Here is a 70,592-nt window from a genome sequence, read left to right on the forward strand (position 1 = left end):
GAATAGTTCATTAGGGTAATGCAGATTAAAGTGGATATCACTACACACATTAGAATGACAAAAATAAAACTAATACATGAAAAGATACATGCACCCACAGTAGCATTATTTACAATTGCCAAGATATGGAAGCAACCTAAGAGTCCATCAACAGATGAGTGGATAAAGAAGATGTGATACACGCGCGCGCCAACACACACACACACACACACACACACACACACACACACACAATGGAATACTACTCAGCTATAAAAAAATAAAATTTTGTCATTTGCAACAACGCGGATGGACGGACTTGGAGGGTATTATGCTTGGTGAAATAAATCAGACAGAGAAAGACAAATACTGTATGATATCACTTATATGTGGCATCTAAAAAATACAGCAGACTAGTGAATATAACCAAAAAAGAAACAGACACAGATATAGAGAACAAATCAATGGTTACCAGGGGGAAAGGGGAGGGGTAGGGGATTAAGAGGTACAAACTATCATGTATAAAATAAGTTACAAGGATATATTGTACAACACAGAAAATATAGTCAATATCTTACGGAGCAAAACTTTTAAAATTTGTGAATCACTGTATTGTATACCTATAACATATAATATTGTACATCAACTATACTTCAGTTATACTTCAGTGGAGGGTAGAACTTGTACTAAAACAAGTCTAACCTTCAGAAGCAGAGGTCAAGAAAGTCACCACCTAGCTGACACCTAGGATAGAGCAAGAGCCTGTTGCTGAGAGACAGGAACTGTAAGGTTGGGATGCTGATGTAAAGGCCACAATACAGCATGATGTGTGAAGTTGGAGAGCAGAACACAGCTTTTCCAAGAATCAGGTTTTCAGTCAACATTTTAGAGAATCCCCAAACTAGCAAATGGGGGTCAGGGAATATTTATCCCCAAGAGCATCCCGTTTCTCAAAACAATGCCAACAGGAAATGAGCTGCTGAAGCATAGCAGTACCTGGTAGGGGGAAATCCTCCTGAATCTTGCTTTCAAGTGTAGCCGTGGAAAACAAGGTATAAAGGAAATCCCTCCAGTGTGAAGCTTGAGCTCGGCCAGGTATGGTGAATGATGGGCTGGGGGAGAAAGAGAGCACAGAGGGCCACAAGGATCTGGGAGCACCATTCTTTCCACAAGTAGCTAAGAACATGAGCTGCCTGAAATGTGCTTCTGTTCCCCACGGACAGCTAGTCTCAGCTGAGCCAGCCCAGCCCAAAGACCAGCATCTCCGGAACCAAGTCTGGCCGTCTGAAACTGGGACTAATGGGAAGGCTGAGATGGGGTGGAAACCCCAGAGATCCTCATGGGAAAGAACTTGTGTGATGAGCTCTAACCACCAAATGAGGAAAAGTTAGGGATGCTCAGAAAACATCCATGGCATTTGAAGGTGCTGGCCTGGAGGGTATCTGCATATCCAGCCCTTTGGGCGCCACTGTGCTGCTCTAAATCACAGGTCCTAGTGCCAACATCAGAGAGAGAATCCTGGAGAGTCAGGCCATAGGAGCAACCATCCAACATGCGCTAATAAGAACAAATCAGCTTAACAGAATCAACTTTAAAAAATCAGCTCAACAGATTTTTAAAAGAAAGCTACTTTTAACCAAGTCAGTGTTGGGTGGTGTTAGGGGTTCTGAAGAAGTATGAAGAAGCATCCTTCTTCAGAAACACTTTGGTGCTTCTTAAGGAGGGTAAAACCAGCCTCTGTGGGCCACTTTGGAAATTTTAGGCGGTGGGGGGGAAGGGGGTTTGATTATCACAGCAATTGGAGTTGGGGTGCAACTGGTATTTACTGGGAAGGAGCCAGGGACAGTAGATATCCTGCAATACACAGGGCAGGTGCACACTATAAAGAATTGTCCCACATTCTGCACGACTTTCCAACATCCTAACAGACCTTTTGCCTTCTGTTATGTAGGCAAAAAACATGTAGGTTTTTAATTAAAACCCGGGCCAATTGTAGGTTACATTTAAACCTGGACCAGGAACACAACTCCTGGTTATACTTAAACACAAAGTATTTGGAGCGTAGTTTCAAAATACATTGCATTTTCCCAGGAAGCCAACTGCTTTGTTAATCAAGGGAGGATTAAATTTTCATGAAAAACTTTACTGAGATTTGTTCCTATTTTTAGATAATCACGTCAGTGACAACAGCACTGCCAGTTATGTTTGAGTCACTGGCATAGCTCTAAGAGTCTGCATTTGCAGCTGCTGTATTCCTAGTGCTAAGATGTATAGGGACAAGCATCTCCCTCTTTAGGTCTGCTAGTGTTGTCAGCTACTGAATATATATCATTACAATTTAATGCCCCTTTCTTTCTCCATATTGCAGTTAGACCATCATATCACTTTTTTAAATTAAATATATATGTATATGTATATAGGTATATACATATAGACACAAACACACACATGTATACTATGAATTTCATTTTAGGAGACTAAAATGGGTGCTTCAGTCATAATGAGCTACATTCCGTGGCAGAAATTAACAACCCTGGGTTAACCCCTGTGACTTCAAAACAGCCAAAGTTTATTTCCAATGTAATCCGCAGATCCATACTGTTCTTGGCTCCAGCAGAGGCAACAAGAACGTGACAAAGCTTAAAGGGCTCTTTAATGCTTCGATGGCAAAGTGGTCCAGCTCACTTCTGCCACAGTTCGTTGGCCAGTGCGTGTCACATGCCTATGCCTGACTTCAAGGACCTTGGGTGAATGCCATCCCAAGAAAGAGAAGGATCGGAATATTCAGCAAAGCCCTAACGACAATCCAAAGTGTTATGTAAAAGGAAGGTAGAACTTCATAGGATCGTTTGCTGCTGCGTTAGGAAGATCCTATCCCATACAAACTGGAGAACAATAACTGGTTCTAAGGTCAGTCTGCATCACAGCGATCATGGGAGCCTTTGCGGAGGAGGTGAGATTTGAAAGGTAGATGCCGTTTGGTTCTGAAAATAGAGGACATTTCAAAAGCAGGCCTGGAAGATGGGAGAAATGGAGAATGACACACTGAGTGCCTACTATATACAGGCAAGAGTGGACACTGTGTACAAAGTTTCTATGCAGAAGCCATTTGCCCTAAGTCACACACTTTGGGATTCCAGTGCAGGCTTGGCTACCCCAAAAGCCCAGGGGTTTCTTTCAATTACCCAGGCAGTCACTGAGCAGGACAGTAGGCTGAGCAAAGGCACAGTGGCTGGAAACGGCCTCGGGCTTGTCGAATGGAGAGAGGACTATGGCCTGGTCACTGGGGACCATGGAATTCACTCATTAACACAAATGTCACTGGTTAATTCTCATGCAACACGATTTGTTTGTGCCCTTGGGGCACAGGAAGATGAATAAAACACTCTCTGCCTGGGAGACATCACAGACCAGAAAGAAGAGGGGTTACCTTGGGAAGGCACATTGGATTAAAGGACAGTGGGGTTCTGGGATACTGGCATGGAGAACGGGACTTATAGCTGTGCAGGACAAGTCGAGCCTGAACTCCCAGGAAAGCCTACTTCTCCTTGTCCCCAGAACCATCTGTCAGGCAGCCACAAGTACTCAATGCCAGCAATGGCAGGGACTTGCACTCTACCAGTTTACAGCATCCCCAGTTCTCTAGAGGGACTCTGCTCTGAATCCAGACTAAATGAAACTCTTCAATGCTTGAACTGTGGAAAGCCTGAAGAACGTTCCAAGATCCCAAATTCAGGCTTTGGAAGTGTCTGAAACATGTTTGGGGTCAATGCTCTGTTTTAAAATAACCATCCACAACCGGAACTCAGTGGGAATTGACACTGACTGAAATTTGAACCATTGGATGTAAAGAATTATAACAATTGGGAGAGAGGTTGGACTGAACTACTGTTCCCATGGGTGAGTGTTTGTAGAATGGTAGGAAAGAGAACTGGTGACATTAACCAGTTACCATGCTTTATTTTCACTATAGCACTTATCTGAATTCATCTAATCGTCCATTATTTGTTTTCTTATTTCTTTCCTTCTCCACCAGAATGTAAGTGCCCGCGAAAACAAGACTGTCATATTTGCCGCTGTGTCCCTGAGGCCTGGAAGAATGCCAGGATCCTAGAAGGCACTTGTCAATAGGTGTCTGAAGGATGAATGAATATTTTCTAATGTGCTCAAATCTAAACTAACCTTCAAGGCATGCTTTCCCTGATCCTGAAACTAGACATCATCTTTCCTGGGCTTCTTGGATAGCACATGTTTTTGTCTGGATTCCCAAGAAGTAGAGCCTGAAATGGAGATTCTTGAGCAAGGAACTTATGGAGGGGCTGCCCTTGGGAGAAACTGTAGAGGCGCGAGGAAAGCAGGGAGGGGCAGGGGAAGGAGTAGGCAAAAATGTCGTTTCAGCAGAATCAGCCTCCTCCCGACCCTGCAGGGGGCTCTGGAGTGTACAGGGCACCACAGAGGCGGTCCCACCCGGAGGGCAGGGGGCGGGGGCCACATCGGTCAGTCTCCAGCCACAGGCAACTCCGGGTGGGAAGTGTGGAGAGGGGGTAGTGTTACCTCTCAGGCATCCCTCAGCAAGCGTCTGGAGAAGGGGCAGGTGTATGCTGTTAGCAGCCCACACCTGCAGCAACTGGACTGGCGAGGGAGCCCTGGGCAGCCACCAACAGCATCTGGGCACATCTCTCTGTTTGCCTTCTTTCAGCGTATTTATCAACTTCCCTACAAACAACAAGCTCCTTGAGACCAGCATCCTTATCTCTTTCACCTTCGTGTCCCCCAAAGCATGGGAGAGACGACATGGCAAACATCTCATTGAAAAAGTGAGGAAGGAATGAACAGATAAATGCAAACACTCATGTTTACAATTAAGTGTGAATATTCTTAGACACATATTCACTTCCTAAATGACACCAAACATATGTTTCTTACATTTATGTGACCTTCAGAAATAAATTTTCTGTATGATCAGGAAAACAGCGTAAGCGCGTGCTTCAGCAGGAAATGCGGAGGATTAAACCCACGGCAAAATCTTCTCTAGGCCACATTCTTTCCACAGGCGATTTAAGATATAAGTTTTTCTACCCGATGTTAATTATATTAAATATCTTAACTTGCTCTTATCCCTCATTATCTCATTTATGAGTCACCGTATGGAAACAAGCCCGGTTAGCAGAACACTCCATTCTAGGGAGAGCTCCTGCGATTTCCGGGTTAGGGCCGGGCTCCCGGTGTTGATAACCAAGTGACCGACAGAGGGCAGTGCAGACCCATGCACCGATTTTTTGCCAAGACAAGTCAAGATGGGAGACTTTGCCCCTAGACATTTTGGTTGGAGGGAAGAATTGGCTCTTGGTTCCCAGGCTTTTTATATCTGCTGCTGCCTCACCTGCTTCAGGTTAAGTGACTGGTTGTGTCAGGACCTGTTTTCAGTTTTTCTCCGCTGGTGATGCAAATGAATGACGAGGCAGGACCACTCAGCAGGTTGTCTGCAGAGCCCATGAGGCCTGTCTTCTGCCCTCTGTGTGCTTCCCTGTTGTCTGCCCTGCAGGCCAGGGCCCAGCCTCAGGCCTTGGGTCACTGGGAGGTTTGGTGCAGCCTGGACGTCATGCAGGTCCACAGACCAGTTAGACCTCTCCTCAAACCTCAGTGTGTGGTTCCATTCAGGGATACGGCTTTGGCCAGTCCTGGGGTTCCAGTCAAAGCAATGGTTGCAGACGTTCTGGGGCCAGGGCTGGGTCTGACATTTCGATTGCTTGAGTGGGCCAAATACGGCAGCATTCCCTTAAACGTGCCTAAAGATAAAACCCATTCCATCTTCAACTCATCCCTTCCCCTGCATCCCTTTCACTCCAGCGAAAGGACTGCTTTCCGGCAAAGTTCCTTCCTGGGGGCAAATAAGGACTGAAAAAGGATGGGTTCCTTTTCCAGCAAGGCCTTTCCACCACCATCCCCACTGTTTCCAGGGCCTGGTTCTCACACCTGGCAGTGCCCTCTCCTTCCTTCAAGAGGCAGGGATGCAGACTGGACTCTCATGAGAGAACTCTCCATGGTTTCTACCAACACTGGGCCTGACCCAACCCATCCTGGAGGGAGAAAAGACTCCCAGCTGAGCCCCTCCCCTGAGCCAGCTGCCGGTTCTTTCCACCTAGCCCTTTTTGTGGCCTGGACTCAGCTCTAGAACCCTGGGGCAGGCTGGGACGAGCCCTGGATTTTGGTGAGAGAGGCTCGTGGTTCCTAAAGGTGCTAGGACCTGCCCCTAATAACCAGGGTTAGTAAGGACTGCAAAGTGACAAACCCCCTTTCACGCCAGCTGCCCGTCCTGCCACCACCAGGCGACTTTTAGGTCTCAAACCCCTGGGAGGTCTGGATGAGCCCTGGGCTCTCCTGCGGGGAGGCCACTGTGGTCCCTTCAAGCACTGCTGCCTGCCCTGTGGAGCCTGGGGTGAGGGGTACCCCTTAACAGACACCACTCCTCCCAGCCGGCCGCTGGTTTCTGTCCTAATCTGCATAAGTCAGGAACAGTTTAGGGACATATGTGTTTGCCTATGTATTTTCTGCTTTCTTGATTAGAATGTATTCCCTGTAAGAAAAAAAAAAATTCTTATCCTTAACTCATAGTTTTACTGCCAGGTACCTAAAGAACGTAAAACCTAACAGAGGTACCATTAATATTTCTTGTACAAATAATATTTCTTGTACAAATGTTTAAAACTCAGTGTGCCTTCAGTACAGAATTTTATGAGACAACATCCAAGAGGCATTTAATCAGATCTGGGCTCTTGGAAAGCTTTTCAGAAGAAAGTGAAAAATGTCTTCACTATAATTTCTCTGCTTCTAATGTTTTTTCTTTTCTCTCTTTTTTTTCCCCCCTCATTCATACTCAAGCTTAAGAGCAAATTCTCATGGAAAAGTTTACTTGCCAAACGTCTGCCCCAGCTAGAGCAGACAGCTCTAACAGTCAAGACACAATATGCTACAAGAGACTGAAAACTGAACACCGTCTCACATGCGGGGCACTGTTGAACAGACCATGAGCATTTTGGAGATCCAGTTAAGAGGAAGTTATGTTGGAGATACATTTAGTTTGGGTTATGATTAAGTAGTGTACTATTGCTTCAGTATATAGTTAGATTATCACTACCCTATGTTCTACTCAGCATGACATACAAAGGCAGAGGGCCAGAGATCATATCATAACATGAAATGTCCTACAGTGTCCAGCACTGTGAGTAATGGCGGAGAAACAAAGTTTGGCGTGTATGGAAACAGGCAGCAAGCTGTGAAGAAAATCTTCCAGTCAACAAATATGTAAAATTTTAAGTGGAGGATTCTGTTCTCATTGGTGCTGAGTCCAAACTATCAATAATAAAACACATATTTTGACCATGGGACTGAGTTCCATTTCCATTATCTGTCTAGAAAATGATATAAAAATTGTTGCCCAATAAAGATAGAATCAAAAAATGTACCGCCAAAAAGTAGGTTAAAACTATCATAATACAAATGTTATGTTATTTTTCTGGATTTTGTAATATTTGATAGTTATCAACTTTTTTCATTCTAAAAAAATCCATTTTTACACCTAATTTTGAATTTTAAATTTTTCATTTTCATTTTAAATAAATTAAAAATTTATTTATTTAAATTTTTCATTTTTTATTTCATTTCATTTTTTATTTCAATTTTTATTTTTAACATTTATTAAATGTTAAATTAAACATTTAACAAAGTTAAATGTTTCAGGCCCCATAAAACCTAGATCTGCCTCTGTTCACATCAGATAAATTGGCCACAATCTGCTCTCAAATAGGTACAGTGTCTTGGAACTGTCTGTGGGGCTGGAGCCAAGTTCACTCAGCTCTCTTCATGGTACTTACTGCACCGGCCCCTGCCTGTGCCAGTAGATTGTCCCTGGAGATGAAGAGTCAGGTTACCAACTGAGATCATGTTTAATGCATAGGAATAGATGCTTCTGCTAATGGAAGGAGTGTCTAAAGAAAAGGGGGTTGAGGAGAAAACCACAGACAATTCCCAAGTATCAGGGAAATTTGAAAGATGTGAGCTCCAAAAGAATATCAACTCAAGGAAAACACTGACTGCCAAGCCATGCCCAAGTCTAGATCAAGGGCAGAGAGGAGGGACCTGGGGTGAGGGAGGAAAGGCAGTGAAAATATAATTGACTGAGGTAGGGGCTATCTGGAAGGCAAAGAGAGAGGAGAGTGACTGAGCGGGGTGGCCTGGGAGAAAGCCCTGAGCGCGTCAGAACAAAGATGCTTCCCGTTGAGCTGGCTGGGGAGAAGCCAACTAAAGCTGAGGCTTCACTCCCAGACCCCATGAGGGTCTATGTGAATTGGAACAGATGTAAACGATGGTTTTATACAAGTCTTCCGGCACTCACGAGTGTAGACGGCTATCGGAAGATGGTCTGGGTTTGCTTTTGTTTCTGCTTTGAAATGGGCACTCAGTTTCTTTGAAAGTTGGGGTTGTTTGCAGAGTGAGAGGAGGTCAGTGTTCAGCCTGCTTGAATGAATTTCATCCAGCTTCACTGGCCAAGACTGAGGCCCTCTAAGGATTTGGATTCTGCTGTGCAGCTTATGATCTAGCAGGCAATGGACTATTAGGAGCCAGTTAATTTCTGTGAGAAATGCTCAAAAAAGGACCAAACCAGGACCAGGGTGAGGTGCGTTTGCTTTTTTACCAACACACATGGGTGGTGCCACGAGGTGACTGTGGGTGAGAGCAGGCTGTCACCCTCTCTTGCCCCACATATCCATCATTGACCCCCCTCTCTTCCAAATTATCTGAGTTAAAAGCAGTGTCCCAGCTCAGCCAGCGAAGCTTCAGACTTTCTTTCCCTTTGTTGTGCATTGAATTGCGCCCCTTCCCCCAAAAAGACACACTGAAGTCCCGACTCTAGGTACCTATCAATGTGACCTCATTTGGAAAAAGGGGCTTTGAAGATGTAATAAGCTAACATGAGGTCATACTGGATTCGGCTGGGTCCTAACTGCTTTATTTTCTTCATAATATTTTCCTCTATCTGAAACCAGCACATTTCTTTTCTTCTGTACTTGGGATGTAAGCTCCTGAGAGCAGGGCCCTTATCACCGGTGCTCACCAGGGACAGAAGAGTTTCTGGCACAGAGTAGGCACTCAAGAAATAATCATTAAATGAAGACTCAGATGCTCAACAAGCATTTGGTGAATAAATAAATGAAAGGTCCAAACCCTACTGCCACCATCCTCCTTCTAAAAGGATTTACACCCCAAGCCTGTCCTTTATAGAAACAGAGGAAATGACAATTTCAAGAAAAACTATCTCCATATGAACATATACAATACCACATCTTAAAAGTTAGAAGAGCTCTTGGTGGTTGAGTTTCACACGTGGAATCCTTAATCTTGCATCCACGACAGGGAAAAAAGGCCATCTCTAAGATCAGATCAGAAGAATGGCTGTGACAGGCATCCAGCAGGGGGCAGCCTAAGATCGTTGGGAGGCTTAGAAGCACCTAAGTTGGGTTCACTTGAGGACAACTGACAAAAATTAAAAGACCAAAAAAAAAAAAAAGTGAACTACATCACCACTCTGATGATCCCCCAAATTAAAAAGACATTAAATAATGTAGCAGCTGCGAGGGAGCAGAATCCACTCAGGAAATGCAGTCATGAGAGCGCAAGAAAGATGTAGGAAACCGGAAGTGAGGCAAACATGCCCTCACACCTCACACCTCACACCAGAGTAGGTCCCTGTGGGTGGACATAAGCAGCTCCCTCATTCTGACTGGGGACCATCTCGAGTTATTCTTTGGTCCAGGCTGGAGACTGCATCCCCCAGTTTGTTTCCAGTTGTAGAGTGGGACATCAGTAGGATCAGTTAGCCTCTGGGTTTTCACAAGTGTGGATGAGCTCAGTGACCGTCAGCTAAACCCTGAAAGCTTTGGGGTTTTGAGACTATGGCACAAACTACCGTTTGCCCGCCAGTATCCATCCTCCCTTCTATTTTTACTAGGGGTGCATAACATCACCTGCCTTGAAGGGTAGCCTTGTGATTAACCGTTGGCCAATGAGATGTAAGCAGATCTGAGGCTTCTTCTAAAAAGAAAATTAAAAAACTAGGAGGGAGCTTTTGCCTTCTCTCACTTTCCCCTGAGTCTGGTGACATTCACACCTCTGGGAGTCATTTTGGGACCACGAGGTGACCCTGAGAGAGGAAGTCACATGCTAAGGATGGAGGAGCAGAAACGGAGAAGCCTGAGTCCTTAGAGGGACCATACAGCCACCATACCAATTCTGGAGTGCCTACCTCTGGACTTCTTCAATGTGAGAAAAATTAACTTCTGTCTTCCTTAAGTCACTGTTCATTGGGGTTTTTCTTTTATAGCCCACTGAAATGGATCCTAGTTGATTCAGAGATGGTCTTCTACTTACTCTGATTGAAAGTAAATGACATCCATGGGCTGCTTTTCTCCTGGAACTTTCTGCTTCCTGTCCCTAAACAGTGGCCTGGGAAGAAAAGTCAATTAAAGTTCACGTTGCTGATGTCCCTGCTTGTCCTCCCTACGCCGGGAAGTTAATCATTGTCAAGCCTCAAGGTTCCCCAAAAGGGACTGTGATGCCCAGCCAGTGTCCTTGGGTAGAAAGTCTAGAACAATGGTTCCTAAAGCATTGTCTGCAGATCAAGAGCAGCGGTACCTAGAAACTTCTTAGAATTGCAAATTAGCATGCCTTACCTCAGACCTGCATCAGAAGTTCTGAGGGTGGGCCCAGCAATCTGTATTGTATCCAGCCCTCAGATGATTCTGAGGCATGCTAAAGTCTGAGAACCACTGGGTACCCAAGAGGAATTGCTCATACCACCCAGAGCAAAGAGCGTCATCAGAAATAACCAAGGTTGAAGGCATTCTTTTATGGGGCTTGGGACAAAAGAGAGCTGGAAGAGTTGACTAGTCGGGAGGAATGGATAGAGGAGACAGGATTTAACAGGTGCTCATCTGAACTAAGTCTTTGGTTGGTCTTCACAGTTGCCAAGAAATTCAAGACTGAGATGGAATTCAAGGCTTTCCATTTACTTTTGGTTCTCTTTGCTTGTTGAGTGTGACCTCTCTCTGCGAGTGAAACATATAGAACCTCAATATATCACGGTCACACCAGTAAGAATATTTTTCTAAGCACTAGGGAAGTCATCTTTGTGAGCGGTCGGCATAGTCTGACACACAAGGAGACTGATTTTCAACCTTCAAGGGTAGGTTCCATTTTGGAAGCAGCTCAAGATATCTGCCAGGTAAGTCATATGACATAGCCTGATCATTTCCCTTAGGAGTGGAAGACGAGGTGGACCTGGAGAGGAAAGAGCAGGGGTGATCTCAGGCAGCCTCCCAGCTGGGGAGCACCCGCACCGGATACCTAGGAGCTTTCGGCGAGTGGTCTAGCTGCCTGTAGGGATCCCGTGCAGTTGGGCTGGGATTCATCTTTCCGTTGATTTGACTTCCCCAGAGTGGCCCACCTGAACACCGAAGGGAGCTGGCTCTGCAACTGCTGTAGACCTCAGGCCTGCGGTGGTAGGCATTTATTTCAGGACTTTGTAACCCTAACGTTCAATCTAGAAATTCTCCAGATGTAGGAGCCTGACCTCCCCAAGGTTAAATTTCCAGCCTCATTGCAGCTAGAACACAGTCAATCTGATGGACTCATGTGAGACTTTGATTCAGAAGTGAGCAAGTGGAAGAAAGGGGCTGCACGTGGAATTGGGCTTGCTGGTGACAAAGACAGCCAAGCTATTTGCTTTCAAAAGTGGTTAATTGTGAGGTTGGGTCCCTGGCACAGAAGAGACATCCCTGAACTGGTAGCAGCAGCAGTCAACAGCTTTGCCTCGGTTCCATGACATGATAAGGCTTGAGACACCTTTTCTGGTTTCTCCAGCCTCAAAAGAATTCTATGAGCTGCCTAATATCCTCTTTTCTAAACTTACTTTCTGATTCATCAGCCAAAATGATCTTCTATAGCTAGCAACTAAAAATTCTAATATAAATATGGGCATTGGAAGTTGTGGAAAATCAATAGAACCTCAAGGAAATGGGGGTTACCTGGAATTGGTTATCTGGTCTGGCAGGGGCCGATGACTCGGAATGTCCAGAAGAATTAGGGGAGCCTGTGGTTACCTGTGGAATGAAACGTTCGCTGCAGGCAGGCTTTGGGGATAGCCAGTGGCCACTCTCATAAAACAATATAAAGGCCATGAAGCAACAAAGACTATGAGGTGAGCTGCTTCCATTTCTAGGAACCCAGAACATCCAAGTGACCTCGATTCCACTCAGGTTGCATGATCCTTGCAGGTCCTTTCGAGGTCAGGACTTTACTCTTCCAAGTCCATTCTAAGGTCACTCAGGCCCATTCTCATACCTCTCCCTTGGACTCGAAAAGGCTACAGGACCTTATAGACTGGATTACTCTGGGGGATCAGATTTCCTCCCCTTCCACCTCCTCTCCTCCCTGCCCCCCACTTCTGCCAAGTTACAGCCACCAGGAAAAAATGATAAGACATTTATTGAATCATCTATAGCAGTTTGACATTCTTAAAATCCCGGACAAGGTTGTGAGCACAGCGGTAGCAGTGAGGTCTGTGGGGCTTATCTTTATTGTGGGAGATGAGACCCAGGTGGGCCCGGCTCCCACAGCGAGCCTGGACCACGTCTGGGATGCCAGGGGCGTCCCCACTCCAGCCCTCACAGGGGCAAAGCTACAGAACAGACATAAGACAAGACACACATGGCCAAGCACAGACACATCCCAGGACATTGAGTTCAGGAAAAGGAGAAAAATGAGCACACAGCCCTTGAGGGATGTCCCAGATTCTTGAAGGATTCCCACGGGGGTGGCATGGAAACACTAACATCACCCACATGGAAGTCTCCTCATTCTATCCGAAGAACAAACGCCCAACTAATGGGAATAAACCTGGACTTCTGTGTCCATCAGAGCCCACTGGCCTCCCCCTCCACCCCCCAGTGCTGGTGGTTTTGCAAATGGGGCAAAGGTTAACCCAGGAGGGCTCAAAGCAGTTGACAAACAGCATGGGGTCCCCCTTTCAGAGGTCTTCACCCCAGTAAACAGCTCACACCTGTGTAGTTTCCAAAGCCCTTCCATATGCAAGGGCATCTCACCTCAACCTTGCCCCTGACCCGTGGGCCAGACTGAAAATCACGTCCACCCATTTCTCAGATTAGGAAGCAGAGGCCCAGAGAGTGCCTGTGCCTTGGAGCACAGAGCAGGTGGTCAAGTGAGGCTAGAACGCAGGTCTCCCCTCACCACACCGACTCCACTGTCCCTCCTGCAGTCTGGAGTCCCGACAACCTCCGTAACCAGAGCCCTTCTCCTGCGCAAGGCTGAATATTTTCTGGTCGGAAGCTTTATTGGGTGTCTTGTTCTGGCTCACGTGCAGGGGGGCACATATTGGCAGGCCATTTCCCCATTCAGGTTTGTGAAGCATCCTGGGTCCCCAGATGGTGCAGCACTGTGCTAAGCCCACCTGTCTGTGTCTTCTCATCAGTCCGATGGGGAGGTTTGACCTGCAGATCTCCAAGTTTCCTCCCAGCTCTAGTACTTTGTGAGTTTCCCCAAAGATACATGAAGGAGTCCAGGCCAAACAACAGGTCAGTGGCAAAACTGGAAGACGCCCAGGTCCCCTGCTCCCTGCTCAGGGCTCTTCCAGACGCATCCATGGTCACTGGGCCCAAGTAGGAACTTATGATGACAAAGCGCTCCCTGCTTTCACTCTGAAGTGGCCTTGAGTGGATCAAGGGTACTCACAGAATTACAAAGAAGCCTCTTGTAGCTTTCCTTCCGGGAAGGGAGAGGGTCAGATGAAGGAGGTGGGTGATAACGGACTTGAGGGTACTTCAAGGCTCGGGCCCCAGCTCCAGCTCTCTGGCCCTATGCCCTAGAGAAGCCGGTGCAGGGAGGGGTGTGGGTTAGAGAAGGAATCACTGCAGGCCCCTGGATATGCCAAGGAGGGTCACGGAGCTGCCCACTGAGACAGAGAACATGGCCTGGCCTCAGGCATGGTGGGAAGTCATGAAGTCTGTCGTGCTGGGGACCGCCAGAGAGCCCCTGAACCCCGATTCCCACACTCTGACCCCTCACGGTTTCCCTGACAGGCTCAGCATCTTTGACTTGGAGTCCCATTTCCCCCAGGGCTAGAGTCTCTCTCTTGATACTGCTTGACAGCACAGTCATGACAGGATGAGAGATTTCTTCATCCCAAGGAACACTCTGCCTCCCCTGGGTGAGTTCTGTCCCTTGGGATTGCATAGCACAAAAACAACCCCTTTCTAGAGACACGGAGTCAGATAACTCTGCTCCTCTCCAGCCCAACCGTTCCCAAGGCCCTTCGGCCCCTCCTCACTCAGCATGATTTCCTACCTGTTCCTGGTCCAGGTGAATACTGCAATCCTTGCCTGAAGCCCATTCCCAGGAGATGGCTGATGTCTAGACGAGAATCTCCGAGATACAGTGGGCTATAAAAGCTAGCTAGTCTTATTGCCCATTTTACAGGTTTGAAAAAGCAGGTCAGAGAGGGAAGGGTGGTACCCAGACCTTATACTGTCCCCCCACTGCCTGTGACCCTGAAGAACAGCTGCCTGACCTCCTGGAGCATTCAAAATACATCGGGCGCATCTGCTCACAAGGCTGGCAATAGTTTGTTCAGAGACAAAAAGCAACCAACAGGAACCTGGAACCTCTGCGAGGATGCAGGCCCACAGCTCAGGGGGCAGCACGGCATGGGGATTCGGGGTAGATTTTGCTTTCGCTATTTTGTGATGATATATGTATAAGATCAAACCCTCTTCTTCCACAGTGAAGCAGACCTGCTGGTGGGGGCGAGGATGAAGAAACAGGGTCCAAACTCAGGGTACCGCTCCTAGGATCTGGGGGTAGCCATTGCCCACCCAGACGTGGCACCCTGCCCCAGCCGGGACACAGCTGGGTCTGCATGTCATGCCCTGTCCAGCTGTCCCTGGCCTGAGCCTTCCCTCTCACTGTGGTGTCCAAATGGAAGAGACAGATGTCCCATTTCTAAGAAAGGGAGAGTACACAGCATCCAACCTCCCTCCACTCATACACAAACACAGACGTTTCAGAACCGCAGACGATACACATAACAATGATGTGTGCCCTTTTACCCGCCCTGGCTTTGAACTGGAGAATTACTGAAGCACAGAGCCTGGAGAAGCACTAGAAGTCGCCTCATGTCACGAATGGGGAAACTGAGGCCCAGAACAGGGATCACTGTGTCCACTATCTCAGCAGTCTGAGCCCAGCTGGGGCAGACTGTGTGTCTCTGAATCCAAGCCTGTGAGTCCTTCCAAGCAACTCAGGTCTCCCAACAGACACCCCCTCAGGTAACACATGTGGCTCCCAGACAGAGGGAAGGAGATCATGAGGCAGGTAGGTGTAGGGCGGGAAGGCCGCCACACACTCCGTGGCCAGCCTGAGCCGCCGTGTGTGCCTGGAGCAGGGAAAGCAGGCCCTGTCCTCCTCTGGCTTAGCCAAGACCCAGGGTCCACAGTGCTTCACCGGACATGGGGCTTATCTGTAAACCAAGCACTAGGCCCTTCTCCAGCCACTTCGAAGGCCTCTCCAGGAACACGTCCCTTCGTCCCCTGGGCCTCTTCCTCTCTATAAAACCAAGCAGAGCAACATTGCCCATCCTCCCAAACTCTCCAAGTGTTCCAGAACGTGCCCGTGAAACAAGCCCACACACACACTCGGACAGAACCACCACAAGCTGACACAAACGAGGCGGGCCCCGCACAGGGGCCACTGCATTCTAGCACTTTCCTCCACCTGTCCTGAACCTGGTTCTGCCCCAGTGTAAATTCTTAGGGTGTGGTCTGGTAACTTGTGGCTGGGCAGCCAGGACAGGAGTTTGGGTGCAGCCACTCCTCCCATCAGCAGCCCCTGCTAACAAGCATGGCAGGTGTGGCTTCCCCTCCCAAACCCTAGGACACCCTGGCATCCGTGCTGACTCCATGTCTAAAGCGCACAGAGGGAAGTCTTTGCAGAGGTCTCCGATTTCATTAGCTGAGCCCAAGCCAGAGAAAGCTGGCGACGGAGGCTCCTCGTGGTCCGGGGCGGTGGGGGGGCGATGAAGGGGAGCCCTGGGCCCTGGGCACATGGAGGTGTAAGGTGCTTCGCGATTCGCTGATATCACAGAAAGGTGGCTGGTTCATCCCAGTCATGGCTTTGACTTCAAGGGGAACTGGGAAGGCAGAGGGCTTAGGGGCTCTATATGGTGAGTGTAGTTGGGGAAGAGTTTCTCTGAGGCATCCATCTCTCAGTGTTCTGCAACTGATGCCTGGGGACAGGAGGCACAGAAGGGAAGCTACCAGATGAACCCCCACCTACCTTGAGTCAGGGGTAAACTAATGGAGGTGGTGAAGGTCTTCTTCCACGGGTCCCTCCAAACTCTTTCCATCTCCATTACAATCACATCCACTTTTCTGGCTCCTGGCAATTTTTCTTGGGCCAAATGAAAAGCACCAGAACTTTCTCTGGCCTTAGCCCCACATCCAAACTGAAGACTCTGACTGGAAGAGCCCTGGAGCTTTCCCACTGTCTGATACCCAGGAACTGGGCACCTGGATACCAAGATGTTGGGTGAGCATGGGTCTCGCCTGCACCGAAAAGCACTCCACGCTGGACCTCTGGCAGCCTCGGGGACTGGGCCAGGCCTGAAAAGAGCCACGGGGTGGCGAGCAGACTCAAAGAGTCCATACCGAGAGTCAGACACTGCAGGGGGGCTGTCAGGCAGGGCCCACCCCGAATCCACCAAAGCAAGGTCACCAGCCTCAGCTCACAAGGCCTCCCACACAGGGTCAGGCGATCACTGAGGCTGGTGGGGACGGGGTCGGGTGGAGCTGGGGACCTGCCTGAGGTGAGCAGGGACACAAGGTAGAGGGGGAGGGATGGGACGACTTTCCCAAAATTAAGGAGTATTTACATGTCTGGGGTCAACGCCCAGGGGCCCACGGTGGGCGGGGCCAGCGCCAAAACGGGGAGGGGAAATACCCGTCTGCGCCCCGCATCCTTCTCCCACCTCGGGGAGCTGGGCGGCCAGCCCGAAGGGAGAGAAGAGGCACAGCACGCGTGGGCCGGCGCCCACCCACCCGAGCCCCAGCCGCTGTTCCGAGGAGAGGAGGGGGCAGGGTGGGCTCAGGTGGCCAGGTTGTCGGCTGGGAGGCCAGACATGCGGATCTGGGAGCTGCTTTTGCTCAGGATGGAGAGCTGGGTGCCCCCGTTCACCCCGCTGCTGGCCAGGGACGGGTGCCGGTGCTTGAAGTCCATGGTGAAGTAGCGGTTCACCTTCCAGCTCCGCCACTTCCGCTTGATCTCCGCCTGCACCTGCGGGGGGCAACTCGGGCGGTCACTTCTGGGCAGACACCCTCCCACACCTCACCTGCCCGCCTGCCGGCCCTGGGGCCCCTCCCAGGCGGGCACTCCCATTAACGGCGGCTGCAGATGAGGATCGCCTGGAGAGCCTTAAAAACCCAGATGCCCAGACCATATCCAATCTCTGGGGTGGGGCACCCATATGTTTTAAAGCTTCCCAGGGGATTCCAATACGCCGTTAGGGTTGAGGATCACTAAATAAAGCACCCTTCTGGGCCAAGACCCCCGTGTTGCTCTTAGCATGGTGCGCGCAGGGCATGCCCAGTTTCAGCGTCCACGTACCCACCCCCTTCGCCAGCACTTTTGTGCGGTGCAGGCACCCCCCACCTCCAGTTCCGGCTCCCACTTCCACCGTCGGTCCTGACAAGCTGCTTGTACTCCGACTTCTTGTGTCTCCCAGCCACTCCCTGCAGGGCCCTGTCTGCCTCTCCGTATCTACCCTTATCTGACCCTTCTGTAGGTGGTCTGAGCTAATCTTCTTATTTCTCAGATGCAAAAAGAGGAGGAAGCCTGCCGCGGTCACCCAGCCAAGGCCCAAGCACTTGGTGCAATGGCTTCTGCCCGCTCTCCAAAGCCATCCGCCCATTCAGCCCCCATCCCCACCTCAGCATCTCTGTTCCGCACTCTGCTCGAAAGCCTCACCCTAACAGGCCTGGAAATGGAGCCTTGCTAGAAGGTTCCAAGCCGCTCCCCAGGGTCCCTCAAGTCCCGCTCTTACAGGGGATGGGTTTGGGCAGGCAGGCCGGCCTGCTGGGGGCAGGGCTGAACTTTGGATAGCTCCCCACTCAGCACCCCTGCCCATCACCAGCCTCAGAAACTGTATGTACCATTTCCTGTGCTTTGTCCTTCCTCACTTTCGGTTCGCCCTGACTAAGGTGTGTCTTATGGTGAGAGCCCTCCCAGGTGGGTGTGCACGCAACAGTTGGTGCCTTTATGGAGGGAGCTCGGCTCTGGAGGCTGGGCCTCAGCTGCACAGCAGGCAAAGCGGGAGAGAATCTGGCACAGGGTGGAGGCCGTCAGGAGACGCCGGCACAGCTGCCGGCCCCTCCTGTAGGTGCTGGGAAACTGGCAGGGTCCAGGTCGGGAGGATCAGCCCTGTGCGCCCAGCAGGCCACAGCCCTGTCTGCTTCCCAGCAAGCTGTACCTCCACTGCTAAGAAGGCCAGGATCTTACCTCCCCATTCAGAAAACAGTAGAGAACAGCCACCACAAAGCCCTAGGGAGAGAAGACAAACAAAACCTGAGAATGCCAGCAAGGAGCCCTCCACCCGGGGTGTGTGGGAGGCCGCAGGAGCAGGGAGTGACACCAGGAAGCAGAAAACTAAGATGATCTGAATGCAGGCACCTGCCTGGGCATCCGCGGTAAGATGGGAAAAGTTCCGTTCCATCAGGATGGCCACACCCATGAAGCCAAGTGGCTGGCGGGGGCGTTCCCTCCCACTGACAACCCTGGCTTTGGATCTCACATTCCCTTGGTCAAATCCTTCCCATTCCCAAGGGCCAGCTCTAACCCACGTTCTAGAGGAGGCCTTCCCTGCACGCCCCAGAGTGTCCTCTGGGCTCCCCAGCCAGCCCGCAGGCCCCCTGAGGGCAGCAGTCCTACAGGACAGAGCAGTCCTGTCTGTGTCCACCACCACCTCCCCACTCCACCCTCCCGCGGCCAGACACCCTCGTACGCAGAACACACAGAACACCACAGAAGTGCCTGGGGCAGAGTAGGTGCTCGGCTCTTCTACACACATTCTTGACTTATATTCTGTGCATTCAGAATTCTTGTGCTGAGACAGGAACCCCAGGCTCTGACTCCCAGGCTGGGGCTTCGTCAACAAACCTCCCAGCCTTCCCAGGCTAAGAACCCGAACAGGTAAAATGGCTTTGAATTAAAATGGGGCAAGGGAGAGAGTCCGGTCAGATACACAGAATAACTTTGCGACCATCGAGGTCAAATACTCCTCTAAACAGCTGGGCTAGGGAGAGGCGCTCTATCCTGGGGACTTTCAAGGGAGCCACCCACCGCCTTCACTGCCCCACTCATGCGCCCACCTGTTCATTACTCACTACGCATCCTCGCACTGACTCACTCACCCCTTCCCTCACTCATTTACAGCCCCGTTTACTGATTCCTTCATGCACGGACTTACTAGTCTCTGGCTCTCTCATTCCCTGGATCACTTATTTACATATCTGTTTGCTCATCCCCCGTTCAGCTCATTCAGCTCCCTGTGACCAGACCCTGTGCTGGGGATCTGTCTTACTTGGGTAAGACAAAGCTCCAGCACTCACGGGGTGCACGTTCTACAGGCTGCAGTCAGAGAGGTCTCTTGAGGCCACTCTGCCCACCCCCGGGGCCGATGGTGAGGGGCGGGGAGCTGCCGCCTTTGATTGCCCAAGGGAGGCCTGGCTCAGGACACCCAGACGCAGCAGCAACAAGAAAATAACAGCGTGTCTTCTCGTGGGAGTCTAGAGGGTGGACAGTAGAAAGGGCTCTCCCAGCTCCCTTCTAATCTAGTCCTATTATTCCAGAGGTGGAACCTAGAATAGGTTAAAGACGTAGAACACCACCAAGGTAGAGGCCAGGGCCCTGGCTCCCCATGAGTCCTGCCCTCCACACACACCACACCTACCTGGAAGGAGCCCAGCCCCAGCTCAAACACAAGTCTCTCCCTCTTGCTGACGTCCTCTGGGGAGAAAGCAAAGACCGTGTAGTGGATTCCAAATAGTGGGATGAGCAGCAGGGTGGACCGGGCGAGCCGTCTGTGGGGAAAGAGCAAAACCTCTGCTCCGGGAGCTGCCAGGGCTTGGGGCCAGAGCCATGCAGGGCAGAGAAGCCCAGTCCCAGCCCCTACTCTCCCCCGGAGCTGGGGCCCCTATCCACAGGCTCCCTCAGGATTCTCTCCCGGTGCGTGGGGCCTGGGGGAGATGGCAGCCAACAGAGCCCAGGCTTCCAGAGCTCCCTGGGAAGTGCTGGGGAGACAACCCCCTGTCTGCAGGGCACCCATCCCTCTAGGCCATGCCGGTATCCTGTACAACCACTAAACATGCACATGTGAGTGTGTGATTTACACAGACCCTTTTTGGGAGGTGCGAAACCTCTGGGAAAAGTGAAGTCAGGGCAAAACCCTGGGATGGGATTTGGAAGGACAACACGAGGTGTCCTCAAGCAAAACAAGCATTCTCCTGCTCTGAAGAGCAGCTCCCTGTGCCTGGAAAGAGCAGCCCCTAGGGAACCACAGAGACCGTCGGCTTTCCTGAGTCTGGGGCTAGCCAGGCATGCTCGTGGAGAGGGACGGAGAGGCGCTGATGACGGGGAGGCGGGTGGGGAACACTGGGTAGACCACAGAAGGAGAGACATGGGAGGGGTCCTAGGAAGGATTTACTGACTCCGAGCATAAACAGGAGGAACCTGCCACCTGGGAAACTGAGCTGGGGGAGCAAAGGCTGTCTGCTCAGGTGGGAGTAGAACGGGCAAGGGAGAAACGGCCCAAGGGACCTCAGTACTCTCTGAGGCCAGCTCTTCTGAGGTTCCTCTGACTGCAACTGGCTCCTGGGCCCAGTGGGGAGGGGCTCTTGTCTGAGAGGAGGGGGTACAGAAGCCACGGGAAAACATCAAGAGTAGGCATGGCGACGTGCTCTTTGTGGGTCCTGCTCCGGGGGAAGGGTGGCTCCCAGAGGGTCTCCAAAAGGGGGGACCCCGTCTCTGCCCACCCCAGCAGACTGGCTCCCTTTGGATCTCCTGGAAGAGCCAGCCCCGCCTGACAGGTGCAGTCCGCCCCCTGGGCCCTCCTAGCAGAGCTCAGCCCACCAGGGTGGGCAGCGGGGTACGGGGGTGGCCGTTTGACTTGCGGCAGTCACGCCGTGTGCCCCTCCCTCCCTCTTTCCCATCCCAGCCTTTCTGGGAGAGAATGTTCTACTGAATGTGGGGCCTCCGGATTTCAGGAGAAGTAGAATCCATGGAGTCTGAGTGATGCCCTTGGCTGACCAGCATCTACCAAGAAGGAAAGGATGGGGAAGGGGAAGAAAGAAAAGCAGGGGAGGGGACACAGCGGAAGGGGAAGGAATAGCCTGGGGAGACCTTCAGGTGGACCAAGGCTCAGTCCTGGAAGGAAACAGCCCCTCGAGTGCCCAGTGCCCACCAATCCTCCCCGTGCTCACTGACTGCCCATTCTACAGGACCTGGGGGTGCCTGGACCAGAGCGGGCGCCAACAGGATCTGAGGGGCTCCCACTCAGAGCCCAGCTGAGTTTGGGAGTGGTCTAGCCTCTCATGTGTCTGTCCTCTCTCGGATGTGGCTCTGTGAAGGCAGGCACGGGACCTCACTTAACTGTCATCTGCCCTGGCCAGCACACGCCCTGCACAGGGCTCACACTCGGAAAGTGCGTGTCCATGAAGGGATGACCACCCGGGCCCGGGATGAACCCCTGGGAGCCCTTGACACTGAGCATGACCTGGGAGCCCTGCTCATGCTCATCTCCAGGCACCCAGAGGGCAGCGAGAAGTGCTGGCTGGAGAATGAAAGTCCAAAAGGAAGAGGACAGTGGCCTGGAAACGCAGGCGTGTGGACATCTTGCGGGTGCCTCTGTGACCCTGCCTAAAGGGGTTACTTTAAAAGAGCAGCTTAACTCAAGAAGCTGAGGAGGGAAGGCAGCCCTGGGATGTGCCGCGGTCCCTGCCTTCTTGCCTCCTCTCCCCAGAATGGATCTGTTTCCAGGGATCTGCCCCTGACGTTTGAAAAGTGCCCTGGAAACCGAAAGGCCAAACTTCTCCAGCTTCCGTGGTGGTGGCGGATGGGACGGGTTTGGTACGTGAGAAACACAACCTTTCAGGCCCTTCCCGGCCCCAGGCAGATGTGGCGAATGCAGCAGGGCATCCCACAGTATAGTCCAAGGGCAACGCCTTCCCTCCCCTGTGGCCCCAGTGCAGCCCAGGAATAATCAGGGACTTCTACCAGGGACCCAGGGCACCCCCATGACTCCTTTTGGTAGATGGGACAGTGGAGGCAGGTGAGGAAGTCACTAGGTCTCAGAGTCCGAGGACCTCTGTCCTTCGGAGGCCTTGGGATGGGAACATATTGTGTGAACCTTGGAACCCCGCGTTGAGGAGTCACAGACTCAACGCTACGATCTGATTAACCCAGAGAGACTGCGGCACAGGGCCTTAGCCTCTGTCTTCCTGCCCCAAGGAGGCATCACCGGGCAGAAGAGGCCTAAAGAGTACAAAGAAGAGCTCCAACGGTCAGAGCCCCCCGAATTCCAGTGGGCTCCCCCACTTAAAGGGGTGTCCAAGTTGGAGCTGAGGCTCCAGCAAGAGATGCCCCAGGGACTAGTGCCTAGGACTCCCTGGGTTCAAATCCTCACCCTGCCAACCGTGTGGCCTTGGGCGAGTCATTTCACCTCTCTGCGCTTCAGTTTCCTCACCTGTAAAATGAGGATAATACAAGTACCCACCTAATAGGCTTGTGTGGGGGGTCAGCCACTCAGCACGTTCGGTGGGAGTGAGGTGCGTGGGGTGAGGGTCCCGCCCCCTGCAGGAGGACAGCCTAAATGAACTCAAGCTCAAGGCCCTTAGAAATAATCTGGCAGTTGCAAAGACTGAAACCCAGAGACGTGGGGATTTGCGGAAGACCACACATCACGACAGCGGCAGTGGCAGAGGCTTCAAAGCTGCTTCCTGCTCTGCACCGGCCGCGCCCCACCTGCTCCACAGTGGACACAGCCCCATGCCCGCAACCTCCCCTCCTGCCCCAGGCCACGAGGTTGCAGAGAACTCACAGGACACACAGATGTCAACATGCAACAGCTGGGAAAGGGCTTGGGGCTGGAGGCACAGGCTCGCTCCCTGCTCTCCTCCAGCCTGGGCGGACGCAAGCTCTGGGCGGTGGCAGCAGGAGCATGCGTCCCCCTCCCGTCCAGAGCGCCCGGCCGCAGCCACGCCACGCACACTTACAGAGTAATGGTGGACAGTTCTGACATCTTGCAAGGGTGCTGCTGAGCCCGCTGTGGCCTGCAGTAGCATTTCTGCACGCAGCTGCTGGGTGTGACAAGATGCGCGTTACTGTCAGCTGCGGGCACTGGGCAACGAGGAACTGAGGTGGGACTTAGGGCGACACAGCTCACAGGGCGGGCAGAGAGGCCCAGGGTGTAGAGACAGACAGGGCCGGGGCGTCACGTGGAGGAGAAGGAGGAAGCCAAGGGCTGAGACGTGGTCCGCTCTGGACGCAGAAATACACACCTCTACATATATACGTGTGTGCACGGACGCACAGGCACACGCGAGCCCTCACACTGGGAAACCGACAGGTGGTGGGGTTCGGGAGGGAGGGAACACGTGTGTTTGGAAGGTGGGGCCTGACTGGGGCTCACGCAGGGGACCAGGAACTGTCTCCAGAGTCAGCTCCAGGCACAGAGCATGGCCTTGACGGAGATCCCTCAGCAAGATGGGCAGCTGGAAACTCACGCCATGGACCTCACGCCGGCCCAGCCCTGGAATCAGGCCATTTCTGTACCTGCTTGTGAGAACCAGCTGGAGCACCCACTGGTCCTCCCCCCACCCTCCCCTCCCGCACCTTCCTCTGACTGAGCCCCCGGGTACCTCAGTGTGGGCCTAAGGGGAGCAGAGGTAGGATGGATGGAGCAGACCCATGAAACACGACACATCCACCATGTAAGTTAAAATTCAGTGAAAAATCCACTTCTTGGGTTGCCTGAGCCACACTACTAGGGCTCAACAGCCACAGGCAGCAGTGGCTCCTGGGCCGGACAGCACGGGTCTGGGGCATTTCCAACACTGCCGAGAGTTCCACTGCACAGTGCTGGCTGGACTTCTCGATAAAAGTTCAGAGGGCAGGGGCTGAAGGCTGAGAGAGAACCTTTCGGGCTCTGCCCCGCTGCCTGCGGAAACGAGTCACCTTAAGGAGACACCCACAGGTGGGCCCAGGATGCCCGTCCAGCTCTACCCGGCACTGGGCGAGGCACAGAGCTCTGCCTCCTCAGAGAGGTCTCAGGCTCAATTTCCACCTGCTTGTGCTTGGGTCGGCACAACTCATTTGTTTCCATCTCTGACAAACATGGAAGAAATGGAGTAAGAGCTGTGTCATCTCGTCAGACTGCAGAAGAGGTGCCCATTTCACACCCCCTCCTCAGGCACCGTGTGGCGGAGCTCCTAGTAGCTGCTGGCGAACTGATCAACCTGAGGGGGTCGGATGCAAATAAGAACAGATACGCACAAAAAGGCCAGACCTTTGGCATTCATGGATTCATAATTTGTGATTCCCACTCTTTTAAGAGTAAGTCTGAAGGTCCTTGACATGTAGTGACACGTCATTTTGCTGAGGCGAACATGTGAATCACACACTTCAAAGATGGGGCAAGCCGAGGTCCACCCAGCATCCTTGCCTCAGTTATGTCTGTGGTTCTCTCATTTAATTAACAACATGTTTCAATTCACACCAGACTGTGAGATGGGCACTAGTGAACCATCATACAGATGACGGATGTTATGATGCTCTGCTACCCAGACCAGCAGTATCAGTACCACCTGAGAGCTTCTTAGAAATGCAGAATTTCAGAGACTGGCTCAGACCTGCTGCCTCAGAATCTGCGTTTTAACAAAATCCCTAGGTGCTCCACCTGCAAATCAAAATTCCAGGAACACTGTTGTGAGGAAGTCATGTATTTGAGAAGTTTTTCATGTGCCTCAATGAATGTCAAAGGTCTGTTTTGTACACATACAAAGAGACAGATGGACACATACAAGTATGTTTTCCTCAATAATTAAAAGAGCTTAATTGGGTATTCAGGAATGGAAGCCATTCTAGTCTACAAATTTATTCTCTACCTTGCCCAGATTGAAAGGTTGACTACTCTCTCCTACAGCCAGTGGCCTGACCCCTCAACCTTGGCCTGGAAATCACAGAAATCAGGGTCCAGGAGCCCAAGAGCCCAAACCTCAGATGTCACTTCCTGCACACCCGAACTCTAAAGCTTCAGCTGTTCTCCTCTGAGACCCCCCTTCCCCAAACCTCCAATGACTGTTCAAAAGAATCCAGTGAAAAGAAACAAAAAGGAAAAGGGGTGGCAGAAAAGCCAGAGACAGGCATGAGAAAGAAAGACGTCAGAATCTCTGAAAAGTCACTTGTTAGTGAAAAACAGAAAAGAAATGCAATCAACAGGAAGAGAGAAACCTAGGCTGGCTGATCAGCTCAGTTCTCATTTGGATCCAAGGGAGGATAAGAAACTCAGACAAGGGTAGCGGACGGAGGCTGCTTGGAGAACCCCACAGCAAGTGCACGGCTCACACCCACATCTGCAAGTCAGGGAGCCCTGGCTCCCGGGCCTGACTCTGCCAAGGCTTTGCTGTGTGTCTGCAGGAAGGTCAAAGCCATTTCTAGCCCATCTATAATCCAGGGATGCAGCACATGGTTTCTTCTGACCCTGCTTTGGTCTCAAGCTAAACTCCACGAATGCTGCGGTGTCTTCTGCGTGCAAGGCTGCCTGGGCTGTAGCCCCAGGATGCTAGACAGAGAGCCCTGCAGGGGAACCCTTTGTGGGCAGCACCCCTGTCTATTTCACCCTGCTCCTAGCGGTCAGCATAGCATTGGACACTCGGCAGGCCCACAGAATGTTGTGACCTGAGCTAAACGTTCTCCATAGGGTCCCTCCTGGTACTAAGATGCTGTGTACCCACAGAGCCCCGGCCCAGTCCCCAGGGAGGCACTCCCCACCACACTGGTACGCCAGCCAGCAGCCCAGTTCAGCAGATCTTGGAGTTTCCCTGCCCACCCTCCTTCTCCCCCACCGCCCCCCCAATGAGGACCAGCCAGCCCTCAGTGCCCCTGGCCTGGCCTGGGGGGGTCAGGGCACCTGAGCTCAAAGCTTTGTTTGACCACTGACTTGCTGATTTTAGGTGTTGCCACTTTCCTTCTCTGGACTTCAGTTTCTCCACCTGCAAAATGGGGGCAAACATTCCCTACTGCCAATCCCTAACAGGAGCTGTCAGGATAGGGTGCTCCCAGACAAGGGAGAGAGTGCTTTGGAAGGAGAAGATAGAGCCCCATGTGAACTGGGAGCCTTAGGCTGTGGGCTGAGAGCTTCCCGGCTGCACTTCTGCCTAGACATGGAAAAGTCTGTCTTCAGAGGCGAACGTCATCCCTCCGACACTGGGTAGGTCACAGCCCTGCTGCGCTATACGCTATCGGGTTGGCCAAAAAGTTCGTTCGGGTAACATCTTACGGAAAAAACCTGAACAAACTTTTTGGCCAACCCAATACATCACGGTGTCTGTTCTCCTTCCTTTACCCCAAGGTGCCGTGGGGACCTGCTCTGTGGGATGCCTGAGGGAAATACAGATGGGGTTTCCCTCCCTGACCCCAGACCCAAGCGGCAGCTCCCAATGCCCATCTTGCAGCAGGGAGAGCACTGGGAATAAAGCCAGCTCCCTGCAGGGCCAGGCCTGAGATGCTCTCAGCACAATCAGTGTCTGCCCTGAAACCTCACCCTCCTGTTTCTCAACCAGTTGGCTTCTCACAGAGGTAAACTCTGGTCCCCGAGACAAGGCAGGCTAACCCTGACCCCAGAATGGGGCTGAGCCCAAACCCTCTGCCCCAAACCAAGTCGAGCCTAAGCGCAGGCTTAGCCCCGACCCAGGCCCACACTCCATGCCTGGCCACTGCCCAAGTCCTGAGCTCAGCCACTCCTACCAGCCAGTGAGAGAATGGAGGTGGCTCAGGGCCACTGTCTCGCTGCAGGAGCCCTAGCCCCCAACAGGTCCCTCTGCGGCTGGGTCGGGAGCGCCGTCTTGGTCTAGGGAGGAGGACAAACCCTTATCATCTGAGCAGCTGGGACCAACCAACAAGAAGGGGAGTGAATGCTGGTCTGAGGGCACAGGTAGGGGGTCCTCTCGGGCTTTCTTGGGGATGCCCAGGCTTAAATTTGTTCTGGAAACAGAGGAAAAACCTGGAAAGCTGTTGTGGGCAGATATGAAGGGATATCAGCCCAACACATAACTCTGTTGACCCAAGGGGACTCGGACGCAGCCCCGAAATCTCCCTCTCCTACCATGTCATGCCCCTTTTTTAATCCCCCCCATTGTCTACCCCTTTCCCCACCTGCAGCAGACACCTCCCAGCTCAAAGCACTCCAGGTGGGGCAGTTTTTTACAAGGCTGGAACCCACTGGGGCCTCTTCTTCCAGGAAGCCTTGTTTAACACTATCTTCTTGTCTGTAAGGTCAAGAAGTGCTGATGGTGCAGATGATGGTGGAAATGATGGTGCAGTCGAGTTTGAAGTCAAGGGTCTGCCTGCACTGTGGCTATGGCCTCACTCTTTCCTGCTGGATTCATCTAACTTCACTGATAACTAGTTCCCTTGGCTGTAAAATGGGGATTATGTTTAATCCAGATTTGCCGTGTGGGCATTAAACGTGCATGTACTGAATGGCAAGTGTTTTTAAATGCTCTGAAGTTCTTCGCGGCATGGCCACTTTGAATGTCCCTCACTTTCACCAGTAGGGTCTCCTGGACCCTGGAAACACTCAAGCATGATGCTGCATTTAATGGGATCAAGCTGATCCCTTGTCCTGTGTCAGCCCTCCCACCTGGCTTGCAGACCACATCCACCTGAGGTTTCATCTTTGGGGCTTGAGACGAGCACAAGTTTAGATTTCTCTCAAAAAAAAAATGCTGAGATTTGAGGGGGATTTTTTACACGATAAAAGTAAACCAGGGCTTCCCTGGTGGCGCAGTGGTTGAGAGTCCGCCTGCCAATGCAGGGGACACGGGTTCGTGCCCCGGTCCGGGAAGATCCTACATGCCGCGGAGCGGCTGGGCCCGTGAGCCATGGCCGCTGAGCCTGCGCGTCCGGAGCCTGTGCTCCGCAACGGGAGAGGCCACAAAGGTGAGAGGCCCACATACCGCCAAAAAAAAAAGAGTACACCAACTACAGCCATACCCCTGGGATATTGTGGGTTCAGTTCCAGACCACAGCAATAAAGCGAATACCGCAATAAAGCGAAATATTACAATAAAGCAACTCACATCAATTCTGTGATTTCCCAGTGCATATAAGGGTTATGTTTACACTGTCCTGTAGTCTGTTAAGTGTGCAATAGCATAATGTCTAAAAAAAAATGTACACACCTTAATTTGAAAACACTTCATTGCTAAAAAATGCTAATCCTCTGAGCCTTCAGTGAGTCGTAGTAGTAACAAAGATCACTGATCACAGATCACCACAACTATAATAATGAAGACGTTTGACATATTGCGAGAATTACCAAAATGTGATGCAGAGACATGAAGTGAGCAAATGCTATTGGAAAAATGGGGCTGACAGACTTGTTCAACACAAGGTTGTCACAAACCTTTAATTTGTAATAAAAGCGATATCTGTGAAGCACAGTAAAGTGAAGCGTGATAAAACGAGGCAAGCCTGCAGCTGGTTCTTTAAACGTTTGTACTTAAATGTATAAACCCTGTGCTAATTACAGATGGTTCTTACCTAGGCATTAGGAAGGCCTGACAAGACTCTACCGCTCCCAGTCTACAATTTACCTTGAAAACCCTGGCTCCACACTTCCCTCCCTCCAGACCCTGGGGTTCTTGCTGCCTGGGGAGGGATGTCCAAGCTGGTAAAGTATGTCTGGGGGTCAATAGAGGGTCCTTACTCAGGCTGCAGCTGAGCCACCATGTGTGACCCTGCACAGGCAGAGTGAGGGGAAGCTAGGAGAGGCCCCAGAGGAGAGGTGCCAGGGACCTCAGAAGAAGAAACAGATCCTACCAGGAAGCAAGGTGGGGCAGAAGCTGGGGGAACCATGGTTGCTTAGAGCTCAAAGGAGAGACAAGGCCGACTTTGCTACCCACCAGCTTCAGAGGCCCGAGATGACTGCTAGCGTGGGAACCAAGCCACCCTCAAGCAGGATAAGCAGGCCAGACGTAAGGACGTGGTTTCTGACACTGGACCAGAAAAGGTGAGGGGAGCGGTGGGGCCCTGTTTTGTGGCTCCTGGGGAAGAAGGCAGGAATGATCTCTCCGGGGCAGTTACTTGCAGACAGCTGGCCCTACCAGCCCATCAGGGCAGGGCCTCCAAGAGTTTATGACTTATGTGGATGAACAATTTTCAGCTACGTAACATACACATATAAGCAAAGGTAAACATTTGCCAAAACATGAAAAAATAAAGGGCAATAAATGGAGAGCCAAAAGAAGGAGGGGAGGGGCGGTCAATGTAATCATCCTACACGCGGGGAGAAGCAAGCCTGACAGAACCAGGCCCTAGGCTAATCCCTGCCCCCAGCGGAAGGGCTATCACAGGAGAGGTACCCAGGCTGAACAGAGACCAGGGGCAATCTCCACTGACCTGGGGAAGCCTCAAGGAGCCTGAGGGAAGGATCTGGCGCTGATCCCTGAGCAGTTCCTGCCTCTCCCTCTCTCCGGGAGCATGGCAGGGCAGAGGAGCCCTCTGCTGGAGTCTCTCTGCTGTTCCACTTGTCCACTGGGCAGCCCATCAAGGTTCTGAGCCCCAGGTTGCAGCCTCTGATGGAGGCCGGACCAGCCCCCTCTGGTGCCACGAGAGCACTTCAGCTCCTTCTAACCTGCTCTCCCCTTAAACTGAGGACGCAACACATATGGCTTCCACGCCAGAGACTGTCCTCAGATTCCCTGTGCCTAGGTGGCCCCTCCAGCCAATCACAGGGCACCAACCTGCCTCCCCGGGGCCGGAAGTGCCTCCACAGCACACACACCCAGATGGTCACGCTCCTGACCACAAAGCAAGAAGGGTGAGATGGAAGACGGATGCGGGAGAGGTGGGCAACTATATTTTAAAGGTACTTTAACCCAAAAGAATTCTTGCCAATGCCCGTGCGAGGGTACCCCGTCAGCGACACCCAGGCCTTCTCCTCCTGTGTCCTGTGTGCAGGGCCCATACAGCTGTTGGACTTGACCATGGCATTCACCTAATGGTACTTACAAGTAGATGCTGGACTCATTGCCTCCCATGTCTGGAGACTGAAGTTTCTGCACGAGGATGACAATGATGCCGACGAAGAGCACAAAGTTAACCTGAGAAGCAAAGAAAAACCAGGTGAAAATGGTTCTGAGCAAAGACTTTCCACACCCCGGCCTCTGCACTGTCTGTTATTCCCCCAGCAGGGCCCTCCTCCCGTCCAGTCAAGATCCCATCTAGGCTTAGAATCTTCAGATGGCAGCATGAACACTCATTCACCCCCCAGCCTCCCTCCATATCACTGAAATGACAGAAGAGAGAGATGAAGAAGAATTCCATAAGAGTACTGAGAAGTAGCAAAGATTATCATGAGTGAGCCAGAAAAGGGAGCAACTTCTGGAAAAGAAACAGCCAACAGTGTCAGGGTGATGGAAAAACTACAGTGCCAAGGAGAGAAGAGGCTATCGCTGAGGTGAGAGCTGTCCTCTGGAGAAACTCCAAGTCCAGAGTCACTGAATACGGAAAACCAGAATGGACAACCATATAAGCATTATTAATTAAAGGACTGCCTGGGAATAGCAATAACGTTTACCTTCAGACAAAAGCTCTCTAAACAAAGTGGGAAGCTGTGTGTATGGTGAGAAAGGAAGAGGGAGGGGAGCAAATGAAAAGAAACAAGGCGACTACGCAGCAACATCTGGCTGTAGCAAAGCAGCGCTCAAGGAGGAAACGGAGAGCCTAACACTAACTTAATAAAAAATAATAAATATTGAAAACAGAATAATTAACCATTCAAATCAAAATCTACGGAAAGAGTACCACAAATTTAAGTTATACAAGAAAGAAGTTAAAGATAAAAATTCACTGAAGAGGGCTTCCCTGGCGCAGTGGTTGAGAGTCCGCCTGCCGATGCAGGGGACACGGGTTCGTGCCCCGGTCTGGGAAGATCCCACATGCCGCGGAGCGGCTGGGCCCGTGAGCCATGGCCGCTGAGCCTGCGTGTCCGGAGCCTGCGCGTCCAGAGCCTGTGCTCCGCAACGGGAGAGGCCGCAGCGGTGAGAGGCCCGTGTACCGCAAAAAAAAAAAAAATTCATTAAAGAAATACAAAAAAAAAAGTAGACTTGATCGATAAAAATAGAATTTTTTGGTTTTGCTCTGCTCGTTTTCACAGATCAAGTAGAATGGTAAAGCCTCGTCCAGAGGGCAGGGTTCTGTCAGTCCTGCTTTCTACTGCAAGCTCAGTGTCTAATCAGTACCCGGGATTTAGCACAGTAAATACTGTTAACTGCACATGTTAGTCCAAAAGGAGAAAATGCAATTAAGCACATTTAGGGATGAGAAAGAGGACAACAGATGTACAGAATATTTTAAATCATCACAAGGAAAAAAAAATCAAACAAAATGGGAAAATATAAATTAATCAAATCAAATCAACATGTAGAAAATCAGAATAGAGCAATGACCTCAGGAGAAATTTAAAAAGTACTCAAAGACGTATGCATTAAAAGGCACCAGCCCAGATAATTTTACTGGCCAGTTTCAAAATACCTTTAGGGAAGATGTAATTTACATACTACTTCATTATTTAAAAGCAAATAAAAAGAAAACCTCCCAAATTACCTATGAGGCTAACAAAACCCTAGTACAAAACCTAGACAAGGACAGAAAGTGTGTGCGCGCACACACACCCACGCACACGCCTAAAACCGGAGAACTTACAAAGAACAAATGTAAAAACTATAAACAAAATATTAACAGATAGAATTTAGCAGTGCATTAAAAGAACAAACAGATCACGGCCATAAAGGTTTTATGTCAGGAATGCAAAAAAAATCTACTAATATTTGTTACATTAACAGATTAAAACAACGAACTACCTTTATCCCACATAAGATTGGTGAATAGTTCAATAATGGAAACATCAACAAAAACATAAGAAATAAGCACTTCCGCACTCTGCCTGTGGAGGGCAATTTGATATCCATGAAAATGTTAAATGTATACATCCTTTGTCCCAGAAATTCCACTCCTGGGATTTACTCTAAAGCATATTCACACATAACTCAAGAGTATACACAAATATATCCACCACAACATTGTTCATCATGAAGATAAACTGGAATATTATAAATGTCCATCACTAAGGGAATGATCAACTAATGTCTCCAAAACACATGTGATAAAATTCAACACCTATTCCTGACTTCTAAAAAATAAACACTAAAACAAGAAAAGAATAGAAACTTTCTTAATTCAGTGAAGGTAACTCCCCAAAACTATAGCAAACACCATCCTCAAAGAAACCAAGGAATAAACAGTATAAATATTGGAAATGAAAAGTAAAATGTATTTCCATTTATAGATCATGTAATTTTCCATGAGAACCAACTGAAAATGGATAAGAACCAATAAAAGAGCTTCAAAAGGTAACCAAGGAAAGAAAAAAATACACAAAAACTAATAGCTTCCCTAAGTCCCAGCACAAATACACCCACTAGAAAATATAACGAAAGAATGATTCCTAGACACAGGACGAGCACAAACGGAAAGACACCATAAAGGGAAACCTAACAAGACAACTAAAAAAAACTGTCAAAAATGACTCTATGAGAAAGACTGAATAAATGGAGAATCATGCCATATTCTTGGAAAGGAAGACTCAATAGTTTAAGAAAACCACTTCTCCAAATTTGTTTATAAATTCAATGGAGTTCCTATAAAAATCTCAACCAGCCTTTTTTTTGCAACTTGACAAATTTGCAACTTGACAAATTTGAAAGTCCATCTGAAAAAGTAAATGTGCGAGAAAATTTGGAAGGGGAAAAAAATAAGGAAGGGGATATGAGCACACCCGATATCAAAACATGCTGCCAGTTTACAGTAACCTGCCACAGGAAAAGCCAGATAGATTAGTTACATGGAGTAGGAAGTCTGGAACTAAATACAAGTAGAGTACATTGAGTGTTTACGATAAAGTGGCATTTGTACGTAATGGAGAAAGAAGGACCTATTCAATAAAAAGAACTGAGAGGGTGGATGTCCACCCATTGGGAAAAAAATAAGGTTAGCTATCATTTCAGATCAGACAGAGAAATAAAATTTCAGATAGATTAAAGGCATATGTGTAATAATGCAATCTATAAAATTGTTATAAAACGATTAAGAATACTTTTATATCTTAAGGTTGGGAAAGACTTCCATAAACAAGAAATAAGACTCAGTGCTTCCCTGGTGGCGCAGTGGTTGGGAGTCCGCCTGCCGATGCAGGGAACACGGGTTAGTGCCCTGGTCCGGGAAGATCCCACACGCCGCGGAGCGGCTGGGCCCGTGAGCCATGCGTGTCGGGAGCCTGTGCTCCGCAATGGGAGAGGCCACAACAGTGAGAGGTCCGTGTACCACAAAAAAAAAAAAAAAAAGAAAGAAAGAAGGCTCAGAATTCATGATGAGAAAGCCTGACGGTCTGACTATATAAAATTATGCAATCTTGGAAGTATACTTACAACATGTATAACAGATGAAGCATTACTATCTATCGAACAGTAAGAAAGATAACAACTGGACTAGAAAAATGAGCAAAGAATAGATAATAACCAGAATAAAAACAAATTGTCAATAAATATTTGAAAAAAATGCTCTGTTGCACTAGCAATATGGAGAAATGCACATTAAAACAATAAGCTACCATTATCTCCCACAAGGCTGTGCAAAAATTTAAATGATTGAAATTACAAGTGCAGACAATGATATGGGAATACCCTTTGTGACCCAGCAATTCTACTCTAGGGATTAATTCTAAAGAAATATTCACACGTTTTCAAAACTATGCACAGAACTGTTCCTAGTAGCATCTTCCATAATGAGGGAAAATGGGATAAAGATAAATGTCCAACACTCGCGGAAGAGCTAAATAACTTGTGCGTCCTTTTTGCAGAATATAACACAGCCACGGGAGGTTGGTTTGTGTGGTGACCTCTTTATTTCTCCTCCTCCCTTGCCTTCCAGCCCAGGCCTCTGTTTCTTCCCTGCTTCTTGTCCCAAGGACACTCACCATTATGGAGCCAACCACAGGGGCTTTGATCACCCACCACAGAGCCGTGTTGTCATTCATATCCCAGCAGCTGCAAGACAGACAGAAGGAAGAGAGATGATGCTTGCGGGCATCATCTCTCCTGGCTGGCTGGAAGGGATGCAAGGGCATCACCATCTCCTTCCAGCCAGCCCCTCCTGCAGCTCTGAGGAGGGGCTGGCTGGAAGGAGAGCTCTCAGGCGGGCTGCACACCCAAGCCCAGCCCTGGTTCAAGTGCCTTGGTCCTTCCCTCTGCTCCCCTGTCAAGGCAGGGACTGGAGCCCAGGAGTGAGGGCACCAGTGGGCTCCTGGGCAAAGGTCACGTTCCCCCTTCAGACCTAGGGCTCTGGGGGATGCGACCTCACCCTCGATATTCCTCCTCCCCTCCCTAAAAGGAGAACAGCCACTCAGAGTTGGGCCCAGAAGCAGAGCAGGACTCTGAAACCTTGCACATTCCCTCACTGAGTCCCGGCTGAGATGTGGCTGGGTGGGTCCACCCGCAGTGGGGTCAGAGCACAGTCACTGCCCAGGGCTGGGGGTGCAGCCATGCCCGGCATTGGATGGTTTGCCTGAGACAGTTCATGGGACATCAGGACAGCCGCTGACAACCATCTGTAAGAGCCTCCTTGGGGCTCCGGCCCTGGCTCTCGGGCAGGTACTCACCCTGTGTCATCGAAGTAGAGCCTCAGCACAGCCCACACGGACACACACACAGTTGGGGTCCCTGGAGAGCAAGAAAAGGAGCCCCGTGACAACTGGAAAACCAATAGGCCCAGTGTCCCCCTCAGACTTGGGGCTTCTGGGGGCCAATGAACCCCTCAGAGGTGGGGTCCCGACCCATGGGGCATGTCTCCCTCTCAGACCTGGAGTCCTGGGGATCCTAACTGTCCCTCACACCCAGGCCTCCTGGGGGTCCATGTCACTCCCAAACCCTGGGCTACCTCGCCTCTCAGGAGGACTCTTGAGCATATCCCCTCCATCAGACAGTGGGCTTCCTACGAGAAGAGCAAGAAAGCGTCCAAGAACCGGGAGTGTGCCGTCAGCTGCGAGGCAGGTCAGTGCCTCCCTCCTCTGACCTGACGCTCCCGGACGGCAGGACCAAGGACATCCCCGGCCATGAGGCCTGAACCTGTCTGGGAGACAGCCAGTGACCTACCCCAGCCAATGAGGATGTACCAGTAGAAGTATCTCCTCTCGGGGAAGAAGGTCTCCACCAGCAGCGTGAAGAGGTACAGGCCCTCAATGAACAGCCAGAAGTAGTTGGATACGACACAGTAGTGGAAGAAAACCATCACAGCCTTGCATTCCACCTGCAGGGAGAGCGAGGAGGGGGAGGGTGGCACGAGACCCCACCGAACCCTGAAAATCCAGCCCAGCAGGACCAGAGAGGATCCTGAGGGCCCTTCAGCTGAAGCATGCTCGGGTTTAGACACCCCGTGGGTCTGAAAGACTCAACATTCCTGGATTCAGAGTTTACAACTGCAGCATCCTGTGAGTCTGAGTCGAAGCTGCCATGGAGGCAGCTCTGCACAGGTCAGAAAACATGGAACCCCCTTTTCTCCCCAGGCTCATTCTCCCCGACCTTCCCGTCCGTCCCCAGTGTCCACAGGAGAGGCTAATAAGGAGGACCCTGCAGGAGCCTCCTTGGTAAAATAAAGGTTTCAGGCATCACATAGGTTAGGGGAACACCCCTGGCCCCCCGGAAATCTCATAGATCCCCCTCCAAGTGAGCCCTTTCAGGTCAAGGTCTTGTGCTCTGGGCTGTTCTTTCCATCCTGCCCCAACAAAGCCTATCTTCTCTGCTTATCTCCAAATGTATCAGAACTGGGGAGGTGGTCTGGAGGGAACCCCAGCCAATCAGCCCCTTGGCTCCATCTTGGGTTAAACGACCCGCGGCCAAGCCAGCCCTCTCTCTGAGCCTAGGCAAGCGGGACTTGACATTTCCACCCGACCCTCCTCCACTGCCCTGCCAAGGACACACAGAGGCCAAGGGACAGGAAGTGAAGTCCCGCTGGGGTCTCACTGGCTGCTAGTAACTGCAGGGTCATTCCTGGGTTTCCGTGTTCACTAGGGTCGATACCTTAACCTGCAGGAAAACACCTGGACGGCAGGGCGTCGCAGGGAGGGCCAGTCCTGGCAGGGCTCCGCGCACTCACAGTGGAGATGAAGCAGTGGTTGCCGTCCTGCTCAGCGTAGAGGATCCAGTCTTTGATGAAGACGGAGATGGCCCTCAGCATGAACGACGCAAAGAGGTTCATGTGGATGAAGTTTCGGGTGCAGTGCAGCTTCCTACACCAGTGGCCAGGGAAGCAAAAGGCTTTGAAGTAAGGAACTCCACAGCCTTCCGCCCTCCACCTCGGGGTCTGCTTTGGGCCAACTCCACGGCTTTGTCTCAAGGGGGTCCTCCACCTAGACCATCCCCTTCTTCCCACCTAGACTCTAAACCCTCGCTCACTCCCAGGCCCCTGCCACCTGGCCCCACTACCCTGTGACCTACTCCCTCCTGTGACCTCTCTTTATCTAGACCAGGAAGATAAAGTGAGGAACGTAGGTCTCCTGCCCAGGGTCTTCCTTGCTGTGTGGCCCTGGACAAGTCCGTTGCCCTCTCTGGGATCAAGTTTCCCATCTCTTATCCTAGGGGTGGGGGAAATGCCTTCCAAGGGACTTCCAGAGCTGACATCCAGGGAAGCAGTGGGAGGTGGGAGGGATGGAGCAAGGGCTCTGAGCTGGGGTGGGCTGCGCTCACTCGAATGCTGCCCAGGGTCTCACCGGAAACGACACAGGATGACCATGGCAGTGGTGAGGGTGACGAGGGACGTGCTGTAGCCAACCGTGTACAGGGCCTTCACCGACAGGTAGTAATAATCCTGGAGCAGAGCACAGGACACGCAGGGCTCCACGTGGGGCCTGCCCCCGGCCCCCACGGAACTGCATCCGATCTCCCAGGCACCCCCCAGCCACCTCCTCCCTCTGCAGGGTCCGCACTGTGCAAAAGCTGAGGGCTGGCAGAGTGCAGGAGCACTGACCAGCCAGATGGGGGCCCAGCCTCATCCTGGGGGAGGAGCCGGGAGGCCCCCTGCTGGGCCCCACATTAACCCTTCAATGGCTGGGCCACAGAAAGTCTGTGTCTCCTGAAAGAGTAGCTAGGGAGGTGGAGGACGCGGGTTGGGGGCCGGAGGAGCTCAAGCAGCAAACCAGTTGTTTCTCAGCCCAGAATGAGCGAATGAAAGTCCCGCCCTCTCATGCAGCAGGCCACGCAGCAGGTGCTCATGAGCGCTGCCTTGGGACAGGAGCTTCTGCACGTCCATCAGAAGTCCAGGCCTCTGGTAGACACACCCCTCCACCCACCTCCTCGGCCTCATCCCTCCACCTCCAGGTGAGAAGCAGACACTCACCTGGTCCCCGGTCTCAGACTCGTACTCATCAAACCCACAAGCGTCGAAATAATGAGGGAACGGCTCCGACCATCCATCCTCTGTGCAGTTCCGGCTCACCACCCTCATGCCTGCAGCAGAACAAAAACTCAGTAAGCCACAGAAGTGATTTAAAAGGGCTCCGAGATTCTTACTCGAAAATTACTTCTTAAGCGGGAATTCCTGGAAATCCACATGCCCATCGGAGAAGCATGGCAGCTGAAGGTTCATGAGATCCTCCACTGTCCAAGGGAAAGTAGTCATTGCTTTTCCCCTTATACAAAGGACGAGGAGGGTAGGAGGACAAGGTGCAAGCTGACCTCTAAACAAGGGGTGAGGGGACTAAGCCAGAACGAATCCAGCCTCCTTCCGCCTAGGGAAAGGCCTGAGCCCCTGCCCTGGGCCCTGGGTCGGCACTTGCCAAACTTCGGCGAGCAGAAGAATGACCTGGGATCACAAATGCAGATTCCAGGCCCGAAGATTCTGGCCCAGGAGTCACCTCAGGTGGTGGTGCAGCAGGAGTTCTTGTCACACCTGGAGCTCTAGGTGATGCCTTTACCGGGAGCTCTGGGCCTTCCAGCAGCTGCAATATCCCGTGTCAAGGGGACACGTGGCTTGCTTAATTAACAAGGACCAGACCTCCACTGACCTAGCATCAGATCTTATTAAGATACACATTTAGGTTTAGAAAAAAAGAGACTTTGCCTTTTCAGGTTTAGGGGTCTGTTTCCTGTCACTAATATACCTTAATTTTCTTTTGCTCAAGTTTAAAGGCCATTTTGCAGGACATCAGAGTGGGCAGGAGTCATTGGCTGGCTGCAGAGTGGAGTCCAGTCTGGTTTTCACCCCGCCTGGGTGCCTTCTGGCCTTTAATGATTGCTCATTTCACCTGCCCCGCTCCTGATTGTCTAAAGGTGAGCCATGGACGTCTGGGGGAGGGGAGAAGGCAGCAGCCACACCCTGCCTCCAGCCCAGCCCCTGAGTGTGGCCCCAGGCTGACCCCCCTTCCCAGACTGGCTTCCTGGGAGTTTACCTGGTATGTTAGGACACCTGGGGTTGGCTCTTCCTTTCAGGATTCAGGGGCCAGAAAGTCGTATACAAGAGACATCTGCATAAAAGAGGCTCCAACACCCACGTTGTTGGAAGAATCCCCCCCCCCCCCCCGCCCCGTGGCCAAGGCCACCTCTGGGGCACTCAGGAAGGGGGCAAGGGCAGAGGCCAAGAAAGGGGACCCCTACACTTTTCCAACCTCGTGTCCTGCTGGTTGAGTTGGAAGATCTAAGGCCAGTTCTTTTTTTTTGCGGTACGCGGGCCTCTCACTGCTGTGGCCTCTCCCACTGCGGAGCACAGGCTCCGGACGCGCAGGCCCAGTGGCCATGGCTCACGGGCCCAGCCGCTCCACGGCACATGGGATCCTCCCGGACCGGGGCACGAACCCGTGTGCCCTGCATCGGCAGGCGGACTTCTCAATCACTGTGCCACCAGGGAAGCCCAAGGCCAGTTCTTTTTAGCCAGGAGTCAGAAACGCACTTCCTGGGACTCTGGGAAGCAGCGGAGGGCGGGCTCTCCTGCCATAAAGAGAGCTCTGCCCAGAGCGGGAAGACTGGTCTCCATCGCTGCTCAGATTCTGAGTCTTATGACCCAGGACAAAAAGGACATCTGGCAGGCCCAGGGAGAGAAGGGCTCACTTCTGTCCCACAGTTTGATGCCAAATGGTTCCTTCTTCCAGCAAATCTGTTTCAGGCTGCTACTGGCAACCTCTTTCCAAGTCCCTCTGAACGTTTCTTTCAGAAAGTCTGCACGTCCTAGGGGACCACGGCCTTGGCCAAGCCCTTCCCTCCCCTGGGTCTCCTCTCTGCTTTGCCCACATCGGGGTGGTGGGAAGAGGAAAGGGAAGTCGCTTTGAAAAACATTTTTGTAAAAAAGTATCCTGGAGATACAAGCCATTTCCTTTCTTTTATTTTCCTTCTTTCTCTTTTTATAATACAGCGTGGGCTCAGAAAAGTATAAACCTTTTTGTTCAGAACTATTCCATGAATCTGCCACTCTACTGCTCTGATAGAAATCTCCGGAAGATGAAGTCCTCTCCAGATTGTCACCACCCTGCAGTGGCTGCACCTACTTCACTAGGCTGTTTTGCCCCAGCACCTCTGTAGGAGCACAGAATCTTAGGGCACGGGTTCTCAAAGTGGGTGCCCCCCCAGACCAGCCCATCAGCATCCCCTGGGAGACTGGCTAGAAATGCACATTCTCAGGCCCCACCCAGGCCTGCTAAACCAGACTCTGGGAGTGAGGTCCAGGAATCTGCTTTAACAAGCCCATTAGGTGATTTTTAAAGTATGAGAACCACTGTTCTACGTATGGGAGTTCAACGCTATCGGAGACCCCTTAAGGAGCTCCTTACTGAGATCTGTGCTTCCCTGAAATTGTATGCACAGTGTTCTGTCTGAGCACTTGCGTGCAAATTTCCATGGAGAAAATCCACAGCTTTATCAGAGAAGGAAAGCGAGCTGCCAAAGATCACACAGCCAGAGAGAGGCATAGACCGGCCTGGAAGGAGGGGTTCCCCAAGTTCACGGGTTAGCAGATGCCCTCCCTCCAGCCAGCCCATGGTAAACCCCAGTTCATCCCTTACCTGAGGGATCCAAGGAGTTACTGTCAGCAAATCCAAACTCTCCTGCAAAACAGGCGTGAGCATGAGTCGGGACACCCGGCCATCAGCTTGCCTGGGCTATCCACTGCTTACTCTGCACCGTGGAAGGCCAAGGCTGCCCCTGGCCTGAAGGATCAGGGCTGGGGGAAGGTGGGATCTTGGCTAAGAGGCTGTATCACACAGAGTAGCCACACACACCTGTCTGACACACTGTACCTTCCAATGCCATCTCATTTGCTTTGTATTTCTATGATGCTAATGGTGGCCCATGACTCAGTTCTCTGCACTGGACCACAGGGAGTGGAAATGGGACATTGTCGGGAGGATGGGAGGGCCTCTGGAGTGGGAGAGGACTAGAAGAGGGTAATTGGGCCTTTCCTCTTTTTTTGTAGGTGCTTGTTGTTTATCTATTTTATATAAAGTGGTGTGTATATGTTAATGCCAAACTCCTAATTTATCTCCGCCCCCGCCTCCGCTATCCCCTTTGGTAACCATGTTTGTTTTCTATGTCTGTGAGTCTATTTCTGTTTTGTAAATAAGTTAATTAACTGGGTCTTTTTAAGAAAAGGGCAAAGAATAGCAATATGGGTCCTGCGCTTGCATTTTTTCTTTGGTGCTCAACCCTCAATCTCAGCCCACAAACCACTCCCATCAAAGGGAACCCAGAACTCCAAAGAATTCCTCCTCAGACATTTTCTCTCTTTCTCTCCTGACTCTTTATTCCCTCCTCCACCCGTTCTTTAGGCTGAATCTCCTGTTAGCAGTGAACCCCAATTTCCCCTCTACTTCTCAAAATTCTGTTTTCAAGGTTCAGCTGACATGCCACCTCCTCCAGGAAGCCTCCCCTGACATCATCGTTATTCTGCCTGAATGCCACCTGGTTGGGTCTCTTCTACTCTGGAGCTTGCCATACATTCCAACTCCACATGTTGGCTCACTCACACAATCAGGCCTGTACGTGTACATATGCACGTGCCTGGGCACACGGTGGCCTTGTTTGCTAACCCCTCCACAGGGGAGTGGGTGTCAACTTCCCAAACAAGCTCATGAGCACCCTGAGACCAGGAGCTCCATCTTCCATCTTCCTGTGTCTCCCCCACCTCCAGATGGCCAAGGGGGGGGGGGGAGGTGGGATGAACCCAGCCCCTGATGAGCCTCTCATTCCACCCCCACCCACTCCCAGCAGTCAGAGCCAGGCTCCTGCCGGATGGACAGATGATCAGCAGTCTGTCCTCTCCAAGGTTCCTCTTACCGATGGTTTCTGTCTCCCAGACTGAAACAGAGAGAGACAGACGGACAGACAGAAAGACAGAGAGAGAGAACACAGAGGTGAGCAAGGGGTCTAAAGTCAGGACTGCTCTCTCTGGGCCCTGCTGACGATTTCCTCCTCTTTCCCACTCCCAGACTCTGGAGAGAGGCTCTGCTGGGGGCGCCAGAGGCATGAGAACTACAAGCTGGGGCTGGACCAGACACTGGAGACTTCTACGATTCCCTCGAGAACAGGACACAGTTAAAGAGAAATATCAGAGGCATGTGTAAGGAGGAGAGCGATCAACGTTCCCGTCTCTCCAATAGCCCGCAGAGCAACAATTATTACAATGAGATTCAGCCCTGAGAACCAGGAAATAAAATGAAAAAACGCCACCTTCAGCTTTCTAAGTATTTAAGGCAAGTCTCACTAATCCAGCTCTGTGAATGGAGATGCTAAAAAGGCCTGCCTTAATGAACCATTAAGAAGCAGGGGTAAATAACACATTCATTGTGCACTTGCCAGAGGGAGGCACAGAGTCTGAAGGAAAGTTTATCTTAAGAAAATGTTATTTTACTGCTGATTCATTTTACCTTTTTTTGTGGTTGAAAAGAAGTAATCCTGCCATGGTACCTGACCCAGAGTAGCTGTTCTGTCAACTTTAAATAAACGACTGAACGAAAGGAGTACGTGAGTGGAGGAAGTGATTAAGTTGGTTTCTATAGGAATGAATTCGAAACCGGGCTGAATCAGCAGGCGGCCACCTCGCCTGACGTCCCACCATTCATACTGTGCCTCTTGCTTCAGAACTTCCCATCCTGCCCTGGGTCACACCCAGTCCCCACGCTGTCAGGATGGAAGAGTTCAACTGCCACTCTCCTGCTGGGCTGGCTGGAGATTCTGGAGGTGGGAGGTGTGGCTAACAGGCCCTGCTCCGGAGCGGAAGTTGGGGGGAGGCGAGGCAGGGGTGCGATGCAGCTAGACCCTGCCTCCTCTGGGCCTGGGCAGGGAGGCAGAGATGGGGCCCTGGCACCCCGATACAATGCCACTACCTCCCTCCGCCGCCTCTTGCAAAAAGAGAAGTCCAGGCACAGTCTAGGTTGCTGGACTTCCAGGTGTGAAAGACTTTGCCGCTGCCTCTCACACACACGCTAGGGACAGCGGCAGGCAGGATTCTGTAGTGAGGTGGAGCTTGGAGACTCTCCACTTCTGGAGGGACACTGGCTGAAGCCTTAGGCAGGTGAAGGACGAAGCTGAGACCCAGGTCTCAAGGGGCCCGAGCCTGGCCGCCCACACGTGTCTCAGACTCTCTAATCTCCTCAGGAGCCCCACCCTCCGTCCTCCTCAAACCAAGGCCCCAACCCAGGGCTCAGTGGTCCACGGGTGGTTCTCAGCACATCACCGGCCTGGAGCCCGGCCCCGCCATCTCTCCCCGCCCAGCCCAACTCAGCACCCCTCAGCTTGCCACCCTGCTTCCCGTGACAGCCCCAGGGTTGGGGTGGAGGGCCAGTCTGGCTCCAGGCCTTTCCCAGTGTCAGTGTGGACTCATCAGCCACCAGCCTTCTTTAGGAGTCCACGAAGCCTCCACCAAAGACAGGAACAGGCCTGGAGAGACCACCAGACTCACATTCAAAGGAGAGACTCCCCAGAACCCCCTCCCCATGGAGAGGCGGTCACCCAGGCCTCTCTGTGCGAGTGATAACGGTGATAACATCAGCTGACACCACTGACCATTAAGACACGTCCAGTCTCGCTAAGGGACTTCTCGCTAAGGGACTTGGAGTCCAAGCTCGAGAGCCCAGCCACGACGATGCACCTCCACGTGGACTTGCCACGTCTGAGGGGTGCTTCTGTGTCCCTGTGTGCACGAGGGTCCATGATTTCATCTCCCCGCCAGCACACGAGCTCTGGAATGGGAAGTATCTGCCTGCAGGGCGCCCTATGTCCCTGGTGCTGGTCTCTCAGAAAAGCCTGAGGTCCGAACAAGGGGAGCAGGCTGGACCCAGAGTGGCCTGAAGAGGCCCCCGGGGGGGACCCACCTTGGTCTGGGTTGAAGATTCGGAAGAGCTCAGGGCAGCTGACGAGGACCATCTCACCCACGTGGGCAGGCTTCCAACATGTGATGTTGTCCCACATCCCAGGGCAGCCTGTGAGGAAGGGAACCACGGTGAGAGGGCAGCCAGACGCCCACATACACACACACACACATCACACGCACACATCACCCTGCATGGGCTCTTCCACGTCCCCAGGCTCCACGTCGTGGTGGGGTCTCCCTACCCCTCGGGGGAGGGGCAGGAACCGTCTGGCCCAAGGATGGTGCTCCACGCCCTCTCCCCACCGTCGCCCAGCGCCCTTCAGGGCAGACCTGCAGCAGGAAGACGACACGGAGCTGGGACCTGAAGAGGACCACAGATTGGCCAGATGGGGGTGGGGGGAGGAGGGGAGAGGCCTGCGAAGCCGAGGCCCCGAACTATGAAAGGGCTCGGAGCACGAGGAGCCAGGAAGCAGGGAGCACCTGAGGGGCCACTGCTGGTGAGGCACCCCCGCACCAGGTGAGCACCGAGGGCTGGAGGAGAGCAGGGACAAACCGAGAGCTACTCAGGAATCGCCAAGGCGTGCGACTCGCTGGACATGGGCTTGTGAGAAAGGAGGAAGAGGCTGAGCTTGACGACCAGGCTTTCAGATTTGGGGCTCCGTGGACGCTCCGACCCCCGTGCCTGCTCTCCTTCCAGCCCTTGCCAGCCTCTCTCTGGAGTCCTCTGTACTCCCATCACCACCACCTCCCCTCCCCTTCATGCTTCACCCCTCGTCTGACTCCACCCCTCCTCTCCACGGAGAGGCCTCTTGCCCTTACGGACCTCTCCGCCCTTATGGAGTGGGCTCCACCCTGCCCACCCCGACTGCGTGCAGGGGCTCGTGTCTGCCCTGCCCTCGGCCCCTTGCCCCACTGCCCTTAAACGAGACCACCGGGCCCAAGGACTTCAGGATAGAATTACACAGACAACCGCCAACCCTGACTCCTGCACAACACGGGGGCTACCTTCCATGGCCGGGGCCTGCTGGATATCCCCACCTTGAAAGGCCTAAGACGATCCACACACAGCGTGTCCAAGACTCAGCTCAGCATCTCCTACAAACTCTGATTTCCTGTCTCAGCCCCAGCTAGAGCCCTGGAGTCACTCTTGCTTTGTCTCCTCCTCCTTCGTGCTCACAGCCGACCGGTCACCAAGTCCTGCTGGTGTGACGTCTGGATATTTGTGGAATCCATGCCCTGCTCTCCATCCTTGCACTCCCACCTAGCTGAGGGCTGACCACCTTTCACTGGGACCATGGTTACAGCCTCCCCAGTGGTCTCCTCACTCAACCGCACAGAGCTGTGACCGTGAGCTCTTCCAAAGGAAGATCGGGCTGGGTCACACAGCCGCCACCCCCAGTGAGCACCTTCCAGCGATCCTATCACCTCAGCTGTAACGTGGTTCCTAAGGCCTGGCCCTTGCTTCTCACTCTGGCGTGTGGGGTGTGGGTGAGGCCCTGGGATGAGCGCTCACCCAGAGAAAGGATGTGATGTGAGAGGAGCATGGAACCCCCCATTTTCCAGGTGGGCAGAGATGTAATCATGACGGGGGGGCAAAGGCAGAGAAGGGAGGCAGCAGTGTGGCGTGTCTGACGGCAGAGTACAGACTTTCAGAAAAGGGACCACATCCTGCTGAGCGGTGGGCTTTGGAGGGCTTCCCTGCCATGTAAGGGACAGCCAGCGCTTGTCCCAGCCCACAGGACTGCTAGGAGGACCAATGAGTTCATACATGTAAAGCTCGCAGAAGAACGGCGGGCTCACTCAACGCATGCTCGCCATTGTTATTACCATTGATTTCATTATTTCAATTAGGGGTCCCTGGGGATCATTCCCCTAAGAGAGATGAAACACAGCCCTAGCAGGTGAGAAGAAAGGCCAGTGGAGGGCCACTGACAGACACAGAGGAAGCCCGGGCAGGTGCTGGACAGGGATGGGAGCCCGGGGCGGGCCTCATGAGCTCACAGCCTCTTGGGGTCCATGACTGACTTTCAGGTCCTGTTTGGACCAGAAGGCACCCAAAGCTTCCAGGTGCAGAAAACCCTCTCTCTCAGAACTCAGACCTGGCTACTTTAGAATTCACACCCAATCACATTAGCCTCTAGCATCCTGCTCCCAGAATGACTGAGTCTGGGAGACAGAAGCATCATAGAAAGCTCTGGGGACAACAAACCAAGATGACGAGGATGCTGGGGCCACATGAAGGGAGATGGGTCCCAGGTCTGTTACTGACGATTCCTATCCGCCCACCACAGCAGGGCTCCAACCCGCACGTGGCTGGTTATGACAACACATCCTTGAAAGAGACCTAACAGTACATCTTTGGCCGCCATGGCCCGTGTTGACCGTGGAATGGCCATGGAGCGTGGCTGTGTCTGGCCCATGCCCTGGGAACCCCAGTCAGCAGATGTTCCCTAAATGTGGAACGTTAGGCCCTGGCACGGCCTAATGTGTTCCCCTGAGTTCTGTGAGCCATCATAGCAAATTATGGAGCCTGAAGAGGAGGCTATGGGAACTCCTTTTTTTTTTTTTTTTTTTTTGCGGTACGCGGGCCTCTCACTGTTGTGGCCTCTCCCGTTGAGGAGCACAGGCTCCGGGTGCGCAGGCTCAGTGGCCACGGCTCACAGGCCCAGCCGCTCCGCAGCACGTGGGATCTTCCTGGACCAGGGCACGAACCCGTCTCCCCTGCGTCGGCAGGCGGACTCTCAACCACTGTGCCACCAGGGAAGCCCAAGGGAACTCCTGATTTGTAGCCAAGACAGACTGAAGTGTGGGTAACCTGGGGCCCCATGACTTGCAATTGGCATCTGAACTGGAGGAGCAGTCTCCTGAAGCTGACCCTTAACCTGCTGGGTCTGTGCTAACTCCAGGTCGTTAGTGTCAGATTTGAATTAAATTGTAGGGACATCCAGTGGGTATCCGTAGAAAACCGGAGAACTGCTTGGTATGGAAAACCCACACATTTGGTGTCAGAAATGCTGTGAAACAGTTTTGCTTTATGGGACAATGTCCCCGACCCCAACGGGAGCTTTCAGCCATCCACACACCTCTCTGGCCTGCATCACTGGGGTCACAGGAGACGCAGGTCACCATCTCGGGGCTTTCCAGGATGCCCTGAGCACATTTCTCCCGTAGGTATCACCTCCTGGCCTGACCCACAGAGGAAGAGAGGCGGGGTCTGTCTCCTCTCCTGTTCTGGATGGGGTCTGCTCTGGCCTCAGGAGCCTTGGAGCTGAATCCTCCCAGGAACGTTTTCCAGGGAGATGAGGATGGGATTGGGCTCCTGAGAGTGCCTTGGGTTTTTCTAACTAAGGACAGCGACTCATTTTCCTTCCACGCCCACAACACACATCCAGTTTCTCTTTCCCCATCTGTTCCAGACTCCAGTCCCAACAAAGCTTAGTTCTGTTGAGGCTAGAAGATTTCAAGATGCCATTTCTCCCCCACTCCCCCTTCTCCCTTTACCTTTTCTGTGTCTTCTCTTTCCCCTTCCCTTCCCTCTTTTTCACTCATTTATTCAAGAAATATTAAGTGCCTATTACAAGTCAGACACCGGAGAGCAAAAGTGGGGTGAATAAACCCCCCGGTCTTTGCCCGCACGGGGCTTATAGCCTGTGGTCATGAGAATGAGTTTGGATTTAATACCAAATGCTGAGAAGACATTGGATGGTGTATTTCTTTCCTGTTGCTACTATAACAGAGCAAACTTGGTGGCTTAAAATGACACAATTTCTTATCTTACGGTTCTGGAGGTCAGAAGTCTCACTGGGCCAAAGTCAAGTTGTCAGCATTCCTTCTGGAGGCTCTAGAGGAGAATCTGTTTCCTTGTCTTTTCCAGATTAAGGAGGCCACCCACATCCCTTGACCTGCGGCCACTCTCTCCATCTTCCAAGCCAGTAGCATAGCATCCTCAAAGCTCTCTCCTCTGACCCTCCTGCTGCCTCCCGTCACCTATGAGGCCGCTTGTGACTACACTGGATCCACCTGGATAATCCAGGCCACTTGCTCCATCTTAACTTAATTATACCTGCCAAGTCCCTTTTGTCATGTAAGGCAACACATTCACTGGCTTTGGGGATTTGGACGTGGGCATATTTTTTTTTTTTTTTTTTTTTTGCGGTACGCGGGCCTCTCATTGTTGTGGCCTCTCCCGTTGCGGAGCACAGGCTCCGGACGCGCAGGCTCAGCGGCCATGGCTCACGGGCCCAGCCGCTCCGCGGCATGTGGCATCTTCCCAGACCAGGGCACGAACCCATGTCCCCTGCATCGGCAGGCGGACTCTCAACCACTGCGCCACCAGGGAAGCCCATGGACGTGGGCACCTTTGGTGGGGGCATTATTCTGCCTCCCACAGATGGGTCTGAAGACGCAGAGTCACATGATCTGATTCAGCTGTGTGGGAAGGTAATATATTTCAAGAGCAGGAAAGCAAACATGGAGACGTGTCTGTCAGGACATGGCAGCAGTCCAGAGGAGGGTGGTGGGACTCGCTTAGGAGCCACGGCAGCCAAGGTAGAAAGGAGTTCTGCGTAGGAGAGTCTGGAGGCAGGACTGACAGGACTTGGTGACACACTGGCTGGACCCAGCCGGTGAGCGTGCCAGGGAGCGTTGGTGCTCATCCGTCTCACGTGACTGAGTGCTCACCCATGGGAAGAGGGGGGAAGTGATGAACAGGTCTCAAAAACATCCCTCGCAGACTCCATACCCTTTCTCTCTCTCTCTCCCCTCTCTGCAGCATCCCTGGAGGCCGCATATCGAGGGTGGCAGTGTTGCGAGATGCAAGGAGCCTGGATCTCTGAAGGACCGGGCAGAGTCGAACTCCACCTCCCACCTCTGCTGACCACGCTGGCTGGTGACGTGTGCAAGCAGGAAATGTTATGGTGCTAAGTCTCTGAGATGTTAAGGTTCATCTGTTACCTCAGCACGGTCTAGGCTACCGTGACTGATGCACTAAACGGGAGAGAGGGGCCAAGGATGACACCTGGGTTTGAGTGTCCAGATGGCTGGCTGGCTGAGCCACTCACCACAGTGGGGAGGGCTGGATGAGAAGCAAGTGGTGGGGGGAATCGGCAAGCTGGAACTCGAGAGTGTCATCTGGGGTATGTTTAGTTTGAGATGATGTGAAGAGCCAAGTGAAGCCAGATTTCAGATAGGCAGTTAGACAAGTTTCTGGCGTTCAGCAGGGAAGTTGGAACTGGAGGAAGAGAACGGGAAGTGGTCGGCACAGGGATGCTCTGTAGGGCCGTGGACCCGGGCGACATGTCCAGTGAGAGGGCGTAGATTTGAGAAGAAAAAAAAGAGAAGAGGGCTTCCCTAGTGGCGCAGTGGTTGAGAGTCCGCCTGCCGATGCAGGGGACGTGGGTTCATGCCCTGGTCCGGGAAGATCCCACATGCCGCGGAGCGGCTGGGCCCGTGAGCCATGGCCGCTGAGCCTGCGCGTCTGGAGCCTGTGCTCCGCAACAGGAGAGGCCACAGCAGTGAGAGGCCCGCGTATCGCAAAAAAAAAAAAAAAAAAAAAAAAGAGAAGAGTCTAGGGCCTGGCCCCAAAAGAAGAGATGCCACCACTCAGAAGAGGAGCCAGAAAAGAAGACTCAGGAGGGGTGGCCAGAAATACAAGGAAAACCAGAAGACGTTGGTGACACAGCAGCAGCAAAGCCCGCTTCAAGGAGGAGGTGTGGTCAAGTGCATCAGACATGGCTGCGGGGTCGAGAAAGTTCCTGTCCTCTTCTACCCTGTGCAGAGGAAATCAGAACTGGTCCTCTTCCCTGGGAGAACTCTCCACTCTGACACCCCAAGCCTTCCGATCGACCTGCCTTGGGCCCCAATTCTACACGAAGCCTGCCTGTGCCCTCCTGGCTCAGTCTGTCCCGCCGAAAGCCTCTATGGGACTTGATGGGAGGAATTCAGGCACCGGGGGATTCCCGCTCGGGGGGGAGAATGCTGGGCACACTCTCCGGGGCTGCTCCCACTAAGATGCTGACACACAAAGCAGCCAAGGGGAGGCGGTGCCTTGTGACAGCAGGAGGGGAAAAGACCACTTGGGCAGGTTGAATGGAGAGAGAATGCAAGAGCCATTAGCCCCGACTGGAACAAAATAAGGAGCTAATCTCGGGTTGTCATGGTGATGATTCTGTCCAGTTCCACACAGTGTTCAAAACTCGTGAGACCAGGGGCGCCAAGGGGACTCAAACAAAGGCACAGTCCTCTCTTTGAGAAGCTGCCTGAGGATGCCTGCGTATCGTTAGAACAAGCCCCTCATTTCGGCATGCGATTCACGGGTAAAAAATGATTCCATTTAAAAAAAAATAAAAAATGATTCCATTTACTGAAATTTACTTTACAGCCAATGTTACTGATCCATAAAATGAAGAGCAGCTGTGAATTCAGTGCTGGGGGAGTGGAGGAAGGACTGAAGATGCAGCCCTCCCCTCTGGACGTCAGCGGTTCTCAAAGTGCAGACCCCAGAGCAGAGCGCCACTGGGAGCATGCCAGAGGCCCAGACACTAGGCCCCGTCAAACCCACTGAGTCAGAAACCGGGGCTGGGCCCAGTAATCTGGGTTTTCACAAGACTTCCAGGAGGTTCTGATACAGGCTTAAGTCTGAGAACTACGGACCAAAGAGAAACAGGTTTGGACAGAAACAGAACCCTTTGTCAGATCTGGGGAGCGAGTTCCACAGAGGGCGGGTCCCTACAGGCCCCGCCCCCTCCCCACGCTGGGGGTCTGTTCGTTCTCAGAACAGCTGGGAGGCACAGACAAGAAGCTGGTCTTGCCCCGAGGATGGGGAGCCTGGGCCCAGCCTTGCAGTGGTTCCCCCGCCCTCCTCCAGGCCTCTCTTCCGGTGAGGGGGTGGAGCTGGGGGCTAGGGTACACACTCTGCACCCTGGACAGGCCTCAGAGGCTGGGTCAGAATAGCAATGAGCAGGCTTTCCTGTCTCTCCTCCAAGCCACTTCCCTCTTGCCCCTGCCAAGGCCGCGTCAGGCCTCCCTCTTCCATCTTCTCCAGAGTATGGGGCGTGGGACCCCCAAGGAGGACCACACCTGACCAGCCCACTTAGACGCAGGGAAGGCCTCCAGACTGATGCAAGCCCGCAGTCCCACAAAGAGGACGTGCTGGCAGGACTCACCCTGGACAGGCAGGATGGTCGGGCTGAGCCGAGAGAACAGAAGTGGCCAGCCCAGCAGGCAGTGCCTGTGCCCTGTGTGGGTCTGGGGACGCTCCAGAGAGGAGGCGCAGGTTCCCACGCACAGGAGTCCTTTCTGCTTCTCTCTAGGCACAAGAGCACCGCAGCACAAGAGGGCCCTCCCTGGCTGGGACAGCAGACCTGGGTCCTGTCCCAGAGCTGGCTCTGGCCCTCGGTGTGACTTGGCCAGCGACGTCCAACTCTGGCCTCAGCCTCTCCGTGCGTCCCATGATACAGCCGGACTTGGTGCTGTCTCAAGGTCTGTTTAGCATTCAGGAGTTTGGAACGAGGGACAAAACCACTAAATATATCACCTCAACAACGGTCCCAATAAACATCTTTAAAACCCGCCAGGGACGCTGTGGGCAAAACCACCCAGTCAGAAAGCTTGCTTTCACTCTCCGCTATCTTACCTATATTTTCTACCCCCTTCAGCTGCCTGCTGAGCGCCGGTGCCCCTCCCTAGCATATCTCTGTCCCTCGGCTTCCATTCTGAAGGCCCCTGTATGCAATACGGTCCCACGTTCTCTTTGCGGTGAAGGTCCCAGGATCAGTGAGGGATATGGGTTTGAGGGGATGCAGGTGTCATCCTGGGAACCCCTCACCATCCCCCCCAACCACACGTACATGCCACAGACACACCTCCCCTCTAACAGATCAGTGTCTTCATTCCAATGCACTCACTTTATGGGATTTAAAAGATCATGGGGACACACAAGTTATATATATATATCTACAAGCATTGCTGTGAATACACACTCACAGTCACTGGAACAAGCTGACAGATTTTCTTTTTCAAGTGTGTTTCCGGGACATCGGCTGACCCCTGGCCAGCGTTCTGTGCATGGTGTATGTGCTTGGGACAGAAGGGGCAGGGGAGGTGCAGAGAAGGGGTACAGCAGGAGGGCTGGCCTCTCTCGTTTCACCCCAAGCACATACATTCATACCATAATGCTGATTCTCGCTTATAGTCAGATTGGACTCTTGGCTCCCAGCCACGTCTGCCTGGACACTGGGGGCTGCTCTCTGGCCCAAGTTGACATAAGCACCCTGGTAGAGGCTATTCTCTGGCCAACCCAGTGGCTCTCAACCTTGGATACACTTTAGAATCGTCGGGAGGCTTTTAACACGTACTCTCAACAAGTGCCCCCGTCCGAACGCCAATCACGCTGGTGTGGGGAGGGCCTGGCCGCCAGCATCTTTCAATTCTCCCAGAAGCTCGGCAGGCCCCACCCCTGGCTTTGCCCTCACTCCGCCCGGGCCGGACACCTAAGATCCCAGCTCGTCATGTGAGTTGAATGAGTGCACGAGAGCGTGAGGGGATAAGTGAGCGAATGAATGAGCAGGTGGATGGGTCCGTGAAATTCTTCCACAGGCTTGGGGTCCTTTGACCAGGTTCAGGTTTGGGGGTGACCTCACTTACAGGGCCCCCGAGGCAGGGCTACAAGAGGGAGGTCCAGGCAGCGTCCTGGGCAAAGCTGGAGGCACGGCAGCTCAGGGGATGCCACCACTGCCGTCCCCTCCGACCTCCAACTCCAGGGGCGGCAGACGTGCAACACACAGATACCTGCTCCCGGGCCCTCAGCCACACGTCCCTCTAGCCCATCCCCACCGACTCCAATTCAGGGTTCCAGACCTAGGGGGGGGCTCACTCCCTTCCCCCACCCGCCTCTTGCTGCTGTGGTTCCCGCAGCCCAGAACATCCATCCCTCAGCTCTCACCTGCCATTAAGTGCCTACTCCTCCCTAGGGCCTAACTCAGGGGTTCTTAGCTAGTTTCTCGTCAGAATCGCCTGGGGAGCCTCTAAAAATCACGGTGACTCCAGTGGAGTGAGGCTCTGGCCTAACTGGTTTGGATTGTGTCCTGGGTACATTTTCGTCAAAGCTCCCTGGTGACTCTGACGTACAGCCAGGTCTGAGGACCAAGGACCTGATGTAAAGGCCACCTTCTCCATGAATCCTTCCCCACAGAGAATTCCTTTCATCGTCCTCTCCTGAGCATGCCTGGGGGTGGGAGCCCCTCCCGGCAGCACTGGTCTGCCCCTCCTGGGCTGGCATCCATCCTTCCATCTGCCTCACTCACACTCACACCTCTGCCTGGATGCCCCTGGGGGGAAGGCGGCGGGGTTGGGGGGGGGCAGGTCTTGTCCTCTCCCTGCCGGGGGCTCCACAGGTGCATTTCACCTACATGCCTGCTGGCCCAGTCCCAGCCCCACATCCCACCTCGACCCACCCCTACGGAACGCTTCCTACTACTCGATCCCAAGTATACCTGAGAGCTGCGAAGCAGGAACAATGGCCCTGGGTTGGGAGGGAGGCACCTGGGTTCCAGGCCCACCTGAGCCTGCCACTCCCCCTTCCTATGGTTCTAAAGTCACTGCCCTCCAGGCTCCACATTCCCATCCCCTAGACAAGAGGCCTGGACAGGATATTCTTTGAGTCTCCCGCAACCGTGCACCCACCTAGGCCCCCTGCCTCAGGTTCCCTGGCTGGTGAGGCCTCAGATCCACTCTTGGCCTCAGTGAGAGTTGAGCAACAGCTCACCTGGAGGGAAAGGACAGCATGGCTGGAGTCGCTCCATTACCAGTTAATGCCTGCTGAGCTGACTGGCTGGGGAGCCCAGCCCAGCGGGACGATCACATTTAACTGGGCTGCTGACTAACCCGGCATTTAAACGGATGGTGCCCAGAAGAGCTCCCTGTAAATGGGGAGGAGCGGGGGGAAAGTGGGTCCCTCCAGGGTGGGTGGAGAACCCCACCCTCCAGTGACTGGTGAGTCCTCCAGCGATGCCCCCTACCCCCAAACCCCCAACTTCCCACACAGACCCTCTCCCTGGCCCTGCTGGAGTCAGGAAGCCGAGGGTGCCCTTGCTCTACGGGCCTCAGTGTCCCATCTGCACAGCAGGGGAGTCAGGAGGAAAGGGGTTACACAGGACCACTGGTTCTCAGCCGGGGCCATGCCACTCCCTTGGGACATCTAGAAAAGTGAGGCTTTGGGGACTGTCATTGAGATCAGGGGCAGTTAGGGGTATCTAATGGGACAGCTAAGGCCACTGCATGTCCTGCGGTGCGTGGTACCATCCAGCACAAGGAAGCAGCATCCGGCCCCCCAGGCTGGTAGCAGCCCCAGGAGAACGGAAGCACCAGATACGCACAGGACTGGGGCTCCTGCTGCCTTGTTCTCTCCCTCTGATGGAGTGAGCCGAGGAGATGGAAATGACCCCACACCTCATGCTCTGGGGAGACCAGGTGCTCCCTAGCTCGGCCACCAGCAACAGCTGTGTCCCTTCCACCACCAGGCCCAGGCGGCCTGCTAACGAGCTCTCCGACAGCCGCTGCTCAGCCCAGACACCAGCTCTAACCCAGCTCCCATGGGAGTGAAGGTGGCCACGTCCAGTCACCCGGAATAGCCCCTTCCAGAGGGAGGCATCCAGGGCAGGCCATCCCCAAGGAGGGCAACCCCAGTGTCACTGCCTAGAGCAGATCCAGGGCTCCATCACCCCAAGGGGCTTTCTGAAGGACCCAGGGACCTGTACCCTCCACTACTTTCTATAAGTTGGCCAGAGGCTGGGACATCACTTCTAAGGCTGGCCTGGATGTGCCAGGGATGGTGGCCCTCCCCGCCACCCTCCTCACCTGGGGAGGAGTCATTCAAGCCCATCAGCTCGTTGGCCCTCTGGATCTTCTCCAGACACATGGCTTGTCCCTTCTTGAAGATGCAGTCAGAGTGCATGGCGGTAGCCTGCAGGAGGCACAGGGGATACATGGTGAGAAGGAACAGGGAGGTTCACCGACAAGCCCTGCTACCTAAGCCTCCGGGGCAGTGGGAGAAGGGGAGTGACAGAAGCAGGAAGACGACAGTGACAGAGAGATTTCAGAGCCAGCGGGGACCCTGCCTCCACTTCGTCACAGGCGCCATGAGGACTCTTCCCCTTCACCAACTCAGTGTGGGACCTGGGCAGATCCCACCCGCTTCCTGGGTCTCAGTTTCCATGTCTTATAATAACATTAGCAAGTACACACAGAGCACCGTACTGAGTGCATTACTCTGTCATATGCACGCATATATATATCAAGAGTACTACAAAGCAGGCGCTATTTTTACCATTTCCCATTCCACAGATGGGAAACTTAAGCACAGAGACGTTACGAAACTTGCTCAGGGTCACACAGTGTAGTAGACTGTACAGCCAGGATTCAAACCCACGCAGTCCAGCTCCAGAGACCACGAGGCTACAAGTGCACTTTAGGGGAGCAAGCAGGAGGTGAGAAAGAGGAGGGGCTGAGAGAGCTCATCCTCTCTCTCCTCTGGGGGCCTGGGAGCTGCAGGTGAAGGACAGTGGCAGCATTCCGTGGGGCTTAGTAGCCACTCTCATCTACTCCTGCCCCATGTGACAAAGGAGGGAACTGAGGCTCAGAGAAGTTTAGAAACTCCTGCCCAAGGTCACACGGCTGGTTAGTGGCAGATACTGGATTTAAGTGTAGGACCAAGTAACTTCAAAGCCCACGGATGCTATCACGACAGCTGCATCCTAGTGTTGTCACTTCAACTCAAAAGCCAGGGCAGGGATGGTCCCATAAGGGGATGCTGGCGAGTGTGGAGGCAGGCACAAGGCACCCCAAGCTGCTGAGAGCAGTGCTCAGGGATCCAGTCTAGCTCAGACCGTTCACAGATGTGCACGGAAAGGGATGAGCCGGTCTGCGGTTCACACAGTAAGGCAGGGCAGAGGCAGGACTGGCATCCAGGGCTCTGAAGACAGCTGCATCCATGCTGGTCAGAATTCCCAGGTTGAGGGGCAGGGGCCAATGTCTGGGAACCCTGCACCCCGTCTCTCTCACTCAGAGACATGAGCAGAGAGCAGCCGTCTGAGCTCTAACCTGCCAGAGACTAGTGAGCTGGGGACCAGGATCACAAGTGCCTTCTGCAGCCTCGACGAGGGCCCCTGCATACGGTTGAGCAGGTTGTGTACTGTACAACTCGAAAGGCTGCCGCGTATGTTACTATCATAATAGATTTGTAAATTATGTAACAATTTCTGGTCAAATCGGTACAGGGTCTTGAGGAAGGGGCACCCTTTTTAGTTCACCCAAAAGTGCCAGATGGTCCAGGGGGGTACTGGCAGAGATACCAGCCGTGTGAATTGAGCTCGGCTGATAGCACACAAAAGACACAGGTTATCTGGGGTGGGAGCTCAGGTGAGCCTGGGGTTCTAGCTGGTCATGGAGGGGAGGGTCCTGGGCCCTTACCATAGGCAGCAGAAGGAGGGCAGCCAGGGAGGCCTGTATGACACTGGCCATGATGCTTCTCAGCCCAGAAGGAGGCTCAGGCCAGTGCTGCCCGCCTCTCACTCACAGCAGCTGCTGTTCAGCCCCAGGTATCTACAGGCTAGAAGAAAGGAAAGGTATGAATCCTGCGGGTCCAGCGGCATAAGAGGGGCGGCGACAGCCCCCCACCCCTACCTGCAGCCAAGCCTCCAAGGGTAACCCCCCTCCATGCCTTTGTGCTGTTCTTTATTCTTCTATCCCACAAGCACCGGCCGAGGGCCTACTCACTACCAGGCACTGGTGGTACAGCAGGGAACACGCTGGCTCGGGCGCCTACAAGAATGGTCTGAATGGCTTTCTCCTCTGCAGCAGGTGACTGTGTCCCCAGATCTCCCTCCACAGGAAGAGAGTTTTGGCTGGCACACGCGTGCCCGCCTGGAGAGGACATTTCCAGGTGCCTCTTGCTCTCAGGTGCGGGCATATGATGAATTTCCCACCTATGGAAGGTGGGTGACAGTGACACGTACCACCTATGCGCCACCTGTCCCTAAGGCATCACGTGCTCACCCCTGCTGCTCTTTCCCCCTCCCCGATGCCAGACCCAGGCTGGACAGAGCCGCCAGGACACCACCAAGAGGCGGGGAGCGACACACCGAGAGGAGCCGGGATGACTGAGTGCACCCGCGGCGCTGAGCCGCCCAGCCAGCCTGACGGCCCACCTAGCTACAGGCTGCTACGTGCCCTCCTCTCTAACTCACTCACTCATACAGGGCCGCTTTGTTCCAGCAGCCAAGCCCGGTCCCCAACAAACATAGCCTCCTTTCACCCTGCCGCAGCCCACTTGGCCTCCAGGATAAAGCCTTTACCAATGCAACAGACAAAAAGAGTGACTACTGAGAAGGATGTGCCTGGACCTCGAGGACCTTCCCCCCAGAGCTCCTGTGGCTCTGAGGCCCGAGTCGCTACTAAGGACCAGAAAGGGCACGGGCAGTCGAGTGAGGAGCCTGAGGGAGCCCCAGCCCATGCCCAGAGGAAGAGTCCGGTCAGCTTCTAAAACTGATCATTAACACATATTCCCTGCAAGCCAGCAATTCTGCATCTGGGTGTCTATCCTAGAGAGAGATTTGTGCTTATACAGAAAGAAGCATATGCAAGGATATTCACTGCAACATTATTTAAAATAGCATCAACAGCAAAAAATGCGGCAGCCAACCATCCTTCGAGCAGGCACTGTTAACAGGCCCCTGCATAGCCATACAATGAAATACTATACAATAACTAAAATGTTTTGTCACTATTATTATTAAAAAGATTGAGTTATTATTAAAAAGATTGTCAGGGCCACCACTAACCCACAGGTGGCTGGTTTAAGAGGCCCATGGGGGCTGCTTCCCAACCATGAGTCCTGACACACCCCCCATCAATGGGCAGAGCAGCCAGTACCCTGGGGCCCTTTGTGCCCCCAGTGGCTGCCTCCCACGCCTCCCTCCCTCTCTCCTTGCCTCCACAAGCTCCCCTTGGCCTCTCCAAGCTCAATCTGGTGACAAACGAGCACCCGAAAAGGAGACAGAAAACCAGCCACAGGAGGGTTCAAGGAAAAGGGGGTCCGTTTTATCTACCCACTGTTCTGCCTTTTTGGCGCCCACTTGGAAATACTGAGGGAGGCTTTGGTATCCCCAAGAGATGCTCTGAGAAGCCCAGGGTAGCCGTGGGGATGCTGGCCCAGCCTCTCCCCCAGGGACCTTCCATACACCTGGTGGCCACAGGCTGCCTCTGGCATGATGTGACACCAGTGGTCCGCATAGGGGTCAGTCATCTCCACTATCCCTGGGGAGGCCAAGGCCCTGTCTGCAGGGAGCTGGTGTTCCCTACCAACCCGGCTGGAAGAGAGGAAGGCCGGGCCCACAGCTTCTCAGCAGATGCTAAAGGCTGAGGGCCTAGAGGAGCTACTAAGGCAGAAGGCCTCCGAGACCTGGATTGACTCTCCCGCACAGAGGACAAGGTCAAGCCAAGGCCTGCTGGGGTCTGGAGTCAAGGAGGCTTCCACCCAGGACAGTCCTGGGTACCCCCAGCACCTCCCTCGACACAGCCTGTGGCCTGGGCCTGGGTTCTGGCCTCAGCACTTGGCCACAGTCAAGACCTTTGCTTCTGCGGGTCTCAGCCTTCTTAGCTGAGAGGAAGGTGACTCACCACCTCAGCTCCCTCCTTGGCCTGCCTCACAGCCAGCCGGGCCCAGACAAAGCCAGGGGAGGGAAATGGGTGCATGGCCTGTGTCTCTAAGTGGACACACGGTGCTCCTTCCTGGAGGCCGTCGCCCTTGTACTCCCAGCAACGTGCCACCAGAAACACATCTCTTGGGAGAGACCTCTGCCCTGGGACATAAAGCAAGCTTCCTGGAGGAAGAGGCCTGGGAAGAGGGAAGAGTGCTCAGGGCCCCCTGAGACGGCAACAGCACTACCCCGTTCCTTCAGGATGAGACTCACGGCCTCCTCCCCCGAGCCCTGACCCGGGACGCAAGATGAGCTCTGACCTCTTAACACAGTCCTCAACATGGGCTGCTCAGCACAACCACTGAGTAGTGTTTAAAAATACCCCTGCCCATGGGGCTTCCCCGGTGGCGCAGTGGTTGAGAGTCCGCCTGCCGATGCAGGGGACGTGGGTTCGTGCCCCGGTCCAGGAAGATCCCACGTGCTGTGGAGCGGCTGGGCCCATGAGCCATGGCCGCTGAGCCTGCGCGTCCGGAGCCTGTGCTCCGCAACGGGAGAGGCCACAACAGTGAGAGGCCCACGTACCGCAAAAAAAAAAAAAATACCCCTGCCCAACTAAGTCAGAATGCCTGGGTATCAGTGTTGTTTAAGTTCTTCAGGTGATTCTCATGTATAGATAGGATTATAAAGCCTCCATTTTAACCTTAACTTATTAGAACCAAGAGAGCTGCCCTGGGAGAGCTAGTGGCTTGCCCAGCTGGGGATGCTCCGGAGGGCAAGCGGGTGGCAGCGGGCAAGCAGAGAAGGAGTTTGTGTTCTGAGGACTGGCGGTCTCTCTCTTTCTCTCTCTCTCTCTCTGACACACACACACACACACACACACACACAGAAACAGGTTTCAAAGAAGAGCATGAAGACACGTCAACTCCACAGAGACAGACATTTATCCCCAGGGCACGCACCTGAAGGCATCAATACAAACACCCATGTGTGGAATACACAAAGGTGGAGATTCCTTCAGGGACGGAGAGACAGCTCCACACGCCTTCACAGAAATGCAGAGGCACACTCAGAGCACAGCACAGAGGTATGTGCAGAGGCATCACACAGCGATTTAGATCTTCACATGTTCATCAGACTATTGGTGCATATTATCACACACGCTCATTCTGCAAAGGCACTCAGATATTCAGCGGCAGTCAGATGTATCCGGATTCAGATGTGGCCGCAGGTACACACACATATGACGGGGACACACACACACACACACACACACACACACACACACACACACACACACACACACACACACACACACACACACACACACACACACACACACACACACACACACACACACACACACACGAGGCCCAGACTTGCGGGCTGCTTATCCCTGCAGTGGATTAAAAACAAGCTGAAGCGATCAGAGGCCCCCGCCTAACCATCCCCCCGCTCCCTGCTTTGTCACCAGGCTGCTCAGACAACGCAGCGAACCAGGAGAGCGGCGTGCCCCCAGCCCAGCGCCGCAGGGAGGAGGGGCTGGGGTACTCTCAACACGAGGCCTCCTCTGGCACTAGACCCGGGTTCCTGATTCCCACTTTTGCCCCCTCTTGTTCACCTTCCCCAACTACAGTCCACCCTCTGCCCAACAGGACACAGACACTCGCTAGCCAAGAGATGGAAAGAGGGAAGCTGGGAGCTCCCAGGCCTTGACCTTCCCACGCCCGACCTCAGCTGGAAACCTCAGAGACGACCTCCTGCAGCCTCTCCAGGATGGCGACCTCAGCCCCCACCTCTTCTCCCCTGACCCCCGCCCCGAGGCCACTGGGCACAGCCCCTGTGGGACAATGCTCAGAGGTTACGGTCTGAGGCCACCTGTCCCAAACCTCATACTCCTCTGGACCACATGCCTGGCTCCTCTGTCCCAGGAAAGCACTTTGAGATGTGTCCCCTGGGTCAGCCATTCCCAGCCCTGTCCCCTGCACCCTGTTCCAGCTGCCTCTCTCCTCTGGACTCCCCCAAGCTGCCAGTGACCCTCCTAAGGGCCAGGCCTGGCCACTGCAGCCTGGGGTTGGACCCTCCCCTCCCTGAGGATGGATGCTGGGCTCTTTCAGTCCAGCCACGCATGTGGCTCTGGATGACCTGGTCACTGATACTCCCAGGTGCTCTCTCTTGGGTCCAGGCTCTGCTGGGATAAACTGGCTTTTGCAACTAATCTGAGGACAATTAAACTACCTCCTGGCATTCAGTGTGGTGGACTCAGGAACCATTTTGCTAGGGTTTTAAGCTTAAAGACCTCAGAGAAGCCACTTAACTTTTCTGTGGCTTAATTCAATTATATGTGAAAATGGAATAACAGTAATACCTACTTCATAGATGTTACTGGGAGGCATCAACCAATTGATATAAGTAAACTATGGAGAGCGGAGTATAGCCTGGCTCCCAATAAGGGCTACACATGTGTTAACTATTATTATTATCTTACCACTTTGTGTTCAGGTTTTTTCACCTTCCCGCTGCCACCTCCACCACCATAAGCTCTCTGTCATATTCAAAATAGGAACATCAGGCCTGCTGCACTTTTATTTGCTAATGGCTAACATTTATTAACCCCTCAGTACATGCCAGGCACTCTTCCAAACAATCAGTATGCATTAACTCATTTCACCTGCCCCAAACCCATGCAGTCGTTCCTAGCATTATCCTCATTCTATAGTTGAGGCGACTGAGGCACAGAAAGGCTAAGCAACTTCCCCAAGGACACACAGCAAGCATGTGGTAGAGCTGGGAAGTGAACCGAAGCAGCTTGGCTCCAAAGCTTGTGCACTCCATCCCTATGCTCCTGCCACTCTCTGTTATTGGTAAAAGAAAGACCAGCTCAGAGTCCATTGGTACCCTAGTAGTACCCTCTCACATCCCTGGGGACTGGCCAGGCCCTCTGCTACCCTCTGCCCACACTTCTATATCTGAAGCACCCTCCTTAAGAAGAGGGAATTACAGACACAGCATTTCAGACCTGAAATGGACTTTAAAGGTCACCTCCCCTACAGTACGGAGTTTCCTGTGGGGAAACTGAGGCCAGAGGCGGGGGAGACACTTCCCAAGGTCACACAGGAGAGAGTCCCGGAGCCCTGCCTGGCGAGAACGCACGTGCCCCCCTTACAGACTTGGGAGGGCCTGCCCTCCTCAGGCCCCAGAAGCCCAGCGACTGGCCTGGGGCGGGAACAGAAAGAGCAGCTGTTTTCCTCCGGCGAGCCACTGCGCCAGGCACGCAGGAAGACGGCGTCATCAGTCAGCACACCGGAGCCAGCGGTGACTCACCGGGCTCTGACTTTCCGCGGGCAGTGGGAGGGGACTCGGAGACCCTGCAGCCACCCCCCACACTGCCCCACACCCTGCAGGACCCTTTCTGCAGCCCCCCAGCTGAGAGTGGTCCAGCTCCTGGGCTGGGGCGCTCAACCCTCTCCAGCAGGCAGTCCAGAGCCCTCGGGGAAGCTCTGATGTCTCTCCACCGCACCCTTCCAGGCCAGCCGTGAGCAGCACAGGCTCCTTTGTCTCCTGGGAGCCCCCCACAGTGGGAGGGCAGCATCTCACTCCTCCTCTCCACGGGGCCACACAGCCCTGGGTCCCTCTTCTGCCTTCATGGAGCTGAAGCATCTCCTACTGGACTCCTCTGGCCGCTCCGCAGCCCTCTCCCTCATGGGGCAGTGCCAAGCCTGGGCACCACACCAAAGATGACCCAGATCATTCACCTCCCTCGCTCTACACGTGCTCCCTTTATTAACGAAAGCTGAGCAGCACTCGCCTCCCACTTCCTCCTTGCCCTCCTAGTACAGAGGACCAGAGAGGGAAGCCTGAAAGATGAAGCACTGCCTCTCCAACTCACCCCTCAAAGGGAGAGAACTTAACTTCATTCTGGGAGACAAGAACCTCTTTCCTCCCCAGTAAGGTCAGAGCTGATAAAGGTCAGCGTCCAATGCCGGAGTGAGGCGTGTTCTGGCAATCAATGGATTAATCATTAACGTTGACGTTCCTCTTTGATGTTCCAACGTTCCCCTTTCAAAGCTTGGTCCCCGGAGTCCTGGGCACAGCAGGTGACAGAAGCCAGGTCCCTGGAAGGCCTACGATGATTCCACCCAGGCCCTGCATTTTACACATAGGGAACCTGGGCTCAGGGTTGGGAAAGGCTGGGCACACATAAACACGGGTAGTAATATCCCATTTCACAGGTGAGGGTTTGAGGCCCGAAGAGACCCAGAGCCTTTCCCAAGGTCACGTTGCAAAGCCCTTCCACACTGACTAGTTCAGGCACATCTCCTGTCCTGGAGGGGTCCTGGAAGTCCTCTGCCTGGGACAGCCCCCCAGGGCCTGAAAGAGGATGAGGGGAGAAGAATGGGAAGGAGGAAACAGAAGATACCAGAAAGGGGAAAGGAGGGACGGGAAGTGATGGAAGGCAGTGGGAGGTGCGTGGGGAGAGGGCGGGAGGGAGGGCACAGGAAGCAGGCTCTGGTTTGTGGATAGTTTCCTTAGCACCTCCCAGGCGCGGGGTGAGGCTGGGGCAGGTGGGATGGCGAGCACTGCCACCTGCGCTGACCCCTGCTAGCCAGCAGTCCCTCCAGAGTAGCTGTGAGGCCCTGGAAGGGCGGGCCAGCTCTGACTGGCACAGGTAGAACACGCGGTGGGGACCCTCAAACCCTGAAGAGTGCCGGGTGGACGGGTTTAGGAAGGTGAATGCGGCGTGTCGAGGGACCCAGCAAGATACCAGGAGTTGGGGGTGGACGAGAGGGTGGAAGGCTGGTGCTAGTCTGCGGATGCCAGGGCCACTGCAGCCTAGCTCCACGGGAGAGGGCTGGGGGCACTGAAGAGTGTTACAGGGCAGTGACGTGCTAAGCTGCCCGTTTAGGGAGTATTCCTCAGAAGGCTGGTGAGCTGAGCGGAAGGAGCAAAGCGCAGGCAGAAAACCTATCCTGGATTCAGGGTAGAGGTGATGGGGGCCTGGGCAGGGAAGGGCAGCTGGAATGGAAAGTGGGGGACAGAATCCAGAGGCTTGGGCAAGTGGGAAAAGAAAGTCTCCCTGGCCCACCCCTCTGGGGAAATGGCAGGAAAGAAATGTCAGAAGGGGACAGACAGGAGGGATAGGAAGAAACCAAAGGCAGGACCCGATTCACCACACGGCCTTAAATCAGACACTGGGACGTCGGAAGTGCCCGCAAAGGAACTGTATGTTTAGTCTTTTGTCTCAGCCGCCCTTCTCTGATGCCCATTTTTCACGGGGGAAAGGTGACAGCTAAGGCAATGCCTGGAGCTGGGATGAGAATGTCCAGATAGTCCACAAGGCCAATCTAACCTCCTGCCACCACCTCCAGGAAGCCCACCCTGGCTGCACCCACCTCCACTGGCCTCACCCTCCTCTGAGAACTACCAGCCCTAGAATGAGGAGCCCCTTACTCCTGCCTCGGCTGTTTCAGGCCTCATCCTTCTCTTTGTGAGTTTGAAGCCTGTCTGGGAACAAGGGGCATGTCCAGGTTTCCCTGAGGTTTTCCTACTGGTGGAGATGGGCATGCCCCTGGCCAAAGAGGGTGAATGGGAATGGGGGCTCAGGACCTGTTTGGTGAGCTCAGCGACGCGATGTCCTTTCATTTTCAGGCATGGATGTTGTCTCCGGGTGTCCTTAGTACAGGAGATTTATCACATGAACACAGCAGAGGCCTGTCTAAGGTAGGATGCTGAGGCCAGGCATTACATAGATGGGCACCCTGAGCTCCAGGCAGGGTGAAGGGAAGCACCCAAGGCCCCCCCTAGGGCGGCTTGGGCCCCCAGGACTAAGCCCCTCCCTTCTTCCACCTCTTAAACCACTTCTCTTTGCTAACCTACAGCCCAGGGGTTCACAAACCCTTCCAGCAGGTCAGATCCGGCCTGTCACCTATTTTTGTACAGCCAGTGAGCCAAAAATGTTTTTTAATCTTCAAATGGTCAGGAAAAAATTAAAAGGCTCATACTTCATGACACAGGAAAATGGTACGAAATTCAAATTTGTGTCCGTAAATAAAGATGATCAGAACATAGCCCTGCTCATTTGCATAAGTATCATCTATGGCTGCTTCTACGTTATGACAGCAGGATGGAGCAGTTGCAACCTAGTGTACGGCCAGCAAAGCCTAAAATATTTACTATCTGGCCCTTTACAGAAAAAGCCTACCCACCCTCGCTCCACCCTCACGCAACAACACACACACGCTTTCTCCACTCAGTGCAACGTGCATCTGGACGCTCATTAAGGAAGAATTTGTGATCTTCATTGGGCAGACGTCTGAGTCCCCAAGTGTGTCGAGATCTGTGTGAGAGGGTGTGTCCCCTTGTCCGTATGTATGTCGTGCTCTGCTGTTGTATGTTTGCCCCCGTTCTCTGGCAGGTGTCATGGGAAACCTGCATGCCGCCCCGGCAGTGTGTCACTCCCTCTCTGTGTGTCACTGTGGAGGTGGTTGTCACCATGTGCCTCTGACGGCATCCAGGGCTCAGTACAAACACGCCACAGCTGAAGAGTTCGCAGGCTGAATGTTGCCAGGCAGCTGGACCACTAGGCCCAGCCCAGTCAGACCCTGGACTTGTAGATTCCTCCATTCAGAGGTGGCCAAGGCTTCCAGGGCCTCTAGTCCCACCTGTCTGGGGCATGGGACCTCTGCTCACATACCTCCCCAGACAGGAAACCCACAGTCACCCCAAGTGTCGGCTCCACACTGGGTAGCTCTCAGGGAAGCAAGGCCTTCCTGGCACTGAGCTGAGCTCGTGCTCTGTGCTTGGCACACCTTGGTTCTGCCCTCTGGCAGACAGCACAAGGTGTCCTCTGCTTAACAGTGCCAGCCCTGGGTCAATGAAATCTTCACCCCTAAGAGGCCAGAGACCTGGGACACTGAACCTGAGGCCACATCCCCAGGAAGAAAGCCACCTTGTGGCCACAGCTCTTGTCTTTCCTAGGCTCTTAGGTGTAGATACTGATCTCTAAACACCCAATTTGTTTTGTTTTGTTTATTCAACACAAATTGAGGAAGTGTCCCAAAGTAGGAGCACGAGAAAGGATGTATTCCAAGGCATTTCTCCAATCAACGCCCTGCCAGCCTTAACCTTACACAAAACAGGACCTTAATGAAACTTTTAGCCTGATTAGTTCTTAGAATGTAGGAAAGAGTCCTTCAAGAGGCTTCCCAGAGACAACCCCTCTCACTACACATAGGGGCAAACAGAATCATACGGTCTTGTCCCAGGCACAGAATCATGGATGAACTACCCACCACAGGGGAGGGAAGGCACCGGGTTCGCCTCCCTGGTCACCCCACACACACTTGTTGATGAACTGTTTGGAAGATCTGGACAGGGCCTGCCCCAGTGTGTTGTAGCTCTAATTCATATACTCAAATTTTGACTGGTGTCCAGACCGGCACCTCTACTTGCCCTCCCCAAAGTCAGTGGAGAAGAGGAGCCCCAGATTCATCTGGGGACTGGGGGTTCTGCCAACCCGCCCTGCACCCAGCACCAACTCAGACTGGCCCCCTGAGAAAATCTGAGCGTTGCTGCCCCCCAACCAAGGCCCACACATAGTTTTGTATCCCCTTCAGAAGCCCACAGCCGCTCAGAGCCTCCAGCCTGACCTTCACCATGCTTGTCTGCCTCTGCCCAAGAGGGTCCCAAGGCAGGCTGCCCTCCACAGACTGTGTAGCCCCCTCCCATCCCCCAGCCGCCCCCAATGCAGCGCTGCTCACTAGAAGAGCCAAATGCTGTATATTTTCTTTTGGTGTGTGTGGGAAGGCGGGGGGAGCGGATAAGGGAGACATGCACCTGCACTAAAAGCACAGAAATCATCTGGAGAATTTAGCAGGGGTCCTCCATCCTTCCCCCAGCAGCTTTCAAAGGGGGTCTGAGCACGGGCCAGGGGTGAGCTTCCACTCCCAGCTCCACGTGAAATACAATCAGCTCCTGGCTGGGCTCTCCCCTGAGCGTCTAGCTCCATCCATTGGCACCCTGGCCCCTTCGGACCACCCGCCACCCAACCTGCAAAGGTCCTGCCTGCCCAGGATGTGGGCCCCAGCCTCCCGCAGCTTCAGCACGAGCCTGTGCCTTTAAGGCAGTGGGCAGGGGTCTCATCTCAGGCGAGCCCACTTCAGCCAGGGGAGGCCACCGCGTTTCTCCCACAGGCCCCCGTGGGGCGTTTCCTCGCGGGATCGCAGAAGCCCAGGCATCCGGACCCCCGCCTCTCTGCGCCGCGGGAAACCGAGAGACGACGCTCTTCTGAACAATCGCGAAGGTGTCACTACAGGGGCACATTCTCCACCGGCTCATACTCCACTCTGTACACAGCACGCCGCTTGCCCACCCCTCAAATCCCGTGAGGACTGCGGTACCCAGCCCCCTGGGGACCCTCCAGCTTCGCCTGGCCGCGTCCGTCTGCCCTGGGAGTGGAGAGACAGGTCCCTGTGGGTCCCTCCGGCCGCAGTGCCTTCCCTGCCCCTGGTCCTCCCTTCTGGCACGCAGAGGGGCGCGAGGTAGCTAGCCCACCCCACCCCCTGCGAGCTGCAAGGATCGGTCGCCCCCGAGCATGATCCCAGATATTGGGAGGGCGGGGGAGGGGGGCGAGAGGGAGGGTATCAGACAGTCGCGCAGGATGGGTGCAGCGGCGGGAGACGGCTTCATTTAGGTTTCGGGAGGTTGGCCCCGCTCTGGCCCTGGCCCGCTCTCCGTCGGTGAAGGACGCTGCTTGCGGAGACAACCGAGCTGGAGGAGGGGCTCCGCGGTCCCCAAGGGGCGAAGGTTCTGGAGTCGGGGGAGGGCGGACAGGGCTTAGAGGGGCAGGGGCGGCGGGGCGGCCCTTACCTGCTCACAGCGGGGCCTCGCCGCGGGGCCGCGGGCTGCGGGTCGGCCCGGGGCAGACTGCGCGCCCCGAGCCGCCCGAGGACGGGGAGCGTGTGCGCTCAGCAGCGCGCGCCGAGCCCGGGTCTCCGCGTCCGTGTGTCCGCCGGCTGCCGGTATCCGTGGGTCCCTGCGCGGCGGAGTGAGCTTGTGCGCACGCGGGGACCGCGCTCGCCTGGAGCCGCCGCTGCCGCCGTCAGTAGCCGCCTGGGGCCCGAGCGCGGCGCCCCCCGCCTGCCCTCGCCCGCCCTGCGCCGCGCGCCAGCCCAGCTGGGTCTGGGCTGCGGAGAGGCGCCGCCTCCACCGCGAAGCCAGGCCGGGGGCAGGAGGGAGGCGAGCGACCACCGCCTTCCCCCAGAGCACTTCGCAGGCTGGGGGTGGGGTACAGGCCAATGGGCGCCCGGGGGAGGGGTTAGGCCGGGGATGGGGTGGAGCGGGACGCCGCCCGCCGCACATGGGAGCGAGAGCTTCGGCTGGGAGACCTGGGGGCGAGGATGCGGAGGCAACAATTCCCCTCTGTAGTTCGGCTTCCGGGGCTCAGCGTCGGGCCTTGCCCGGGGCTCACCGCCCTCCTTTCAACCCTCCCGAGATACCCAGAGCGAGAAACCCTCTGCCTTCTCCCTGCCACGTCCTCCTGATTTCCTGTCTGAGCCAGCTCCTCCTCCTCCAGGAAGCCTTCCTTACAGGGCAAGTCCCAGACTCCCCTTGGGATTTTCTTTGCCCACGCAGCCCTGGCCTGGGAAAGTCAGCTAGCTCCGGCATTCCTGCCTGGATGTCTTCAAATGTGATCCCCTAGAAAACGCCTCTATGGCCAGAAAAGGGAGGTGGGGGCCTTACCGGGGCGGCCTACAGCAACTTAAGACGACAGTGCTCTGGAGTCAGACTGCCTGGCTTCAGTCCCTGCTGTGCCAGGGCTAGCTCTGTGAGCTGGGGCAGGGGACTGGGCATCTCTGAACCTCAACTTCTTCCCTGTACGTGGGAATCATAGTACCTACCCCCCACCTCTTAACAACATCATTAAACAAGAATGGTACACACATCCCAAAGTAGGTTTTCACTGATTTTATTTCCTCACTAATGAATTAATTACTATGGCTTCCGTTATTGTAGTACCACTCAGCCTCCTCCTAGTACAGATGGATAAGTTGAGGCTTATTGCGGGGAACTAAACAGGCCAAGACAATGTAGCCAGTTGGTGGTGGAGCCAAAGCCCGACAGAGAACAGTTACCCACTCCCATCAGCCAGCTCATTGCTCCCACCTGCCCCTGCTCACGGTTTCTGGTCACTACCCCAGGTGTCAGCATCCCAAGTCTCCCTCCATAGCCCCATCCACAGTTCTGCAACCAGGCTCTGTCTTTCCTCATTCAAGCCATCGTTCAGCCTCCCTGTGGGCCTGAGTTTTGGGTGTGACCACCTTGTTGAGGAAGCTTCAAGGAGGAGGAGGGAAGAGAAAGAGACTTAAGCCTTTCCTTGGGAATTCTAGTCCAACTGGGGAGGAGAGGACTGGAGCGTGAAGCAGGACTCCATAACGAAAACTTGAAGGAAGTATCTGGAAAGATGCGAGGAGTTCCCTGGGTGCGCTCAGTGAGTTGATGATTTTTCTTTACTGCGCAGTGAACCCTGCCCCCCTCTGTATACCACACTGTTGGTCTTCACGGATCACATTTCTTTCAGTCCAGAAAAGCTTCCTGGAGGAGGAGAATGTTAGTTCTTCTCTGTATCAGTATAGGGTGAGACCCCTCTGGAAAGAAGAGGGCCTGGTGCCTTGCTAGAGTCAGACAGACAAGATGGACAGGACTTCCCTCTGGACCTGGGTACACCCCTTTCTAGATTGTTGCCATTACCCCTGGGAGCCTACTTTCATCTGTCTCCAGCCTGGGTATCTGAAGATCAAATGAGATGCTGTGTGTGAAAGTGCTCTGTAAACTGTGAAACGTCGTGAGGGGGAAGGAGGGGCTGCGGCAATCTCTGAGTCAGGAGGGGAGCATGGAGCATGGGACGCTGGAGGCATGAAGTGTGAGGAAGGGAGGAAACCAGAGTCACCTGCAGCAGGCCAGCCGTCCCTGGGAATGTCAGTGGTCGGGCCGCCGGATGAGGACCCTTGGCTCTGAGTCAGCCTTCATTTCCGGGTTTATTCCCTTTTCCATACTCCAGGTCCCTCTCTGGGCTCTGGATCTCCTGCCCTCTGTTCTGTGTCCCGGGTGTATGTCTTGGTGTAGGCAGTGAGCAGGTTGGGCACCTCTTGCTCTCTGCCTGGGCAGCCAGTGGACAGGAATGAACCCGCGGTCCTCTGCTCACACCCCTTCCCTTCACCTGTTCTCCCTTTGCTGCAAGGCCACTAGCCAGAGGGTAGGCTCCTAGCTGACCATAGCTAGGGGTCAGTCAGGGCTCCAGGTCCCACTGTGCAGTCCATTCCCTGCATGGGGCAGGTAGGGGTGGAAATCCAGCTCCTGCTCTGCCCACTTCCCACAAAGCCAGGCATGCAGAGTCCACCAAAAGGGGTGCTTTTTCTAGCTGGTCCTGGACAGGGCACCTCTCTAATTTTCTCCAAGGTGCTGCAGTCCTTGTAGATGGCTTTTAATCCCAGCCGTACCTAGTAGCATCAGCCTGGATGAGGCACAGAAATGAACATCATCAGAGCTGGGCTCCAGGAAGGCTGGCTAGTCCCCTTCTCTATGCATGAAGTGCCCAAGCCCGAAGGGGCCACAGGACTGGCCCAAGGACACACTTTTCAGACTGGGGACTAAAGCTTGTGTCCACATGCCCAATTTAGTGTAGTTCTACCTAGTGGGCTACCCCTGTCATGCTGAAGCAGGCTGGGCTTCCATGCCCCAGACCGTTCTCTGCCCATCCAGGCATATGGCTTTGGTCTCTCCAAACAATCTTGGTTCTCCCTGAGCTATGCCAGGTCTGGTCCCCCAGACTGGGCCTCCCCAAGGACAGGACCACAGTTTCCTTCTTCTTCCAAGATAGCCAGCCCCTCCTCACCCTGCCTGCCTGGCTTGAGGGAGACGCGCGGCCGAGGGACCACCCCTGGGAATGGTCTCCTTCCAGAGGACCCCTTGAGTTGCCTTCTTTCCCTTAGGGTGGGAGGCTGTGGCATCTCCTCAACAGCTTTTCCCTACCCGGAGGTGCTCACTGCCTCAGCTCGCTTCCACAAGCCAGCCAGCCAAGCAGGCAGCCGCCGAAAAAGATAGATTTTAATTCAGTTTTCT

At 53.6% G+C, this 70,592-nt stretch overlaps 1 protein-coding gene across 4 annotated transcripts; it reads right to left on the reverse strand.

The window, feature by feature from the left end:
• Positions 1–16,948: 16,948 nt before the first annotated feature.
• Positions 16,949–56,313, reverse strand: ADCYAP1R1 (ADCYAP receptor type I). 4 transcript variants are annotated; one of them, XM_060156039.1, is made up of 16 exons: positions 56,248–56,313; positions 54,637–54,742; positions 43,784–43,891; positions 41,748–41,768; positions 40,478–40,519; positions 37,825–37,934; positions 37,199–37,296; positions 36,586–36,718; positions 35,586–35,739; positions 35,093–35,153; positions 34,412–34,481; positions 30,388–30,479; positions 23,370–23,453; positions 20,051–20,180; positions 18,601–18,642; positions 16,949–17,379 (listed from the first exon to the last, which is right to left on the reverse strand). In XM_060156039.1, exons 1-16 carry the CDS (start codon positions 56,296–56,298, stop codon positions 17,191–17,193), a joined length of 1,491 nt encoding a protein of 496 aa, XP_060012022.1. In that variant the 5' UTR covers positions 56,299–56,313; the 3' UTR covers positions 16,949–17,190. The 4 variants fall into 4 exon arrangements, with proteins under 4 accessions (XP_060012022.1, XP_060012020.1, XP_060012023.1 ...); XM_060156037.1 differs by having other exon boundaries at positions 23,370–23,450; positions 56,248–56,298; XM_060156040.1 differs by lacking the exon at positions 23,370–23,453.
• Positions 56,314–70,592: the final 14,279 nt, after the last annotated feature.

This window comes from Lagenorhynchus albirostris, chromosome 8 (assembly GCF_949774975.1).
Source record: "Lagenorhynchus albirostris chromosome 8, mLagAlb1.1, whole genome shotgun sequence".
NCBI lineage: Eukaryota > Metazoa > Chordata > Mammalia > Artiodactyla > Delphinidae > Lagenorhynchus > Lagenorhynchus albirostris.

What these genes read in the sequence shown, in the direction of transcription:
- ADCYAP1R1 (XM_060156039.1), bottom strand. Translation starts at nt 56,298, where the DNA reads ATGGCCAGTGTCATACAGGCCTCCCTGGCTGCCCTCCTTCTGCTGCCT. An exon ending in ACCACTGCTTCATCTCCACT is followed by an intron (nt 35,740 to 36,585) that starts GTGAGTGCGCGG and finishes CTCTCCCTGCAG; the next exon opens with GTGGAATGCAAGGCTGTGAT. An exon ending in CTCTACTTCGATGACACAGG is followed by an intron (nt 34,482 to 35,092) that starts GTGAGTACCTGC and finishes TCTGTCTTGCAG; the next exon opens with CTGCTGGGATATGAATGACA.